At 53.4% G+C, this 59,438-nt stretch overlaps 4 protein-coding genes across 4 annotated transcripts; 3 read left to right on the forward strand and 1 right to left on the reverse strand.

Moving 5' to 3' along the window:
* Window positions 1-820: 820 nt before the first annotated feature.
* On the reverse strand, window positions 821-28,575 carry UBE2D2 (ubiquitin conjugating enzyme E2 D2). Its single transcript, XM_071569830.1, has 7 exons — window positions 28,267-28,575; window positions 19,364-19,427; window positions 14,456-14,487; window positions 14,287-14,364; window positions 14,090-14,195; window positions 4,010-4,103; window positions 821-2,466 (listed from the first exon to the last, which is right to left on the reverse strand). The coding sequence occupies exons 1-7, from the start codon at window positions 28,288-28,290 to the stop codon at window positions 2,421-2,423; spliced, it is 444 nt and encodes a 147-aa protein (XP_071425931.1). The 5' UTR covers window positions 28,291-28,575; the 3' UTR covers window positions 821-2,420.
* Window positions 28,576-38,368: 9,793 nt separating this feature from the next.
* On the forward strand, window positions 38,369-45,592 carry STING1 (stimulator of interferon response cGAMP interactor 1). Its single transcript, XM_071570169.1, has 7 exons — window positions 38,369-38,524; window positions 38,730-39,018; window positions 39,607-39,784; window positions 40,645-40,753; window positions 40,911-41,149; window positions 43,503-43,689; window positions 45,144-45,592. Exons 2-7 carry the CDS (start codon window positions 38,774-38,776, stop codon window positions 45,335-45,337), a joined length of 1,152 nt encoding a protein of 383 aa, XP_071426270.1. The 5' UTR covers window positions 38,369-38,524; window positions 38,730-38,773; the 3' UTR covers window positions 45,338-45,592.
* A 6,998-nt stretch (window positions 45,593-52,590) lies between these two features.
* Window positions 52,591-54,590, forward strand: LOC139678821 (SLC35A4 upstream open reading frame protein). Its single transcript, XM_071570006.1, has 4 exons — window positions 52,591-52,648; window positions 53,474-53,563; window positions 53,640-53,738; window positions 53,880-54,590. The coding sequence occupies exons 2-4, from the start codon at window positions 53,549-53,551 to the stop codon at window positions 54,075-54,077; spliced, it is 312 nt and encodes a 103-aa protein (XP_071426107.1). The 5' UTR covers window positions 52,591-52,648; window positions 53,474-53,548; the 3' UTR covers window positions 54,078-54,590.
* Window positions 54,591-54,660: 70 nt separating this feature from the next.
* Window positions 54,661-56,449, forward strand: SLC35A4 (solute carrier family 35 member A4). The gene has a single exon (XM_071570005.1). It carries the CDS (start codon window positions 54,670-54,672, stop codon window positions 55,615-55,617), a length of 948 nt encoding a protein of 315 aa, XP_071426106.1. The 5' UTR covers window positions 54,661-54,669; the 3' UTR covers window positions 55,618-56,449.
* The last annotated feature ends 2,989 nt before the right edge of the window (window positions 56,450-59,438 follow it).

Consider the following 59,438-nt stretch of genomic DNA (forward strand, 5'->3'; position numbering starts at 1 on the left):
AGCTCTGTTGTCACTGCTCCTTCCTCTTTCTGCCCCCCATACAGGACTGTGACCTTTTCCAGTAACTGTCAATGCCCAAAGCCAACCATATCTGCCACAAAAATCATTCTTGGGTGGCTCAACTGCAAAGCAGTTAAAGAGAATCCCCCCAAAAAAGGGATCAGTCCAACCTCTTCCCCTGTATATCTCACTGACCCTACAGGAAACAGGGGAGGGCAACCCTGAGATTAAGTCAGTTGTTCAGAGCATGGTGCTAATAATGCCAAGGCTGGGGGTTTGATCCCTGTACAGGCCATTCACTTTAGAGTTGGACTCTGTGATCCTTGGGGGTTCCTTCAGAATATTCTGTGACAAACTGAAACTCCCTCATGAGGGGCTGACTGAGGGTCCAGCAGGAGCAGAGCCTGCACGTTACAGCCGTGGGTCAGCAAAGGCCAGGCCATGGATCGAGGCTGACACACACCCAGGCACCAGCTTCCATTCCATTTTGGACAGTGCCACAGCTGTCATCCAGGGCCACACTCTGCCTTCCCAACAGTCCAGACACCAACACCCTGCAGAAAACACGAGTGCCAAGAGCTGAGGGTGACCCAGCCTGAGGTCCACAGCCCTGCACACCGATCTCTCCCCCTCCTCTGTAGCTGTCACCCCTCAGCCAGGACACACAGCCACGTGCTCCATTCCTTCTCCAGCGAAGCCACTTTGTCCCCAGGCCAGGAGAGCAGCATTCCTCGTGCCTCTGGAGAGGGACAGAGCTCCCTGCACGAGGGCTCGCCCCTCCTGCAGCGCTGCGGACACACCGAGAGATGAGACAAGCGGAACAGGTTTAGACCAAAAGCAGTGGACATTTATTCCTCGTTTGTGCAAGAGTGTCAAGATGCATTTGGGAATGGCTGGGACAGACCCTGTGGCCGGAGAGCCAGCGGCTCCAGCCAATCCTGCCCGATGGCTTGGGTTACAATTCTACTAAGAGGAGATAAACTTGCAGACTCACCTACTGTCACACCAACGATGCTGGCAAATACACTTGTATACAAAGAAAAGTTTCAAACTACATTTTTTTTTCACTAGATTCAAGTGAAGACTTTGTTCCAAAAAAAAAAAAGACACATACAAGTACAATTTAAAACTGTATGAACATTTGCAAACGTTTAGTGCAAAGTAATTATGTAAAAGCTACATTTTATGAAAGTTTGTGCTGATGTGTTTGGTAGGTTTTTTCTTTTTTTTTACCCTTTTACATCCATTTTTTTTAGTTACATAAGGTTTCACTTACCTACAGTACATATGCATTGTGTTAGGTCCCATGCAAGTGGGAGTAATACCATCAGGCTTTGTAAAATGTCACACTGATTCGCATTTAGTAAACTGCTTATTTGGTTTAACAGTCAAGTTCCTGGCACACTACACATCCTGATTTTATCTAAGTGCTCAAGCTCCTGTCTGCCTCTTCAGGTGCCTTGTGTGATGCAAACCAAACTGCTTCATGACTTAACCCAAAAGTTTGTTTTTTAAAGAGAAATCCACCGTTAGTTTAAGCCTGTAACAAACTGCTCTGAAAATTAAAAGCCTATTCACACAAAGTTATATGTAATGACTGTAGTAATCAGTTTATTACACAGATTAATCATTCTTGAACGTACAAGCTCCAGGGGAGCAGTTGGGTCTTTAAATACACACAAGTTTTCTGTCAAATGGATTTTTTTCTTTTTTTACCCTTACATCCAGAAAGACCTAAGCAGTTAAAAAACTTAAGAAAAAATAAGAGCTATTAGCTAGGTATTATCTGAGAAACCACATACAAACCAAAGAAAGTATGAAGGGAGGGAGAGAGTTGAAACAAATCAACATCACTTGATGCACTAATAGCTCCAATCCATTTAAATGGTGACCAGTTAAACTTAGACCTTAAACACAGGATGTGGGTACAGTTTCTCATTGGTCATAACATTTAACTAAGGTGTAGGTCCTTCAGAATAAAATGAATACAGAAACAGCTTCAAGTTCTTCAGTTTGCTTTTCATAACTGTTATGAGTTTAAAAGGATTCCACTTAAAATCCTTCATGGATAAACAACACTAACCCTAAAAAAAATCTGAAAACCACCAGAACTCCTCAGTCCCATTTTATCACCCAACTTAACAGGGAATGCTTTTAGGCTCACAAAGTTATGACTAAGAACCAACTTTTCACACACACACTTCTCTGCTAGGAGTCAATGTTGGTACGGGGAAATACAGTATTTCTAGTTTGTTGTTCCAAGTATGTACAACACGCAGCACTGCTGTATCAGGTAAACATGTGCACAGGGGAAGATGAGGCGTGGGCTCATAGAAAGCAGTCAAATGGAAATCAAAAGGACTTTCTCTTTCAGAGTTCCCCTATCTTTATTTGTAGAGGTTATCCAATAATTTCTTTAATTACATCGCATACTTCTGAGTCCATTCCCGAGCTATTCTGTTGTACCTGTATGTATAAAAAGAGGATTTACTTAACATGGCATCTGCACAGTAGTTCAGCTCCAGCACTCAGTCTACACATGGCATGAACTCACACTCTCTACAGTACACTACCATCAATTTGTACAATTTAAGAGCAAAATGAAACATTAAACAAACAGGGGAAACAAGAAAGCCCAGAGTGCTTCATGGAAAAGGAATACCTGGTCATATTTACAGCAGACCTTTCTGATGGGAGCCACAAAGCAGATCTAGAACAGGGCTGTGGGGAAAGGATTTCCTGGGAGGCTTTGCTGTGCCTCCCTCAGCCCCCATCTGCTGCATCCCTGGGAAAACTGACTGCAGGGTTTCATTTGGACCTCCTGGAATAGTTTATTGTGTGTCCCTCCCATCTCATTCTTCCCTTTAAAGTTAAGCCAAATACCTGCCATTGACTCCCCTGCCCAACCACAACAGCCCTTTTTCTTGGTACACATTTGGCTGTTGTGATGAATGTCATGACACAATGATTTGTCCATCAATGTTTTTGTTCTGAAGACACAATTCCCAAACCCCCTGTAGCTTTTGCACCCAAATACCCTTGACAGCCAGAGGAAGCTCAGAATACTCCTGTAAAACACAGCAATTGTGTGATTAGCTGCACTGCTGAAAGCTTCTCTCCGACAACAAGTTGTTCTTGTTTCTCTCAGAAAATAAGTTGTTCTTATTCTACAGAATTTGTAGAATGAAGTACTTACTGCCAGAATTTTCCTATAGTTATGCACAAGTTGGTTTTGTGTTGGAATTTACACCGTAGACAAATGTTCTTTGGCTTAAAGAATCTGAACTCTCTTCTTCCCATCACTGTTTAGAGACTACCCAAGCAGCAACTCCTTATGGCTAAGCCCAGAATTTATTTCCCTATTTCTGGAAAAAATAAGGAGTCCTGCATAGTTTAAGTGCAGACAGTCAGTGTTAACAAAAACACCAAACAGGTGCTGCTGCTCTTGCAGCTCTCAAAAACAGGATGCATGAACCTCTCTAACACTGCTCCTCAAGAATGCAGTAGAGAAAGCAAATTTGGGGATCGTTTTCCCTTCCCTGACCAGACCTGGAAAAGAACAGTGAGGAAAGAAGGGTTTACAATACTCATTAAGCTGTTTAAGTGCTCATTAGCACTAAAGCTTCTGTCTACAGAAGCTTGGGAGTTCTCCTACCCCAACCTCTACACCACTTGTTCTTCCCTTGTATTGTCAAGTGAAGGCAAAACAGGAGTTTGTGTTATTTCTTTGTATGATTCCAGACCCAGAGCTGCGTGGAATATTCTCCCGTTGGAGTAACTTGCTCTCCCTCTGCTGGCTACGTGGGATTAAAGCAGCTCAGACAGTGGCACTACAGATCCCAGGAAGAAACAAAAACATCTCTAGAAAGACCACAATTATAGCTTTGATTTGCCTTTCTTCACTCTCACTCTTTTCCAAAAAGCAGGTTGGTCCTTTGAGTTCCCCTTTACTGTGTAAGTGTGGATTCTGCCCTGTCTAATTCCACGTTTTTTTGGCTTCCATACTCACTTTTCTCTATCTGTTTTGTAGATCCGTGCAATCTCAGGCACTAAAGGATCATCTGGATTGGGATCACACAACAGAGAACAGATGGACAAAAGTACTAGGGAGAGAAAAGAGACACAATTAGTTTCAGTGCAGCTGAGGACACCTGCACAAGTCAGCCCACACCCTTCCTTCCCCTCCAGCCAGCAGCATTTATTTAACATTCCCAAGGAGCAGTAATACCATGGACATCACCTGAGTGACTGAACAGAACTCCTTACCAGTGAACTACACAACTTCACATGACCACAATATCACAAGGAGTAACCCCCTGGACAGGTGTGTCCAGCAGCAGCCTTAAATTACATGGCAGAAATGTCTACCTGAACCTGTACCCGAGAGCCTTCTGGGAAAACATCCTTGCTTTTCCTGAAATTCAGTTTTTCCCCAAAGTAGACACATTATCACTGTAAAATGCCTTGGAGTAGCACTAATCAAAAACCAAGGTCCAGCTGAGATGAAGTAAGAAGAAAGGGCTGTTCACAGCTGCTTAAGAATCACAGAATGGTTTGGGTTGGAAGGGACTTTAAAACTCATCTCATTCCACCCCCTGCCAAAGGCAGGGACACCTTCCACTAGACCAGGTTGCTCCAAGTCCTATCCAACCTGGCCTTGAGGATCTGTTTACAAATATGCTAGTCTATTAGAGAATTAAGAGGCTTTATCCAATTACTTTCCAAGCATAAGGAAGGTTGAGATGAATTAAGTGTAGAACAGTATTCCAAATGACCACCCAGCTCCCCTGCACTGCTCCCAACCACACAGCCCCACAACTAGAGTGTTTCACTATAAATACATAGTGCATATAGCCCAAAGGCCACATCCTGCTCGGCTGAGTGACAACCCTCATCCATACAAGGAGCCAGGAGACTGCTGCAAAGCCACAAATAGCACATGGACATTCCTACATTCACACCAGAGAGGAGAGGAGAAGGCAGCGAGTTAACAGCAAAGCATATTGGGACAACACTACACGAGGCACGGCAGGGACATCTTGCCCCTCTCCCAGAAATGCCAAACATTTCCTTCTCTCAGGCTGTTTGGATCAAACAGTGCCGCTCCATATGTCCCTTCACCAATTGCGGCAACGCAGAGTTGTCACAGTGCAGCCTCCAAGCAAGTTGGAGATGACAAGAGTGAGGAGTTTGAAGACACTAAAATACAAATCTGCTCCAATTTCCATCACTTGCAGGATGCAGTTATCCATAAAAAATGAAAGGAAACAGCATAAGGTCCATAAAAACAACAAAGGAGTTAAGACAGGTTAAAACAGAGGCCCCAAAACAGATTACGGAACGGTTTGGGTTGGAAGGGACCTTAAAGCTCACCACATTCCTACCCCTGACATGGGCAGGGACACCTTTCACAAGCCCAGGTTGCTCCAAGCCCTGTCCAGCCTGGCCTTGGACACTTCCAGGGATGGGGCAGCCACAGCTTCTCTAGGCAAGCTGTGCCAGGGCCTGCCCACCCTCCAGAGAGAAGAGGAAAACAGGTCTGATATTCAGTGGAACCAGAGAAGAGGTTGTTTTCCAAGTGGAACAAAAGTGAAAGCTTCCCTAGATCTGAGCTGGGTGAGCTGCTCGGTGGTGAGAGCACCGAGAACACAGAAACCAACTTCGGTCAGTTTCCCCCCCTATTTTTGTAGGCCCTTCACTAATCAATTATCAAGTCCAAGTTGAAAGCACCTACGTGAAGTGTGGTAATAAACTAGCCTTGATTTAAGTGAACATATTCCTGGTTCTAGAATAAAGAGCAGCCTCTTCTCCCCTTCCCAATTTTCCACTGCACACTTGTGAGAGAGTTAAGGGCTTAATTTTCCTCTACCATAACTGACACTTGGACTATTTATGGAGCTCCCTTCCAGAACACAGCACAGCTTCAGAGTGTGTGAGAGGTGTGTAGAAGCAGCTAGTCCTGAACTGCTGCCCTTCAGCAAGGGACAGAAGTGCTTTTAGCACCTGTAGTGCAGCTCCAGTACCAGTTCATTTCCCCCCACATACACTGAGTGAAGTGTTCAGCAATGGGAACCTCTCTGACACACACAGCTGCTCCCAGTCAGTTTAGCTTCAAAACATCTGTTTTCCCAGCAATTTTCCTGTAGCTCATTCCTTTCTGTCTGTCAGACTTCACTTCTCTGGTCACTGCAGTTTCTTCAGCTGTAGGATGTGTGAGTCAGCTCAAATCTGCCTTCACCAGAAGCAGCAGGAAATCCAATCAAAGTTCTCACCAACTTGTAACTATTCCCTCAAGTTTTATGTTATCAGTCTTTTAAAAACTGAGGACTTTTCTGAACATGATGGCTCAGCCTTCAGCAGCAGACCCACACTGCAGGTCTGGCCAGTGCTCTCTGCCCACCTCAACACCCCTGCCCAACACTCAGCAGTTCACTTTTCAGCATCACCCCAAAAACACTGAACAAAAATGGACACAATCATTTGGCTTCAAGCTGAACTGCCACACTCAACTGCTTTGTTTTATTTTTCTAAGTCTTCATTAATCCAAACTACTCCCGTTACACTCACTCTTGCTGGTGACATCGTTCCCACTTTATCTGTACAGCCTCAGCAGGAACAGTGTTTTTAACTGGTTTCATTTTAATACCCTGCTGAACCCAAACCCAGCTATTTGGCCAGATCAATTCAGGAGGTTTCTCTTGAGGTTTTCCACTAGAACACTGCACATACACAGATTTTAGACCAGCCAACATAAGGAGCCTCCAGACCACTATGGAAAAACCCCTTGGAAAAGGCATCTTCTCAAAGTTTAAGTGTAAGGGTAAAAAGGAAGCAATCCTGAAATATGACAGTTGTGTCTCACACTTGGAATAAGTGACTCACCAGACCACCCTCTTCTATAATCAAGTATTACTGCCACAAATTCCACAGCAAAGCCATGACATTTACTAGTCAAATGACTACAGTATTAGTAGATGGCAATAAAAAAGCTCCCAAAAAGTTTTGTAACTACAGAATCAAGTTGAATAACTACACAAGGCGGGTAAGTGACATTTTCACACCTTGTCCTACACGTCCTGCATGACCACAAGCAAAGCATTATCAGCCTGACAGCACATCCCTTTGAGTCTCCCACTGGAAGGGATGTAACCACTACTGTGCTCTCTCTGAATCCAAGTCTGGACTTTCGTCAGTAACAGCAAAATAAATTTTACTTGCTGTTGATTCAAAGGGTTCAACCCTTGAAACAACTCTGTACAGAATTATTTCTCATCTCTTCACTCTTAGCTGTCAGAGTTGCCCCGTTTGTAGCAGAACATTAAGCAATTTAAACCCACTGTCAGTTTAAAGCTCCCTTTCACTCCAAAATTCGTTTTGCTTTGTTTTGTTTCACCAACCAGGCAGCCTACTGACCTCCAACCCTTCAGCTGTGCTCCCCATCCATCTCTGCAGACAATAAACACCACTCACTCCTCAGTGTCTTCCTGCTGCCGTGGACTGGCACAGACCGAGGACTTCTCAATACCAAGGAACTGAAGAACCAACTCATCACACAGAAAGGCTGCTAACAAAGTGGTTCTAAAAACAGGCTTGAGGGGCTGGAGAGGGACCAGAGAAGAGGAACAAGGCTGGAGAAGGGACTGGAGCACAAGTGCTGTGGAGAGAGGCTGAGGGAGCTGGGGGTGTTTAGCCTGGAGAAAGAGGAGGCTCAGAGTTGACCTCAGCACTGTCTACAACTACCTGAAGGGAAGTTCTGGCCAGGTGGGGGTTGGTCTCTTCTCCCAGGCACTCAGCAATAGGACAAGGGGGCACGATGGGCTCAAGCTCTGCCAGGGGAAATTGAAGTTGGAGAGCAGAAAACAATTCTTTGCAGAGAGAGTGCTCAGGCATTGGAATGGGCTGCCCAGAGAGGGGGTGGATTCACCATCCCTGGAGGCTTTTAAACTGAGATTGGCCGTGCCATGATCTGGTAAAGGGACTGGAGTTGGATCAAGGGCTGGACTTGATGATCTCTGAGGTCTTTTCCAACCCAACTGATTCTATGATTCCCCACAGAGCAGTGAGAGAAGTGCACTCTCATCAGGCAGAATGATCACTGAACACTGAAGACTGTTTGATGGACATGTCAAGAAAGTTCTACCAGTGTAACACAGCACAACCTGGATGCAAGTTCCCATGGCAAGACTTTCCTTTAAAAAGCACACAACAGTCTGAAATCCAAGCACAATCTTTCTGCAGGCAGCTCCCCTGGGCAGAAAATCCTGCCACTGACAGACTGTCAGCAGGATCAGCTCCAGTTCCCCACTGCATGGTCCACCTCACCCGCTCAGCAGCTGCTGTGCTCTCACAACACCAAGGTCAGACCACCACCTCTAGTGAGCAACTTCACCTTCCTGCTTCTGCCCCACCTCTGACTGGAGGTGTGGGCAAGGTGCAAATTCCATATGTAAATTCCACAGCAGAGCCTCCTCTGCTCAGTGATTAGTCAGGCCAATCCATGATGTCAGCTCTCCACAGGTCCTTCCTCCAGGAGCCAAATGAGCAACGTGGAACACAATTTGAAGCTCATCTGCCTACTGGAACATCTATTGGCTCACCCAAATTTAAGAGGCACGTTGAAGTTCCTGGAACTCGGAGGGGAAGAGACTCTTAGAAGCAACTGATCTCCAGTTCCTCACCTTCCCAACACAAATCCCAGATCATTCACGTTGTCTGCAAAGCTTGACTGGTCTCATACCCCCCACTGCAGCCATCCCCTTGGCACAGGGTACCAGCCACCACAGATACTGCTGCTTAAGTCTGGCTGGAATCCCAGACAGACTTGCTCCAGTAAAGCACTCATCCATGGGGCACTTCAGGGTAAGGAAAAGCAACTGAGGGGCAGTGGAATCTCCAGCTGAATCACAGTAGGAAGATAAAAAGCTCCAGTTTTTCCAAGGTAATGAGCTACCCAGGAGAAACAATTGGTGTGTTCTGACCCAACAGCTGCCAGGTGCAGTTACTGCTCTCCAAAGAGGAGCCAATTCAGAATCCCTCTGGGAGCCAGAGTCCATCTCTAAGCAAGGACAGAGACTGCACCAATGAAGTGCTTGTCAAATCAAGCCCCAAGAAGGTGCTGAGGTGGCTGCTCCGTGTGCCAGACTGTCAGGACAGCAGGATGACACTTACTCAGCCCTCTGTCCTGGCAGGAGTCTCAGGACAGCCTTACAATCAAAAAGGTCACACACTGACATGGAACACACGGATAGGACAGAAGCATCGATTTGTGGCCCTCACAAATTCACAGCTCACCCCACCTGCTCTGTCCCAGGGCAGTGAGGAACACTGTGCCCGTAAGGGCTTTCTGTGGATGTCACTCCTGCAGACCAGGCCACAGGCTCTGGCAGACAGTGCTGTGCCCCCTGATCCAGCAAAGCCTCTGAATATGAAACTAAGTTTGTCAGCTCAGGTTTAATTGATTGTGAAACACCTCTGCCAGCAGAAATACGAGCCTCAGACACATAATGCTGCTGAGGAACTCTTAATTCCATTTTGGGGGTTTCATCCAGCTGTCCTGCCTCTCCCACCAGCAAGGACTCCTTGGCTGATGCCTGACCCACTGCTACTTTGATCCTTATTCCTCAAATTCAGGAAGAAACTTGACTCCTGGAAGGTGCATTCTCCTACGCAATCACTACTCTGGAGTTTCAGGCCCCAGACCCCTGAAACTTTTGAGGCACGCAGCTGTCAAAGTTTCAACAGCACTGACAAACATTAAGCTTTTAACATTAACCACACTGAAAACACCATTGTCGAACAGCTCCAAGTGAGTGGCTCCTGACTGTGAACAGGCAGGATGCATCCAAATAAATTAAAGCATCTCCAGCCTCTGCTCCAGTTAAATCCTATTTCTTAACCACAGTCCCATTTCCAGCTCCTCCAGACATCTTCCCCAGCCTTACAGGAGGTGTACCTTTAAATCTGAGCAGTTTAAACTTCTGGCTTCAAAGCAACTTGAATTCCTGCTAAGTCAGTTCAACAATTTCTGGTGACAAAAGAAGAAAAGTTAAATGTTGCCTAGTGCATCACAGACAGGTTGAGGTTGAAAAGGATCTCTGGAGACCACCTTGTCCAGCCCCCTGCTCAAGCAGGGCCACCTAAGGCAGGTTGCCCAGGGCTGTGTCCAGGTGGCTTTTGAGTTCCTCAAAGGTAGGAGATCCCACAACCTCCCAACACAACCTGTGCAGGTGCTCAGCATCCCCACAGTAAAACATTAAAGGTCTTTCCTGCTGTTCAGAGGGGCCTTCCTGTGCTTCAGTTCATGCCTCCTCCTGTCCTGTCACTGAGAACACTCTGGTTCTGTCACCTCCGCACCCTCCCTTCAAGTATTTATAGACACTGATAAGATCCTCCCAAGCCTTCTCTTCTCCAGGCTGAACAGCCCCAGCTCCCAGCCTGTTCCCATAATGGGAGATGCTCCAGTCCCTCCAGGGCATTCCTGGCCCTTCACTGGGCTCTCTCTCCAGTACATGCTCCTTGCTCTGGGGAGCTCAGCGCTGGATAGATCCGTGCTCCAGATCCTGCCTCGCTGGTGCCAAGCACAGGGGAAGGGTCACATCCCTCCACCTGCCAGCCACACTTCTCCTAGTACAAACTTCCTGGAGCTGCCCAAGTGGCTACACTACAGTTTTGAGACTAGAAATGCAGAATTGGGCATATTTCTCTTAGAACCCCAACTCAGCACACCTGGAGAGAATGACCCATGCTCTGTGACAAAGCCACCCCAACCCCCAGAGCTACAACAGGCAAATTAAAACCCAAGATGATCAGAAACTAAATTTCCATTTTTTAAAACTGCACTGTGAAGGTCCAAGTTCATTGGGGTCACTGGGTACTTGGGAATTCCCACACAGGAAGTCTTAGTAAAGCAATTCTTGAAGAGCAGCACCACAGAAAATCCACACCACAGTGGGCATGGAAGTCCGGACAGCAGGAGCTGAACTGTGGCACAAACGAGTCTGAAGTTACTCACTGCCCCTCCAGCACACTCCATGATTCATTACTTACAAAACATGGGGAGAAGTGGGACAGGACAGAGTGACTTATCTGACTTCTACTGCAAAAGTACTTCAGGATTAACTCTTGCACATCCACTTGCCAAGTTCAAGAGAAAGTGTGTTTCTCCCCACCCAGAGTGGCTGGGAACTGCTGCAATCATGTTAAAATACTTCATCCTCCTCTTTCAGGCGACAGGGATTCTTATTTATGCAGACTTGGAGATACTGTTCTTAACTCAAGGCTACACATTCTGCTTAAGCCTTGGAGATCAAATTGCCCACCAAGGCGTGGCTGAGACTGCACTTTGAGATATTTATTCTCCAATATGTATTCTTTAAAGAACCCTGAGTTCAGAATTACTAATGCAAGCAAGCCAGTTGTTCTGCTGAGATACTCACTGTTCTCCCCAGTCTTCAAAACCTGCAGAACAAAAGCTGAAATGCCAGTCACCTCTATCACAGCCACAATCACTTTATCAAGTTGTTTACACCGGGCTCCAGAGTGTGAAGGGCCAAGACCTCTTCCTTTACCACTGGACTGGGATGATTAACTACCACTGACAACATTTATCACTGTCCACCAAAAAGTGGCACTTTTAATCCAAAGGCAGTCACTGCACACCCTTCCCCTTCCTCCTTGGAGGTGAAGGTGAAAAACATGTTCCTGTACGACACGTTAATTGCAACATAGCACCAACCCACTCAAGCTGCTGACAGTGCTGCCTCCCAGCTGCCTCAGGAGGAAGCTGTGCATGATAAGCTCTTTCCTGGAAGGAATCTGTTCCTGGTCTTTCCAGATTTCTCAATCAGTAGAAAGCACATTTTTTTTAGCTATGGTCTAGTTATCTGCTTACAGATTTTAAATTCCAACAGCTTGCTCCCAGTAGCAATCCAGTTAAATGGTGACATGATTCAGGAAATACTCTAAGAAACCTACAATACAAATACTAAACTGCTGGTTTGGAAGGAATGTGAGCTTATTGCTGAATGTCTTAAGTCTTGTTACTCACTTTAAATCACCTAATCCAACATCTTTCCCTGATAGAACATGTCCATTCTTTGGTAAGGCTGATCAGTCACGAAAGAGTTGAAAAAGCCCCAAGGTCTGTCATGACACAGTCTAACCTGACTGAACACAAGATTTGAATCCTAAAACATTCAAGTTGACTTTGTGGAATTTATTTACACTTGTTCAAGATGGGAACACTTCCTCTAAGTATCAGCTCTTTGCTTCTGAAGTTGAGGTCTGCCTTCTGTGACTCTCAGGGAAGTATTTTCAACTTCTGTGAAGCCACCTATAAGCATTTGCTTTACTGCTTTAATTCCTTCAATAAATGTATCCCAAGGGAAATGGGACAAGGTTTTCTCCCAGGCTGGAGCTGTAGGGATGCTGTGCTTTGTGCAGCAGAGTTTGGGCATTCTCTGAACTGAAGTGATCAGCCCCACAGAGCCCCCTGACCTCAGGAGGGCACTCAGAGGGAGGTGGGGCAGTGGAGGGGGCACAGAACTGATCCCACAGAAATCCAGCTGAGCCACGAGGATACAGTTAGAAAAGGATGAGAAAAAGGATTTCAAAGCAGAAAACAGAAAAAGGTGTTACAGCATACTGCAAATGGATTTGGGCAGCAAAATTAACATTAGGATGCATTTTCCATCCACTTGTGCCCTTAACCAGCCTCTTAAATTCCTGCCCCACCTTTTCCCAACTGTCCCAATTCCAGTCTATCTCCCAGTATTTTCAAGCATGCTGTCTATCACCCCACTGCCCATATGGCCATTTCAGGCTCCCTGAAACAACACACAGTCTGCCCAGTCACACAGCAATTAAAGCAAACGGGAACAGATGTCAGTGCTTGGTGCTAACTTGGTGCTTCCAGGAGCAGCCAGTGCTGACTGAGAGCACTTGTAAGGAAACTGCAGCAACCTGACAATCATTTTGCCTTCACTGACACCATTTCTTCAGTTCTTTCAACTCACAACAAAGACTTTCAGATTCACTTCTGACAAGAGACAGGGAGATACAGTTTTGCCTTTCCATCTGTTTCTACAAATGCCTTTAGCTGGACAGAGAAGGTGGGAACTTCTGCGGGTTCAGGGGTAGGGGGACAGTGATGATGTCCAAGGGATGTACCAGGAATTGCCTGTCTGAACCAAGAACTGTCCAGAAACATCACATGGAATTGGACAGGACAGGGAATAGGAAAGCCTCAGAGCAGGGATGTGTGAGGGATAATGTCATCAATGTGGCAACTGCAGCATTTGACTACAAGGACAGTGTGAAGCTACAAAATAAGAGGAGTCAAGACATAGTCCCTGCACAGGGTAGACCCAAAATATTCCTAAATAGCCATGGCTAGACCTTGATCTACAGTTTATAAAACTACAGTTTCACTAGCCAGAAAAATCAATAAAATTCCAACCTGGGTCTTCTTTCAAGCATTTAAAGCCTCTTATTAAAAATGAGTAGTTTTACCAGGCAGAGGTAACCACTAACTCAGTTCACAGGGACCAAGATATTTTTAGCTAAAAAAAAAAAAAGTTTAGCTAGTGCAAGCTAGTTAAGTTTCAAAATGTGCTTTAGTAGTGCATGTCATTTGTTTAAAAGCCACCAACATGGACTTATGATGTTTCCTTGAAAAAGGATCTTTTAAGATGACAACTATAACAAGTTTATATTTTTTAGAAGTCACAGCTGCTCCCTTACATATTCCACTCTGTATTTTCAGCATTAATTCTTTCACTGTCATACACTAGGTTTAATTTTAGGTATTATTTTCAGTTAAGTGTTCAGACTCTGAGGAGAGGCAGGAGAATGTACTCAGTGTAGTAACTTATCTGATGCACTGGCAAGGCTGAGGAGTCTCCCTGTGGCCACAGGGAGGGGGATGTCCCGAGCATTCCTGCACTCAGGAATTGCCTACAAGCTCGATGCAGTCACAGGACTGAAGCAGCGACCACAGAAAAGGTTGATGCCAGCAGGAATGCAGCAGCTTTTACATCCCAAATCAGCACTTCATTTCAGCAGAGTAAAATTACATGAGCATTGGAGGTACCTTTTGAAATAGTTAGTGCTGGCGACCACTGTGATCGTAGAATATCAAGACAAATGCTGCCATTACTGTTAATATTTGGATGATAGATTCTTGTTGTAAATGCAACCTGCAGAAGAAGGAAAATTTCAGTGTAGGCTCACAAATATACACATCACACCACAAGGTTAACAGATGGGTTTATGGTAGAAGCCACTCACCTTAGGTGGTTTGAAGGGATAATCTGTTGGGAAGTGAATTGTCAAGAAAAATACTCCACCTTGATAGGGACTGTCATTCTGTTAATGAGAAAGAATCATTGCAGCTTGAGGAGTTATTACAAGACAACCATCCATAAAAAGCCATGAGCATCAATTCTCTCATACTTACTGGTCCCATTATTGTGGCTTGCCAATGGAACACTGAAAAAGAGAGAGATTTACTTCAGTTTGGAGAAGCTCAAGTAATGATCTTACTTTCTTCCAGACAAAGCAGCACAGAAAAGTCTATTTTCAAAACAAAGCCTTCTGAAAGGCCACAGGGAAGCAAGCCAAGGAATGACCCAGACACAGGGCAAAGCACTCAATGCTCCACAGCCACACTCTGGGACTGCTGTGCTACCACACATGTGCCCTGTAAAAATCCTGTGACAATAAAAATCCAGACAGTTCCAGGCAACTTTTCAGACTCAGAACTGTAGTTTCTAACAGAGCAGCTGAATCAAAGCCCAGATTCCACAACTGCCCTGAGAACAAAAGGTACAGCATGAACTCGTACCTGCTCTCCTGTCAGACCCCTGGTCACACAAGCCCAGTGTCTCTGCACTCCACATGTGCAGAAGGGATTTAAGCCAGTGCTGTCCTCACTGAACTTTGAGGCTTGGTCTCCACAGAGGCCTCAGGATTCCATTAATGCAGCAGAAAGCAGAGTCTTAAGAGAATGCAGGAATAAATCTGCTCCATGCTCAGGACTGGGATGTGCTAGGACACATTTCAAGTTAAATGGATAAAAGTCAGTCCTCATTCATGTGCATCTGTCCAAGAGAACATTTATCTGGCAATACAGAGGACTTGGGAAGAATGTTGTTATGATGGACAGGAAAACAATCAAAGGTGATAATCTGTATGAAGCACATAAGGGAGTTCTCAGTTCCTGCATCTCCAAAGGCTCCAGTGCCTGCACAAAGAGCACCAGCCCAACAAATTATTTGGGCAATAGGACCATGGAAGGTCACTCAGCACAGGTGTCAGGTACATGGCACCTTCAGAGCTGGGGAGCTGGACATGACCCCAGTTGTTGCAAGGGAAGCCTTCAAGACACAAGATGCAGCCACCTGCAGCTGTGTGGTGTCTACAGCTCTCAGGACTACCTGGGCCAAAAGTTAGGAGTGGTACTACCTGTTTTAATCTAGCATGAGCAGTTTTTAATTACATATAGTACAGGCTTTACAGCTGGGAATGATCTCATACAAGGAAGGAGGAAAAAAAAAGCAAGTGGGAACAGCCTTGTAAGGCCAGAGGAAAAGAGTGTTGGGTTGGAGCAGGTTGGTTTTAATCTAGTCCTACATTTCTACAGGAATGTGGAAGTTTCTATATAGTTCAGCACTGCTGAGTAACTCAGAAATTATTCAAAAAGATCATGGCAGCTAATTTTTTCCTTTTAGAAAGCATAACTAAGTTTAGAGCCCTCAGCACACAAATGGAGGATTTCCCTACTTAAATACCCCCTTTCTCAGGAGCCTGGATGCAGCAGCCTTTAAACTCTACATTCAATGCAGAGCCAGGAAACCAAGGAAGCAGCTCCCATGTCCACATGTAGCATTCCCCCATTTCCAAGGGGCTCAGGCAGCTTCCAGAAAGCTTCCACCTGCAGCAGGACAGGGAGAAACCTGGAGCAGAGGACAAAGGAGCAGCAGAAACCCCTCAGAAAAGACTGGCCAATCACAGCAAAACCAGCACAAATCTCACAGGCACCAGCAGATGCTGATGAGATTCACTGTGACTGCACTGGAGTACAGAGGCACTGCTGGAAAGAGAAGCTCAACCAACTGTTGCCTTAAATCCAACAAGAAACCAGAAAGAAAAACATTTCCACAGTGAATCTTAACTTTTTGAAAGCTCCCACCCCAGACTCAAGCAAAGTGCTTATTTAATCTAAGCTTTACATCCTCACAATGTCCAGGACAAGTCTAATGAACTACAAGATGGATTTGTCATGAAGAGCTTATTCCAATTGATTCTCTCCTTTGAAATCAGCCAGAGATTTCCTTTCCTCCAGAAAGGAAAGAGGAAAGGAAAAGGAAAGGTATTTACAAAGTAAGGGGGCTGCTGACTTTCAGTGGGTAAGCACAGGTTCCTGTCTGGAAGAGCTAAACCACCAGAAGCCCACCAGTGTCATCCAGTCCCAAGCATATTCCCAAAACACAGGCCAGAGGTGGGTGGAAAAGGGCTAAAACTACATTGTCAAGAAAATCCTGTTCCTACAGTTAACAAAAGCAGGAACAGCTCTTCATTTTCCCAAGTTTATGAACTACAGGGATGAGAAGCTTATAGCTGGGGACAGCTTGTATCAGCTGGAGCAGTCACAGGAGAGCACTTTGCAAGCACAGCATGTCCTGAACTTCAGGAAATGTTGCTCTGAGGAGGCAGCTGAGGTGCAGGTGGAGCACAGGGATCTGGGAGAAGGCCCCTTCCTGCTGCTGCCTCTGCTATCCTCTTACACACACCCAAATTGTTGCTCTCAGTAACTTGTCTTTCATTAGAGGTCTTTCAGAAGGAGGCACAAGAACTGAATAGGACTTTAAAGCTTTCTGTACTCAGTAGTAACTTTCCATTCCAAGCCAACTTCTGTTACCATCTCCTCTGCCAGACAATCATCATCACCTCTGATAAGGCTTTGGAAACCACAAAGCAGTTTATCATGGCACAAATCACACTTGCTAATTTAAGGGAATAGAAGCCTCAGCCTGGCTTAGTAATTTCTTTTGCATGAAACTACAAAGCTCTTTGAAATACTACTTGGAGAGCAGAAATAAGAAGTTGTCAAGTAACTAAAAGCTTGACCCTACTGCTAAACACTCAAAACCAAGCTGAGCTGCCACTTGTTTGAAAGTTTTGCTCAACAGTAACACCCCCACTAATTTCAGTATTTTCATTCTCAGGTTTCAAGTGCTTTTCTTTCATCTAGCTGTACATCTCTATAGGAATGGAAAAGTTTCTATACACTTCAGAACTACTGAATGGTTCAGAAATGATTCAGAAACATCTTAGCAGCTGTTTTTTTTACTTTTAGAAAGGATATCTGAGCTTAGAGCTCTCAGCACACAGATGGAGGGTTTCCCTCCTTAAATATCCCCTCTCTCAGGAGCTTGGATGCTTAGCTGGAAGTACACTTGTCAGAGACCACACTGAAAATCTGGATTTGCAAGTGTTCTTGTCTCACTGCAAACATCCTACTGCTCTTGCCCACGTAAGCTATGGCCAGAGTTTAATGCTGCTTTTTAAGAAAAAGTAGTTGACTATAATTTTACACTTTCTGGTGAATATGGAAAGGATGGTACAACTTGCAGAACTGCTGCAGGCTTAAGGTCTTCACAGAAAACCACCATAATAAATGTACAGGGCAACAGTCAGAGTGCCTTATTCACAGCTGATCACATGCTAATGATGGCCTGGAGTTGTGCCAGGGCAGGACCAGGTTGGATCTCAGGAAAAGGTTCTTCCCCCAGAGGGTGGTGGGCACTGACCAGGCTCCCCAGGGCAGTGGGCACAGCCCCAAGGCTGCCAGAGCTCCAGGAGTGTTTGGATAACAGGACAAGGACGGGGTGGGATTGTTGGGGTGTCTGTGCAGGGCCAGGGGTTGGACTGGATGATCCTTGTGGGTCCCTTCCAGCTCAGGATATTCCATGATTCTAATCAGACTGAGGAACACCATTCACAACCGAAGTAAGAATGAGCCATACAAACAGCATCAAGTCCACTCACAGGACCTGTCTTGCCTTCCTGGCCAGGCCAAAGCACAGGCACGAGCTGACAGCCCATCTTCATATTGTGAATCAGCATGAGATGAAAAAATCAGGGTAGGATTTTAAGGAACAGCTGCTTTTCTTCCTGCTTAGCACACCTGCTCGAGCTTCAAAAGGACAGAACAACTCCAAATCACACCCCTGGTGAACAGCCTGGCACAGCAAACATCAGGTGATGTGTGGGCCAAAAAGACTGTCTGTCTGTCCTGTCTGTCTCTTACACAGGACCCAGCAGGGCACATTCATTACAGATTACAAGCACAGAATCAGCGTGGTTTGGGTTGAAAGGGACATTAAAGCTCATCTGGTTCCACTCCCCTGCCATGGACAGGACACCTCCCGCCAGCCCAGGTTGCTCCAAGCCCTGTCCAACCTGGCCTTGGACACTTCCATGGATGGGGTAGCCACAGCTTCCCTGGGCAACCTGTGCCAGGGCCTGCCCACCCCCACAGGGAACAATTTCTTCCCAATAACCAACCTAAACCATTCCTCTTTGTCCTACCACTGCAGTTCCTGATCAAGTGTATGATTTAAGTGTGCTCCTCCTGCACTTCCTCCCTCATACCCAAGCACCCATGTCCCAGTCAAGCCACAAGTCAGTCAGGACAGCAGGGTTTAGGCATCTGGTTTGCCTTTTGAGAAAGCCACAAGAAGTATTCCAAATTGAGTGAAAATCTGCCCATAAATCAAAAAAACAAAACCAAAACAAAACCCAACTAACATTACTCGGTGTCTCAAGCTGTAATTTATCAATGTTTTCCTCCCAATCATATTTTAACCTCTTAACTCCAAGGACTACACATAACCCTCTTAAAAAAAGCAGTTACCCAACTGCTGAGCCAAGCCTGACCTTGCTGGACTAGCAGGAGTACTGGGAGTAGATTGTTTTAGTTGTACAGTATCACATGCCTAAACCATGTACAGTTTAGATATCCAAGTGCAGAAAGCTTGGGCAGCTGCCTGATGGTTTGGTCACAGAGCCACTGAGGTTTCCTAACTCCATCCCCCACGAGAATTCCACAACAGTTCATTCAAAAGGTGTAATTTAAGATGTGCATGGAGCTGTCCAATCAATAGAGAGGGAGTAACACAAGGAAGGGGTTAAGGGGATGCAGAACAACAACAAATTTAAGATCAGAATGTGGAGTAGTGTCTGGTATTCTGAACAGAAGAAACAGAAGGGCTGCCCTTGCTGAGGAGCTGGACATCCTGCTTTGGAAGGACGAGGAAAGCAGTGGGAGAGTGCAGATGTTTGCTGAGAGCAGGATACTCACTGTCATCTCCAACAGGTCCTGCTGAACACTGCGCTGGAGGATCACGTGCCAGGTCGTTCAACTCCTACAAAACAGGAAGAGTTCATTGCATTTCAAAACAACCCTGTTATTGCTAAAAAGCTGCTGGTGGCACTCTGGCAGCACCACAGAACTGACAGCCAGGACTCTGGAAAGCAAAGCTGGATCTCAAACCCAGGAGACACAACTGGTAAGTGTCCCAGTGGCCTGTGCAGGTTGCCCAGAGCCACAGCAATCCCTGCCACGCCACAGGGGCTGTCGGGTTTGCCTTCACTGCTCCCCAGCATTACCAGGGTATTGTATCTCCCACCCTCCCTGGGTCACACAGAGATAAGGTGGCCTCAATCCAACAACACTCTATCAGTCTTATTTTATCCCTTCTACTGTAACAGTTCCCAGGCTGCTCCAGCTACAGTGATCCAGTTTACCATCTCTTCAGCCTGCCTGCAGCACACACAGCTCCAACAACCTGGAGCTGTTCTGCCTCCTCACAGACACATCAGTGACCATGGAATAAAACACCAGGCCTTCCATACCTACAGACCTGACTGGAAACCCTCACTTTTTAGTGGCTGTACCAGTCAAATTTTCCTCTGAAGAAATCCCAGTGAGAGTCTGAATGGGCTGAGTAATACACAGTAGTCCTGAATTATACCAAGCTTTGCTTTGAAGCAAAATTTCAGCACAGTTCAGAGAATTACTGTTACCAGTAACTCACATGAGCCATTTTGTCAGGAAGTGGATGTTCAGTGCGAAGTGAGTAAAACTTTAAAGTCAAACTTTACCTGCTCCATTTCTGGCTCAGCCACTGACCTGTTTGCCATGATGGGCCCACACATACTAATTTTTTCTGTCCTAGCTCAGTCTAGAAAGCTGAACACCCACCAGACAAAGATTGCAACTATACCTAGTGCTCAGGAAACACTTCCATACTGCCCCTGGTCCGTTTTGTGTCCAGCTTTTCACCTCCCAGCAACAGTCCACGGTGAAGTTTCCATCCCAGTCTTTTGGCAGACCAAAACATTTAAGGACAATGATTAAGACAAGCTGATTGCAGGAGTGGAAGAAGATTGCCACTTAACGGCCTTCATTTACAGTCAGTGAATGATTAAGCTCTTGAGCAGATCTCTGGGAATTCCAGCTTCCACTTCCCAGGAACTGGGAGGGCACTACTAAGGAAACCCTCTCCTGTTCCAACACGGGAATGCTGCCTTACATCACAGAGGTGAATCTCTGGACACGGTGCCCCAGAAGGGCAGAGCAGACAGAAAGCTTCACGGGCCCTGACACACACAACACTTTGGTTTAGCTCTCACAATCTCCCAACTGCTGAAGAGCCCAGCTGGAAACCTCCTGACTTGACGCCAGACTACGGGAGCTCTTCTAGTGCTCCTGCTGAGCTTCCTCCACTTTGTGGTTCAGCACAGACTTGGGCAGGAGGAGACACTGCAGGCAGCACCTGCTGAAGAGCCTTCTCCCTCCTGGAAGTGGAGAGAACATCTCCAGTGCTCCACATGCCATCTCTGAAGGCTTAAAGCCCTTTGGAGTTGGGCAGTGTCAGGGCAGCACAGGAATGTGCAGACACCTCCACACACCTCCCTCAGGGTCAGTCTGGCCAGGGAGTCTCCACAAGCACGGGCATGGAAACCTAAAAATAGGAATGCACCTACTCTTCCTAAAGCTCTACACAATACAGTCCATTCCAAAGGCTATTGGACTCTAAATTTTCTAGAAAAGACAAGTTAATGTTATTGTATTCCAAAACCCAAACACCCTTATTAAAAAAATATTCCTTATCACTTCTCATCCTGTTTTAAGCATCAATACAAGGCATACACTAAACTTGGAGGGTACAACTGTAAGAACCCACATTTTCTGGGCAGGACCACAGCCTACCATGGATTATAGTTAGGAATACTCAACATTTCCTGCCATAAAGGGGAAATACTTACAGAGATGAGCTTGGGCACACACTCTCCCAGTCAGTAAAATACACAGCTCCAGAGCTGCCTTGACATTCCCACTCCAGCCTAAATGCACCAAGTGCTTTACCAAACTGGATACAGCAGCAGGACCACAAGGTAACCCTCCTACAGAGGCAGCAGTGAAGTTCAGGCAGTAGCAGCCCTGTTTCTAACCAAAGTACTATTTCATTCTCTACATCTTCAGTTCCAGCTAGAAGGAATGCTTTGGTTTTCCGAAGCCCTGGGTATTATCTCACTGGAAAGTGATGACTTACTTCAACTCCTTGTCTCAGTGACAAGGTGGCATTTCAGGTTCTGCTCTACAAATTCGGAGTGAAACATCACAGATTAAAAGGCCCATGTAAAAAGCAACATGTAAGTTCCTTGTGCTTGGAAAAGTTTATCACCAACTCCCAACTCAAGCGCCTGCAACACAAAACCTCCCACATTTTGCAGAACAACAGCTTGGAGAGCAATGAGGAAGTTTAACCCCCTCCAAAGCCCTCTGGAGTGCAGGCACCAGCTGCCTCTGCCCACCAGAGAGGCAACACACCACTGGATTTCCTGGCAGGGCATGGATAATCCCTTTAACACGCCATTCCCTTCCAGCTGCTTTTAAGACTCCCACTACTCCCTTGTCAGAGCTGCAGAGCCAAGTTTAAGGACAGGAGGGGAGCTGACAGGGCTGCCTTTACCCAGGCACACACAGAGCAGCACCCACAGCTGCTGCTCAGAGCCAGCCACCTGTCCCAGGGGTTACTCGCCTCCTGCAGCCTCCTGTGCAGTTCCCAGGGCACGGCAAAAGCACAACACCAGGCCCAGTGAGGTCTTTGCTTCCAGATGTTGTTGCTGAGGGACAGTGAGAACCAGCTGGTTTATGTAACTCGGAACAAATGACTCCAGAGTTCCCATAAAATTGGAGTTCATAACACATGGTGGATTCAGTTACAGTTTGGTACCATCTGAAAACCTGTATGGATCTGATCCCAAACTGGTTTGTTTCCCTGTGATCCAGGAAGCCTTGCTGGCCTGATCTTGACCACAGTGATATTAAACTGAAACCTGAAAAAAGCCACAGCCAGTTCCCACTCCAGAGAGTTTCTGGTCCTTAAGCACGTGAAGGTTTTGCTGTAAGAACTTACAAGTGAAGACTCAAGCAGCCTTTAGATCAAATTCCAGCTGCAGTACTCAGCTCCAAGGGCTGCCTCACCCCGAGCTGGTTTTCCAGCTGAAGGCATCTTAGAGAATTTAAAGTTCCTGTCATCTCCCCTACAGCAAAACACCCCTGGGGCTGGGCCCTCTGCTGTGGATCCTCCACTAACCTGACCCATCTCACAACTATCAACGAGTCCCTCAGCAAAAATGAGGAAGTGGAAGCACAGCACAAAGCAAGGGTCAAGATGTCCTGCCCAGAGGCCAAGTTGAATGCAACTACAAATTCATGAAAGACATACCATAAAAGCTACGAAAAAAATCCAAAAAAACCCCAACCAAACAAAACAAAAAACCCAAACAAACAAACAAAAAATAGAAGGAAAAACAACCCAAACCACCACATAAGAAACTGATGTTTAGTCTCCAAGTGAGCTCATAGGCTCCTAAGAAACCAAACTCCTAATGAAGGGTTCCCGGGAAGCATTTAAGGAAGATGGAGTGTGTTTCTGTCACAGACCCCCAGGCTGTGCTTCCCAAGACATGAAAAGCATCCACTGCCAGCGAGGCCTCAGGGCTCACAGCCAGACCAGTGCCACCAGCCTCACTCAACCCCACACTGCACTTCTTCCCTACCCTCCCATGGTTCTTCTGTTTCCCAGGATAGCACACTCTCTTGAAAACATACCTGAATCCAGGAGTTCATGAACTGCACAAGAAGCTTTCCAAGAACTATCAAACATAAGTAGTTTAAGTCTTAAACTTTAACTTGTTTCAAGTTATATAGAATTGTAAACTCCAACGACATTTGTTGGTGAAGTTCAAATTTATTCCTCCAGACAACAAATCCCTCCAGTCTAACACATTCCTGGTAAAACCTGCTCTGGCCAGAAGATACGACTCGTTTTAAGGATTAAGTTAATGCTAATACAGCCTTCAGTAAGAATAACCAACCTAACTGGCAGCATCAAGAAGCCAGGCAGGTGAGTGAAAAGCCAGCACCCTTTAGCAGTCAGCCCCAGCAGTTTCACCAGGCCTCGGCACACAGCAGGGCTCCTCCACTCCACCCCAACACACTAAACGTATCCCCTGAGATTATCCAAAGTCCTCTTAGACTCCGTGGGCTTCCCACCCTGCTCCAGTCTGAGCTGTTGTCACACTGTATTTACTCAGAGACCACATAATCAGCTCGATTACAAACCTAATTTCTGCCTCAGGTTGCTGCTTTGAGTGACATCAGCTTTTCACCTGCCTTTATCAAGTTTACTCGCCCGAAACCCCCAAACCCTTCAGCAACAGGCAGTGTAGGGTGATGTTACAAACCCCTGTAACCAAAAAGGAACTCCCAGACACTCAGCCATGAATTGTTCCCAACTCCCAACAGAGCAGAGCCAGGCAACAGGGAAGGAAGGAGGGCCGAAGTCGAACTGATTCCACTCTGCCTCACCTCAGGACCACAGAGGGCAGAGGCAGCTCCCTGTGCAGGGCCCACAGGGCAGGAGGGTGGGAAGAGCCTCTGCACCTTCCCTGGGCCAGCAGCCCCTCCCTGCCAGGTGCCAGAGCCTGTACCCCCCTGGCAGCACCCCTGCACCATGCAGAGCTCACCCCTGTGCACCCAGATCTGACCACCAATTCCCCACCACATCCACGGCGCTCTCCTGCCCACAGGCCGTGATGCCAGAGCATCTGCCATTCTAATGCTGCTACCCTGATTAACAAGAGCATTTTAATCCTTTCCATTTGACAGAAACTGCTTTTGCAGTGCTTCAAGTGGCTCAGATCCTCCAACTTTAATTCCTTACATGACTGCAAAAGTCTGAAGGCAACTGAGCAGCATGAAAAGACAGAATCATAGAATGGATTGGGTTGGAAAAGACCTCCGAGATCATCAAGTCCAACCCTTGGTCCAACTCCAGTCCCTTTACCAGATCATGGCACTCAGTGCCACGGCCAAGCTCAGCTGAAAAACCTCCAGGGATGGGGAATCCACCCCCTCTCTGGGCAGCCCATTCCAATGCCTGAGCACTCTCTCTGCAAAGAAGTTTTTTCTGATAACCAACTTCAATTTAAGATTCATGAAGCACAGCAATAACCAAGGTGTGTTATAAACAAGCTCTGATGTAACTGCCACCTTTCCTTTTTTTTTTTCTTTGTTTTTCTTCAAAGCCTGCACAGGAAGAAGACCAAAGCAATGTATAACTTCCTCCTGGTGCAGAGTTGAGTATGAAAACACCTCTCTGGCTCCCAGAAGCCTGACAGCCTCCCTGTACACAAGGTTTCCAACACAGATGGGCTGTGCTGGCAGCTCCGCACGCACAGCGAGAGGCCGGACGGAAGAGCCCAGTTGCTCCCACTGGCTGCCGTACAGCAGAACTGGGAGCACTGAAATTACACCAGGTTTGCTCAGCACAGGCAGCACAACCACAGCTCTGAACACCAACGCTGGTCTGCACCGCTGACCACACATCCCAGACACAGGCAGTGCTCGTTTTGGCAGAAGTGATGCCAAAGCACCCCCAGGTCCGGCAGCTCTGGACTCAGCACCACAGTAACTACCCCCACCCTGCTCCACAGCTGAGCAGGAGCTCCACTGGGGAAGTCAGAGCTTAGTTCTGCAAAGCATTACCTGGGTTTGGGCCTCTCCATTGCAAGCAGTAGTAATCCACAATTCCTCTGCTACAGAAAATGCTTTACTTGAGCAGGGCTCAAGCACAGCTGCTGCTTTCCCTTCCCCCTCACACGCTGATCACACAGGGGAACCCATGAAAGACAATGAGCTAACCTTTCCCTTGCTCTCCCATTCAGAGAACTCCAAACGGTGCCCTAGTTATCCAGTTAGAGGTATTGCAATCCCTCAAGATAAGCAACACAGATGGGGATGTGGCTGAATCCAAAGTGCTTCGGCTTAAACCTTAAAATGGAAGCCACTCACCCAGGCCCTCCTGTATCCCTCCCATCCTGCCCCTGCATTGCTTCACTCTGCATTTCTTCTAAATTTACCCATGTAAAATAGATCATTGTTATACACAAATAACAATTAAGTTGTTGTACTTCACTGTTATCATACCAGGGACTCTGCTTGGCAGCCCTGCTTACACCCCAAACCTTTCTACAAGAAAAGACTTCAGGTTTCAGGCCTGTGAGCCAATAAAAGCACCCAAATAAGAATCTGGAGCCCCACTGCCCAAAATACTGCAGTGAGTAACACAGGCAGCAATCTGAGAGCAGGTCTCACCCAGCCTGAGCTCTTTGGGAGCATCTGCTCACAGAACAGCTGCTGCTCCGAGCACACACGTTATCCCAGCCCGAGCCTCTGGACAATCCCAGCAGCAACTGTGCCACAGAGACAGGCTGGGACAGACCCTGCAGGCCCCTCAGCTGCCTCACACACCCCTAACAGTGCTGATTACCCAGTGCAAACTCCTCTTCCAGCCCAGAGGAGCTCCACATGCAAGGGGCCATTTCAGGTAACACGGTATCAAAGGTTTACTCTCGGGATTTTCTCCTTCTTTCCAAGTTCTCATCCCTGTATTATCCAAGGACACAACAATTTTGGAGAAAACCTCACAGAAAGCCTTTGTGGTTCAGCACATAACTCAAATTGTCAAGAGCAAGAACCAGTGGCCAGACTGAGCCCTGCACACTGGTAACACCCTCAAAGGAGCCAAAGCAGGAGTTTTCCCTCCCATCACATCTCTGTGCGAGTCCACTGGGATTATTCCTGCTCAATCCACACTCTGCAGGCTCCTGCTCTTGCCACAAGTTGCAGCGGCAAAGGTCAGAAGCTGTCTGTCCCCTCGTTATCCTGACTGGGATGGCCACCACACACTCCCAGAGCCCAGAACAACACGGGGATGATGATAGGAGTGCTCTCTGCGGGGTTTAAAATAGCCAGAGCGTAAACAACCAGCCATGATTACTGGAGCAGTGAGAGCCAGACACCCACAGCAACTCTCAGAGTGCTCCTTCCAGCCTGTAGCTTCACTCCCATCCAACTTTTAAAGCACTTGGGCTGCTACATCAGGCAGGGTTATTTCCCTCCTCACAGCTTTTAATTTTTTTGCTGGAAATGCTGCCTTCAGCCCATCACCTCCCTCTCCTCCACAGCCACCACACTCACTCCACTGGAACTCTTGGCTCACACAGCACTGCTTTGGTGATGCCCTCACTACTTCCCCAGGCTTTGAAGACTCTCATAACCCCACACAATCCTCATTATCCCTCGGGGTTCTTTACCCTTGAAAAGCAGCATGAAAAGTCAATCCACAAGCACCCAACGTTAACAAAGGCTCAACACATCCAGCTTCTCCCCAGTCACAAACCAGCCTGGAAACACAAGTGCTCTCAAGAGTGCTGACTCCTGACCCTCAGCTCGCACTGAACTACAACCAAGCAGCTTTCCCGAGTTACCTGACAGAAGATTCACTGTCCCCACAACAGCCATGCACTGGCTCTGTGTCTCCCAGCTCCCCCCAGCCACATTTAACCCATCCAGCACCCACTGCCAGGTCTTCCAGGTCTATCAACCCACTCTCAAGCAGGAAGAGCCCTTCCAAAACACCTGTGAGCTCACAAACACTGTGGAACACTCCTCACAGTGTCCTGAGAATCACTGAAGTAAGGGACAGAACACTGCAGAGAAGCAACACTCAGCTAGACCACAACTTCCTTATGTAACTCCCTGCCGGACCCTCAGCTGGGAAACACAACAGCCTAAAATCATACTCCAAATCCTTCCCTTTCCAAGTGCTATTCCATAAGCATAAGGAAGGCTTCAAGCTCGCTTCCATTTTCTTCTCCACCTGAGCTTTAACCTGATCAGTACAACACATGGAGCCTCACAAAGCCTCCAAGGTAACCTACAAGCAAAGCAGAGATGTTAACACAGACCCGACACCACACACAAAAGCAAACAGGGCTATAAACTGAGTTTAGATAGGAGGTGGAGGGCTTGCAGCTGTTTCTAGACAAAAATTAGATGTATGGAGTGATCGAGAGCAGCAACACTACGGGAGGGCTATATTCTACACCTCAACCTTGTGCAGGCTCCAAACTGACAGCTACACGTTTTGCAGGGAAAAGGACACAAATTCCCTTTCTGAGTCACCAAGGTAATACACGTGGACTTCGATAACCCTCGAGCATTTTTTTCCCTTGGTAAAACACACTGATGATCAAGCAAACACTTTTAAGACGGCAGGGGGCTGGGCAGCAGCGTTTTTCCAAGAGGGCAGGACACGGAGACGGCAGCCGTGCTCCAGAGGGGAAGGCAAGGCTGCAGCTTCCCCTCCAAGCCTGCGGGATGACTCAGTCTGTAGCACAGCGCTGGCTCCATTAGGAGAGCAAACCACCCTGCCGTGTGACAGCTTTGCCGTGCCCAGCGCCCCGCTCTGCCGCACGCCGGGCCCGGAGCCCTCGGACACGGGGCCGCGGGACGGGCCGAGCCGGAACTTCCAGCGCGGGCCGCGCTCCGCTCGCCGGGCCGGGCCGGGCCGGGCCCCCGCGGGGCCGCACCAGCCCCGGCCCCGCCGCCGGCGCCCTCTCGCGAGCCCGGCCCGGCCCCGGGGGCCACGTTGCTCCGGAGGGGCCCGGCCCGGCCCCCCCTCGAACAAAGCGGCCGCGGCCCCCGGAGCGGCCCCTGCGCTGCCGCCCGGCCCGAGCCTCGCGGGGCGCCCCGGTCCGGCCCCCCCGCGGCAGCCCCGGGGCCCCGCCGGGTTATGTAAGGCGGGCGGCGCGGGCCGAGCGGGGCCGGGCCGGTGCGGCCCTTACCTTGTGGATTCTCTTCAGCGCCATTGTGTGCGCGAGGCGGCGGCAGGAGGGGCGCGGGCGGAGGGAGGGGGCGGCCCGCGGGACTATTTGCGAGGGGAGGGGGAAGGAGGAGGAGCGCGGAGGTGGCGGCGGCGGCGCCGCCGCGTGGGGAGGGGACGGACAGGGGCCGGGCCGGGGAGGGACGGAGAGAGCGGAGGGGAGGGAGGGGACGGGCGCGGGGCCCCCCGGGCCGGTGTCGGGCGGTGTCGGCCGCGGGATCGGCGCTGCCGCAGCTCCTCCGCTCCCTCCGCCGCCGCCGCCGCTTTATGCGCTGCCTCCGCGCCGCCCGCCGCGGATCACTCCGCCGCCGCCGCCGCTGCCCCCGGGCCGCGCTCCGTTCCCAGCGCGGAGGCTCCGCCGCGGCGCGGGGCGGGAGGGGCGGCCGGGAAGGCACCGGAGAGAGGAGGCGGAGCGGGAGGGGCGGCGGCGGAGCGGGGGGAGCGGCGGCGGGGACTATTTGTCGTGCGGCTCCGCCGTGCAGAACTCTCCAGAAGGGGGAGGGGGAGCGCGCGGAAGGATACGGGCCGGCCGTGGGGACAGGCGGGCTGCGGCCGCGCGCCGCGACGCGTGACGTGCCGGCGGCGTTGTCTCGCGAGAGGACGGGCCGGGATCGGGCTGAGGGGGCCGGGATGGGCCTAAGAGGGCCGGGAATGGGGCAGGGATCGGCCTGAGGGGGCCGGGAATGGGCCGGGATGGGGCTAAGAGGGCCGGGAATGGGGCAGGGAGCGGCCTGAGGGGGCCGGGATGGGGCTAAGAGGGCCGGGAATGGGGCAGGGAGCGGCCTGAGGGGGCCGGGGATGGGCCGGGATGGGGCTAAGAGGGCCGGGAATGGGGCAGGGAGCGGCCTGAGGGGGCCGGGATGGGCCTAAGAGGGCCGGGAATGGGGCAGGGATCGGCCTGAGGGGGCCGGGGATGGGGCAGGGAGCGGCCTGAGGGGGCCGGGAATGGGCCGGGATCGGCCTGAGGGGGCCGGGGATGGGGCAGGGAGCGGCCTGAGGGGGCCGGGAATGAGCCGGGATGGGGCTAAGAGGGCCGGGAATGGGGCAGGGAGCGGCCTGAGGGGGCCGGGAATGGGCCGGAATGGGGCTAAGAGGGCCGGGAATGGGGCAGGGAGCGGCCTGAGGGGGTCGGGAATGGGGCAGGGAGCGGCCTGAGGGGGCCGGGAGCGGGGCAGGGATCGGGCCCGAATCGGCCGTGGGTCCCGCCGCAGCACAGGAGGTGCCGCCCGGAGCGCCCCAGGCCGGGCTGAGCCCTCCCGGAGCGCGGACAGGCCCTGGGAGCAGCAAAGCGCGTTCAGGGGCGCTGGAAGCGCCGCTGGGGTCACCGTGTCCCTGCCGGGGGTGACACACGGAGCAGTGTCCCGTGTATGTGGGCGGTGCATCCAGTATCCATGGGGAGCACATCCCGTGTGCTTGGTTTGGGGGTGCCACATGGGGATATGTGTTTAGTCCTGGGAGGACACGTAGGCACAGTGTTAGAGACTCGTGGAATGGCCTGGGTTGGAAGGGATCTTGAAAATTGATCCCATTCCAACCCACCTTCTACTAGCCCAGGTTGCTCCAAGCCCTGTCCAACCTGGCCTTGGACACTTCCAGGGATGAGGCAGCAACGGCTTCTCTGGTCAACCTGTCCCAGGGTCTCCTCACCCTCACAGCCAAGAATTACTTCCCAATATCCCATCTATCCCTGCCCTCTGGCAGTGGCAAGCCATTCCCCCTGTTCTGTCCCTGCATCCCTTGACCCAAGTCCTTCTCCAGCTCTCTTGGAGCCCCTTTAGTCACTGGAAGGAGCTCTCAGGTCTCTTCAGAACCTTTTCTTCCTCAGGGGAGCACCCCCAGCTCTCCCATCCTGTCTCCAGAGCAGAGGGGCTCCAGCCCTTGGAGCATCTCTGTGGCCTCTTCTGGTCTCGCTCCAACAGCTCCACATCCTTCTGATGTTGTTCCCCAGGGCTGGGGCAGCTTTGGAGGGGAAAGGGGGCAGAGAGGCAGAATCCTCCCCTGCCCTACTGCCCACACTGTGGGATCAGCCCAGCACACACAGGCTGAGTGGACATGGCTGGGGAATGTTGAGAGAATTGGGACTGGATAATTCTCCTCTGTCTCAGGTTCCTGGGGACCAGTGCCTGGTGATGCCTGGGCCCTTCCAAGTTGGCAGTGCTGCTCCTGAGTCAGGTGAGGAAAATGCCTGCAGCACTTCTAACCAGGGTTGGAAATCAGAAGTCTTTCCAAGAAAACATCAGATTTGTCCTATTACAGGAAATCCTGGACTCCCATAGATTTCTCTCCTGTACAACTAACATTTTTACTGAATTTTGCCCCAGTTTGCTGTTGCTGCTTGTGTTCTCCTCACCAAATACTGCAGCAGGGTTGTTTTGCACTGCTGTCAATCCCACACCTCCTGTGCATGTCTTGGCAGAGAGGAATGAAAGGCTGAGGACATTTTAGAGAGAAATAATGATAGGACAAGGAATAAAAGGTACAAATGGGTACAGATTGAAAGAGGAGAAATTTAGGTCAGTTATTGGGAAGAAATTCTCTGTGAGGGTGGGCAGGCCCTGGCACATGTTGCCAAGAGCAGCTGTGGCTGCCCCATCCATGGAAGTGTTCCAGGCCAGGATGGATGGGGCTTGGAGCAACCTGGGCTAGTGGAAGGTGTCCCTGCCCATGGCAGAGGGATGGAACTACATGAGCTTTAAGGTCCTTTCCAACCCTTCACCTTCCATGATTCTATGACAATACCAACTCCAGGCAGCAGGAACCATCTCTGGGCTCGGAGCTCAGCTCTCAGTTTCCCCTGGGGTCAGAGTGGCCCTTTGCACCCCAGGGTTCATTTCCTGCCTTGGCACAGGCCAGGTTTGGACACCCCCCACCACTTGGGGTGTGCTGGCAGTGACCAGCCCGTACCTGCTGCCTCCCTCTGCCTGTGTGCCCATGCCCAGGGGGGCTGAGGGTCCCTGGTGCTGCTCCCCCAGGGTCTCACCCTCTGGGCTATGCTGGGCTCTTCTCATGCTGCCTTTGTACCAACCTCCTGCAACAACTCAGCCTTTCTGGTGGCTTTAGCACAGAACATGGTTTGAATTAATTTCTCCTCCCCCCTCCACATTTGGTATGAAGAAAATAAACCACAGATACATAAAAATGGCTTTCTGGGTGGGTTTTTTTTTTTGGTTGTTGGGTTTTTTCAACTGCTTTGGTTCATTTTGTGGCTTCTTGCTCTTTTCCCTGTTTTCTGTTGCCTTTTGGGCTGTCGGACACCCCTTGATTGCTGAATTCCAGACAACAGCTCTGCACAGCTTGCTGATCTGGTGTCCCAGAACAAGGGAGTCAGGGGGGCACAAAAGTCTTCTCAGTCCTTGGGAATATCTTTGGAAGGAACCTTCTCCTGTTCCTGGGGAAATTTTCCAAGTACCTTCAAGTCACAGCTCTAAGGACTTTGCATCAGCCAAGATTAAAGTAACCTTTTTCTTACATTCTCAGAAAAAGTGTTGGATTTCATCCCCAAAAAGAGATAGATAGTTTTGTTGTGGTTCTGGTACCAGGAATAACGATAGTCTGCTGTTTGTTGGCAGCTGGAGATGAGTTTATGTAAAAAATGAGAAATGAAAGTAGGAAAGTCATTTTCATAATGCTTTTTCACAAGGCCAGACCTGTGACATCCAGGAATGAGATTTCATAGAATCTTAGATTCATGGAATTGTTTCAGTTGAAAGGGATCTGAAAGCCTATTCATTTCCATCCCCCTGCCATGGGCAGAGACACCTTCCACTATCCCAGGTTGTTGTCCCAAGCTCCATCCAACTTGGCCTTGGACACTTCCAGGGATGGGGCAGCCACAGCTTCTCTGGGCAAGCTGTGCCAGGGCCTGCCCACCCTCACAGGGAAGAATTCCCTCCCAATATCCCACCTAACCCTGCACCCTGGCAGTGGGAAGCCATTCCCTGTGTCCTGTCACTCCAGGCCCTTGTCCATAGTCCCTCTCCAGCTCTCCTGGAGCCCCTTTAGGCAGTGGAGGGAGCTCTCAGGTCTCCCCAGAGCCTTCTGTTCTCCAGGTAAACCCCTGCCCTGCTCTCCCATCCTGTCTCCAGAGCAGAGGGGCTCCAGCCCTGGGAGCATCTCTGGACTCGCTCCAGCAGCTCCATGTCCTTCCTGTGCTGGGTCCCCAGAGCTGGGGCAGCTCTGCAGGTGGGGGCTCACCTGAGGGGGCAGAGGGGCAGAATCCCCCCCTGCCCTGCTGCCCACACTCCTTGTTCCTTGTGAGGTAGATGCTGTCTCCCCACGCTGTTCCTGCTGCCCCTCACACACCTCCTCATGGCATTTTAGGAGATGTCCCACCTGCAGGTTCCTGCCTTCCGTCTCCCAGGGAGAGGCAGGTCCTGCAGCCCCTGTGCGTACGGTGGTCTCCCATCCCAGGGACACCACTGTGCTCTTGGCTTCTGTTCCATAGGGAAGCACTGAGTGATCTGCTCTCTGTGCCTGCCAACACCATCCCGTGCCAACATCTGCTCCTAAAAACCAGAGCATCACCAGGGAGTGTGCTGAGTCCTGCCTTGTCCTCAGATGACTCCTGTCTCCATGTGCCTTTCCTTCACCATCTCCCTCTGATCAGCTCTGTTCCCAGGGCCAGGCTGCAGTGCTGTATTGGGGAAAAAATCTTGCAGTGTTTAGGGAAAAGCACAAGACTTTAAAGGAACACAAACTTCCCAGCTGAGCTGCCCAAATCTGTTTATTCAAGGCCTTGGTAACCTGTGAGCCTTTGTTAGAAGGTGGAAAAAGGTTACCCTAAAGGAGGGAAGGAAAAAAACCCAAGGCTGGGGACACACACAATGCTGAGCAAACTTCAAAGAAAAAAATCTCCCTGGAAAATGGATCAGGAGCAGCTCGTGTCCCAAAGGTGCTCTGTCCAGCAGTACCACCCTAATCATGGAATGCTTTGGGCTGGAAGGGACCTTAAAGCTCACCCAGTCCCACCCTCTGCCATGGGCAGGGACACCTCCCACTAGAACAGGTTGCTCCAAGCCCTGTCCAACCTGGCCTTGGACACCTCCAGGGATGGGGCATTGTTCCCAAGATCCCATCCATCTCAGCCCTCTGGCAGTGGGAAGCCAGTCCCCCTTTGACCTGTTCCTCCAAGTCCTTGCCCAAGTCCCTCTCCAGCTGTCTTGGAGCCCCTTTAGGCACTGGAAGGGCCTCTCAGGTCTCCCCAGATCCTTCTCTTCTCCAAGCCTAACTATGGAATTCCCAGAGCAATGCCCTGTAGATTGAGGCTGGCAGCTGAAATCCTTTTGGTCCCAAAGGGAATTCTTTGGCACCTCAGTTTCAAGCATTTCCAAAAAGAACTTCTGAACTTCCATACAGAAGTTGTCATGCATGTCATGAGGAGACACTCACCACATAAACCATAGCTTGTCCTTCCTGCTGCCATTCCAAGATTTGGCTGTATCCATATGCCAGGGCAACCATTGTCCTCTCCATCAGGAGACCAGATGGATCAGTATCCACAGGAACAATTATCAAGGAGCTTATTCTGTGGGGTTCCAACCCAGGGGGAAGTGCTCTAGAGATGCTCTTGTTAATCTTGTCCCAGTCCTGTGGAATTTGTGTCAGTGGAACACAGGAAATCACAACCAGGAAGAAAACACATGGAATCATTCCCACATGCATAGATGAGTCTTACTATAAAGTGCTTGGATTTCTGTCAATATTGTCCCAGGGCAGAGGTGGGGCCCCCATCCCTGGAGGGATTTAAAAGACATGTGGAAGGGGCACTTGGGATGTGTGTCCCAGCTCCAAAGTGATTTCCCACTTCTTGAGTCCTTTGGCCTTAATGGGATGAATCCAATCCAGAATTGTCACAGTTTTTAAACTTAACAGAAGTAACTTGTAAAGTGACTTAGAATCATAAAATCCTAGAATGGATTGGGTTGGAAAAGACCTCTGAGATCATCAAGTCCAACCCTTGGTCCAACTCCACTCCCTTTACCAGATCATGGCACTCAGTGCCACGGCCAAGCTCAGTTGAAAAACCTCCAGGGATGGGGAATCCACCCCCTCTCTGGGCAGCCCATTCCAATGCCTGAGCACTCTCTCTGCAAAGAATTGTTTTCTGATCTCCAACTTCAATTTCCCCTGGCAGAGCTTGAGCCCATCGTGCCCCCTTGTCCTATTGCTGAGTGCCTGGGAGAAGAGACCAACCCCCACCTGGCCACAACTTCCCTTCAGGCAGTTCCAGACAGTGCTGAGGTCACCTCTGAGCCTCCTCTTCTCCAGGCTGAACACCCCCAGCTCCCTCAGCCTCTCCCCACAGCACTTGTGCTCCAGTCCCTTCTCCAGCCTTGTTGCTTGTTCTCAGTTAAATGTGTTTAAAACTAAGTTTGTCTGAGAAACTTTGAAAACTTTTATTCTTTAAATAAAGCCAGGATTGGAGGAGTTGGGGCTGTTTTATTTTTAAATAAACAATGGCAGGGCAGCTGTGAAATGGTTAAACATCCTCAAAGAGAAACAGCAGGAGCTTTTGGGACAGAAATCAGTGCTGACAGCTATAGGCAAGCCCTGAATTCTTTTGTTCTTTTCCCAGGACACTCTCAGAGAGTTGTAGAGAGAGAGAAGGTCCCTTCTGAGCCTCCTTTTCTCCAGGCTGAGGCCCCCAGCTCCCTCAGCTGCTCCTCATCAGATTTGTGCTCCAGACCCTTCCCCAGCTCCATTCCACCCTTTGCTGGACACACTCCAGCCCCTCAATGTCCTTCTTGTTGGGAGGGGCCCAGAACTGACCCCAAGACTCCAGGTGTGCCCTCAGCAGTGCCCAGTGCAAGGAACAGTCACAGGACCTGGAGGAGACCTAGGGGAGCTATTCAAGGCATTTTGAAAAGGTTATTTTCAAAGAAAATGGAACATCTGAGTTGCTCCAGCCTGGGAAAAAGATGCCTGAGGTCTGAAGCCATCAGTGATCCAAGGAGGAGGAGGAAAGGTCTGGTTGTCCATGTCCCTCCCAGCACAAGAACAGCGACACCCCAGCCTGTAACAGCTCCAAAGTGATCAAAAATGGTTTTTCCACCCAACACTGATGATCCTGTGGGTCCCTTCCAACTCAGGATATTCCATGACTCTATGAAACTGCTGAGCTGAGCAAGTGAGAGGTGACATGTGCTTGGGAGCTGGAGGAAGCAGGGCCCCTGCTGCCATTGGATTTTACCCTGCACGTGGTGGGTCCTGCACCAGAAACACTGACCTGGCTCACAGAATCCCAGACTATTCTGAGTTGGAAGGGACCCTCAAGGATCATCGAGTCCAACTCTTCAGTCAATGGCCCACACAGGGGATTGAACCCATGACCTTGGCATTATTACAACCAAGCTTTAACCAACTGAGCTGATCTCAGGTGTAATCACACGGGATATTGCAGAGCAATATTTTTGCTATTTTGTGGCAATAAAGCAGCCTCATCCCACAGGACCTCTGGGGGCACTGCTGGTGCAACTGCAGCACTAAAAACCAACTGCAGCACTTTTTAGCCAGGGGACCAAAAAAGGGACTAAAGCCACTTTTGACACCAGCCTGGCATCAGAGCCCCATCCCTGCAGGAATCCCAAGAGAAAAGCTGTCACTGGGCACCCTGCCCTTTGGATGGAGCCAGCAGCTCTACCTGCTCTTGCAGGGCAACAGGAAAAAGGGGATTAAGGGAAGGGAGTGCTGCTTTGTCATGGTGCTGCCTGCCTGCTCACATCCCTTCACCCACGGCATGCCAGGGAAAACACTGGCTGGGGCTGTGCCTTGTGCATCCAGCACCTGCTCTAACCACCTTTAGCCTCACACTGGCAGCCCCAGCCCCTGGGTATAAGGGTTTACTCCCCCTGACACCTGAGGCACCACCAAAGGGAGTGGGGAGCCAGGCAGCTCCTCCACTGCACTGCAGAGCCAGACAGAGCAGGTCGTGGAAGACCAGCTGGAATGGGGCAACCTTTCTCCCAGCACTGGAGGGGGAAGTCATTTTCTTGATGATTTAGCCAGCCTTCCTGTTGACAAAGCAAACAACATGTTGGCTGTAACCACAGGCCTTCCCAGGGCTGGGAACACCAGCCAGATGGTTTGCAGGGGGTTTCTAAGGTACCACCAAAACAAGCAGCTCACTGCCAGTCCCTCCAGGCTCCTGTTCCTTCCTCCCACCCTCTGGGTTTGAAAGAGCTTGAGTTGTGTCCAGAGAAGGCCAACGGAGCTGGGGAAGGGTCTGGAGGACCAGGACAGATTGAGGGAGCTGGGGGGGGGCTCAGACTGGAAAAAAGGAGGCTCAGGGAGGACCTTCTCACTCTGCAACTCCCTGCCAGGAGGGGGAAGCCAGAGGGGGATCAGGCTCTGCTCCCAGGGAACAAGAGACAGGACAAGAGGAAATGGCCTCAAGTTGTGTCAGGGGAGGTTTAAGCTGGATACTGCAAAAATTTGTTCCCTGAAAGGGTGGTCAGGCCCTGGAACAGCTGTCCAGGAGTCAGCTGGGATGGGAGTCCCCATCCCTGGAGGAAAGCCACATGGATGTGTCCCTTGGGGACATGGTTTAGTGGTGGCCTTGGCAGTGCTGGGTTCATGTTTGGACTTGATGGTTTCAAGCGGCTTTTCCAACCTAAATGATTCCATGATTCTAATTAATTGTGACCCATGGGCACGTCTGAATCAAGATCCCTGCACTGTGAGCCTGTGACAGCCTGTGGAGACCATGGCAATGTGGGTCTGTGGGGACTGCGAGGGCCTCCCGGCCCCCAGGGGCATTCCTGGGCAGGAAGCAATGGCATCCAGAGCACGTTCTGGACAGTCAGCCCCTTGCCCAGCCTGTGTCCACCCAGTGTGGCTCCGTGGAGGCTGTAGGTGACCATGCTTTGCTGAAGTGAAGGTTCTCCCCTCATCCTCACAACCAGCTTTCCTGCCATTCCGGGTGCTCAAGTCAGTCCAGTGTGATGTGTCCTTTGTAAATCCCTGCTGACTGCTCCCTTCTCATCCTCCAGGTGCTTGGCACTGATTGCTGGGAGGATTTGCTCCATCACCTTCCCAGGGACAGAGGTGACACTGGGCAGGATGTAGTTCCCCTGCTCAACCTGGGTGTGAGGTTTGCCATTTGCCATTCCCCAGGAACATCCTGATTGCTACAACTTTCCAAAGAGATCAGCGAGGAGCCTTGTCAGGGCATCAGCCATCTTCCTCAGCATCCTTGAGTGCATCTCACCTGCTCCTATGGGCTTCTGGATGTGCTCCCTAATCCGTCTTCCTCCAGGATGGGAATATCTCATCACTGCAGACTCCACTGCTAGTTCCTTGGTTCTAGGAACTAGGACTAGGACCAAGGAACTAGTCCAAGGACCAAGGTCCTAGTTCTAGTTCCTAGGACAAAGGAACTGGGAGGCTTGAGTGCCAGGGGAAATTGAAGTTGGAGAGCAGAAACAAATTCTTTGCAGAGAGAGTGCTCAGGCATTGGAACGGGCTGCCCAGAGAGGGGGTGGATTCCCCATCCCTGGAGGTTTTTCAACTGAGCTTGGCCGTGGCACTGAGTGCCATGATCTGGTAAAGGGACTGGAGTTGGACCAAGGGTTGGACTTGATGATCTCGGAGGTCTTTTCCAACCCAATCCATTCTAGGATTTTATGATTCTATGATTCTATGGCTGCAGGGAGCCCCTGCTGTGTTGCCAGCACCTGTGGGCACTGCTTCCCAAGCTGGCATCTCCTGGATGTGTGTGGGGTGGGAGGATCCAGGGCACTGTGAGGCACCCTCTCCTAGAAGGAATTTCATTCTGTTTTGCCCCTGGCAACCTGCTGTGCTGAATTAATGCAATCTTTGAGATCTACTGCCCTTAGTAAATTATCTCTAGAAATTCTGGCTTCCTTCCTCATTCTAACCCAGCTCGGACTGTCTTGGCAGACACTTTGGGGCTTTCCAGAAGGTGTGAGCTCACGGATACCCAAACCTGCCACATCCACCCGGCGCTGCCCAGTGCCTGGATTTGCAGTGGGCTGAGAGCCGGTGCGGGTGCCCTGCGTGGGAGGGCTCTGGCGCGCTGCGCGAGCTGCCCGCTGCCGCCACAGCTCCTTTCATTTTCACTTTCGGGGTGTGGGAGCTGTGCAGTTCCACCCGTGGCTCCAGACGCCTGGACTGCGCAGAGGTCCGAGTGGAGCCACAGCTGCCCAGGCGGGAGCGCAGAGGAAACCCAGCCCGGTGCAGGCTGGCAGCCGGGAACTGCTCCGGTGAGTGCCATCGATTTGGGAGCGGGGTGACCAGCCAGGCGCTGTGTCGCCGAGCCCGTTTGGTCCCATGGGACAGTCCCGAGGGCGGGAAGCGCAGGGGAACATCATCCCCAGCAGCGCCAAGGGCTGCGCGCTCCGGGGCGGCGAGCGCTGGATGCTCCTGCGCCCCGCCCGACCCGCTCATCCTGTCATCCTGTCCCCACAGCGCTGCTGGGGACGAGCTGCTGCTCCCCCCCGTCTGTGCAGAGGATGTCCCGGGATTCGTGGCGGCCGAGCCACCCCCGCTCGCCGCAGATCCCGCGGGCGCGGGGCGGGCGGGCACAGCGCGCTGTGTACCTGCTGCTGGCGCTGTGCGCGGCCGGGCTGTACCTGGCCGGGGAGCCCCTCGTGCCCACCGCCCGCAGCCTCACCTTCCACTTCGCCACGCTGCAGATCGGGGCGCTGCTCAAGGGCGCCTGTTACCTGGCGGAGGAGATCTTCCACCTCCAATCCAGGTGAGCCGCCGGGGGCGCGGGGGGGGCTGGGGGGGTGGTGTGTCTCGTCTGGGACCGCCCTGGAGACAAGGGCATCGCACCCTCCGGGTGTTGTGGGCTCCTTGTCACTACACCCACAGGTGCCCTCTCTAGCAATGCTGTGCCCTGCCTTCCGTGACCCTCCTGTTTCTTTCATTTTTTTCTTGCCTCGCCTCCCCTCCCCTTCCTTCCCCTCCCCTCCCCTCCCTCTCCTCTTCCAGCTGCCCAGCTCCTCCTCTCCATGGAAAAGTGTTCCATTTCCCTGGGGAGCAGATCGTGGCCCCCAGCCTTTCCCCACCACACAGTTCTGGAGGGCAGGGGGCTGTTGGGTCCCTTTGCTGTCCCAGGTGGCATTCCTTCCCTCTGAGTCCCATGGGTGCTGCAAGGGACCCGAGGCCTCTCCTAACTGGGGGCACTGGGGTGTCTTGGGCAGGGTCCCACAGGGCTCCCTGGCTCTGGAGGTTGGTGGCACTGGCCAGGAGGTGGGAGCAGCCCCTGGCCAGTGTCCTGTGGGCTGTAGATGGTGGGTGGGTGGCCACGAGCCTGACTCCTGTCTCCTTCTCCCTCCAGGCACCACGGCAGCTTCTGGAGGGCCCTGAGCACCTGCTTCCCACCGTGCTGGCATGGGCCCATGCTGCTCCTCTGTGGCTCAGCCTACGTGGCTCTCAGTGGTGATGGGCAGCCCCTCGGGCTCCACCTCGGCCTGGCCAGTCTGTGCCAGCTCCTCATCCTCGCCCTGGGGCTCCATGTAAGGCTCTAACACCTCCAACCTGGCTGGATTCCTGGGGAGCCCTTCAGCGGTGAGCAGCTGTGGGGGCACGTACCCAGCTCTGCGTGGCCCCTGCATGCCCAGCCCACCCACAGGCAGCCTGGCAGCAGGAGAAACACCCTCAGCTCAGCCCTGCAGAGCTGATCTCCCATGCCTCATGCTGCCAGGCACAATGGCAGGAGGGCCAGGCTGCCTTTCAATGAGCACAGCCACTCCAGGGGGCTGGCAGAGGCCCCCTGGCACAAAAAGCACAGGTATTTTAAATCTGTCAGTCAAGCTGGTGTTTGGGGGGAGAGCACAGCCTGTGTCTTCTCCAAAGGGTTAATTACCAGTGAGGCAGATCCAAGTTCCAGGTGCCTCTGCAGCTTTGGGAGGGCTCTGCTGTACCCCGGCAGTACTGGAAGGGGAGAGGGGTCACACAGGCTGCTTTGGGCAGGGCAGCTGCCAGGGACCTGTGGGACTGGACCCCCATCTCCACCTAAGTGAACACACAGAGCTGGCAGGGGCCACTGGGAACCCCACCATCAGGCAGTGGGATATCTCCTCTTCCATGCTGGAAGCACGGGGCAGATGGACAAGTTGCACTGGGACACACAATCCCAATGGGAGGTGCAACCAGGAAAGTGCTCAGCTCACCCCAGCCCCCCTCCCTCCTCTGCAGGGGCTGTGGGGGCTGGCAGGGGCTCTGCCCCACTGCCCAGTGTGGTGGTGGGAAGGGGCAGTGGGGTTGCTCTCTCTCTATCTCTTTGGGGCTCTGCAATTGCTGTGGAGAACTGACTGTTGTGGAAGGGCCCAGCTGGCTGCTCTCATCACCTGTCTGTCTGTCCTTCCCTCCACAGAAGCCCTCAGCAGTGGAGATCTCTGAGATGTCCGAGAGGTCCAAGCAGAATGTTGCTCATGGGCTTGCCTGGTCCTATTATGTTGGGTACCTCAAAATAGTCCTGCCACGTACGTAGCTGTTTCCCTGCATTCTCGTGCCTACTGATAGAAATAGCTCCTAATAAAAATCCTCCCACTTTTACAGTGCTAGCAGGGAGATGAGGAGCAAGGCAGAAGGCAGCTGTACTCACTCCAGGCACCTCTGCCTGATGCTCTCTTCCACCAGGGCTGAAAAAGTCCATGGAGGAATTCAGCAGTGCCAACCCCAACCTGCTGGCATGCAGGAAGACTTGGAAGCTCCACATCTTGATCCCTTTGAGCTGTGATGTTTATGATGACCTGGAGAAAGCTGACAGCAATATCCAGTACCTGACAGACCTCACTGAAACCACCCTGGCCCGAGCTGGCACCAAAAGGAGGGTCTACAAACACAGCCTCTATGCAATCAGGGATGAAGAAAACCAGGTATAGAGAGAGCAGCATTGGGAGCATCATCCCAAAGGTCTTCTTGGCCTCAGGCCCCAGCCCAGAAAGGGCTATAAGAGCAGAAGAGTGTCCCCTCTCCCATTAGATACTCTCAGCTTTCAGCAGGCTTCTATGGGACGGAGAGGTCCTGTTCCTGCACCCCTTCCTCCTGGCTGCCTCCTCCCAGGCTTGGCCCTTGCAGGGATGCTGGGCTCACCAAACCCCTCCTGGAGCTGATTTAAGTCTGGAAAACTGAGCAGAAAAAACCATGTGGGCTACAGAGCATGAATTCCCATGGGATGAACAAGTGTTTCCTTGTGCTGTGAACAGGTGCTTGAAAATGTCTGTGTGAGTCATTGTTTGACTCACTTCCTTTCCCCCAGTCACCTCTTTTCCAGGCTGGTGAGCCCTAAACCCCTCCATCTCACATTGCATCCATCTCCTTCCACATCTCCAGGCAGAAGGGCTCTGCCCCTGCACCTTTGGAGGAGGGAACACCCTGGTCCTGCACCATGGATGGAGATGTCGACAGAGCGATGCTCCTCATCTGGGTGCCCCTGATCTGCCCTTTGACCAGGGCTGAGTGCTGAGCTGCTGCTTTTAAGGGCCTGTCTGAGGGACCACAGAGCTTCCTCCTGGCCCTGCTCGGGGGGAAGTACAGCCAGCAGTGGGATTTTCCCACATGGATGCCATGTTCCATCTGCCAGGCTCCTGCTGAGTCACTCGGCCCCCTGAGAGCTCCAGCAGCTCTGAGCCTGGACCTGGCCTGCCCCACTGCATGTTCCCAGGACAATCTGCCCCTCAGCTTCCTGCCCAGTGCCTCACAGCAACACAACACCCATCCCTGGCACCTGCTCTGGGGCATGCTGCCAACTGCCTGCCAAAGCCAGGAGTTTCATGCTGTTCCATCTTTACCTGGGGATCCTGTCCCTCTCCTGAGTTTATTAAACTTTCCAGTTTACCCCGTGTAAGACTTACAGGTAACCCTGCTCCTCCTTGGAATGTCTAAGGCCTTTTCAGATCTCTCCTTGTTTTGTTGGATCAGCCTCCTTCCAGCTGTGCATCCATCTTGCCAGTGTTTGTCCTCTTCTCTGCCCTCCAGCTCTCCAGAATCACAGAATATCCTGAATTGGAAAGGACCCACAAGGACCATCAAGTCCAGTCTGTGACCCTGCCCAGGATACCCCCATGGTCCTACCTCATCCCTGAGAGTGTTGTCCAAACACTCCTTAATCTCTGGCAGCCTTGGGGCTGTGACCACTGCCCTGGGGAGCCTGTTCACTGTCCAACCACTTTCTTGGGGAAGGATCTTCTCCTGAGATCCAACCTCACCCTCCCCTGACACAGCTCCAGCCGTTCCCTTGGGTCCTGTCACTGGTCACAGAGCAGAGATCAGAGCTGCCCCTCTGCTTCCCCTTACCATAAAAGCCACGGAGCAGGTGTGATCACAGGGAAGGGGTGTCTCCATAGGTGACCAAATTCCATGGGGTAAACACCCTCCAGGTTGCTCTTGGGAGCACTGACAAAGCCAGTGGCTGCCCCCATTGAAAGTGGCAGCTCCCTGAGCCCACCTGGCACCAGGGACACACCTGGACCTGCCAGGTGAGTTGCTCTTTCCCTGCTCTGCACAGGGCAGGGAAACACAGGGGTCAGACCCAGTGTCCCTGTCATAGAATCATAAAATCCTAGAATGGATTGGGTTGGAAAAGACCTCTGAGATCATCAAGTCCAACCCTTGGTCCAACTCCAGTCCCTTTACCAGATCATGGCACTCAGTGCCACGGCCAAGCTCAGTTGAAAAACCTCCAGGGATGGGGAATCCACCCCCTCTCTGGGCAGCCCATTCCAATGCCTGAGCACTCTCTCTGCAAAGAATTTTTTTCTGCTCTCCAATTTCCCCTGGCAGAGCTTGAGCCCATCGTACCCCCTTGTCCTATTGCTGAGTGCCTGGGAGAAGAGACCAACCCCCACCTGGCCAGAACTTCCCTTCAGGCAGTTCCAGACAGTGCTGAGGTCACCTCTGAGCCTCCTCTTCTCCAGGCTGAACACCCCCAGCTCCCTCAGCCTCTCCCCACAGCACTTGTGCTCCAGTCCCTTCTCCAGCCTCCTTGCTCTTCTCTGGCCCTGCTCCAGCCCCTCAATCTCTTTCCTATAAGATATTTTGTTAGGGAGAGAAAATTTCATGGAAGGTTTTGAAACTGTAACACTGTTACAGCCTTCCAGCTCACAGCACCAGTGCAGGGCAGGCCAAGTCGCTGCTGGGGGGTCCCAGGGGTCTGCCCAGTGCCAGGTTCCCCCAGCAACCCTTTCCCTGGCCGTCCTGTCCTCTTGTGTTTTCCCTCCATCCCTGCAGCTCTGGCACTGTGCAGTGGAATATGCCACCCCGCTGCAGTCCCTCTACGCCATGTCCCAGGATGAGTGTGCTGCCTTCAGCCGGGAGGAGCGCCTGGACCAGGCCAAGCTTTTCTACAGGACCTTGGAGGAGATCCTGAAAGGCTCCAAGGAGTGTGCAGGAACCTACAGGCTCATTGCATATGAGGGTGAGTGAGGGGCTTGGTTTGGGGTGCCCAGCACTTGCTCCCCCAGGCCCTGGGGTGACCTCGGAGCGGGGCAAACAGGGGGGAGCAGGCAGGGTCTGAGCAGAGCTCGGCTGATATCCACACTCAGGGGGCCATGGGGGTCCTGGCTGCCCTGGGAAAGAGGGGCTGCCTCCCCACATGGAATGGGAGCATCTCTGAGCACATCAACGCCAGCCAGGCAAGGGAGGGGATTGTCCTGCTCTCCTCTGCTCTGCCCTGGGGCAGCCTCACCAAAAGTCCTGGGGGCAGTTTTGGGCACCACAATATCAGAAAGATCTAAAGCTCTTAGAGAGTGTCCAAAGGAGGGACAAGAGGATGGGGAAGGGCCCTGAGGGGCCATATGAGGAGTGACTGAGGGCATTTGTTCAGCTGGAGAAGAGACAGGTCAGACCTCACTGGTGTCTGGAACTTCCTCAGGAGGGGCAGCAGAGGCACAGCTCCAATTTCTGCTCTCTGTGACCAGTGACAGAACCCGAGGGAATGGCCTGAATTTGTGTCAGGGAAGGTTTAGGTTGGATCTCAGGAAAAGGTTCTTCCCCCAGAGAGTGATCAGGCACTGAACAGGCTCCCCAGGGCAGTGGTCACAGCCCCAAGGCTGCCAGAGCTCCAGGAGCATTTGGACAACACTCTCAGGGACAGGGTGGAATTGTTGGGGTGTCTGTGCAGGGCCAGGAGTTGGACTCAATGATCCTTGTGGGGCCCTTCCAGCTCAGGATATTCCATGATTCTAATATTGTAAGGACTTTTAGCTGTGGGTCTGAGGAGCGTGGAGGTCGCTGGCAGTGCTGGTGACCCCTGCTGAAATCCCCAGAAGCAAACACTGAGACAGCTGTCTACCACGGGGGCAGTAAGAACACTTCCTCAAGGATTAAGTGTAACAGCAGACATCAGGGGAAGGAGCAGATCCATTCCCTACTGATGTTCCTGGGAGAAGTGGCTGGGGCTGTCCAGCCCTCCCCAGCAGTGGGATGAGTGTTTGCTGGCTCAGTGCCGTTCCTCCTGACAGGGAATGGGAGGGAGCAAGACTTTCCCTCCTTCCCATCTTCCTTTCATCTCCCATCTGTTCACCTCCACCAGATGAAATCAGCATCTTGTTGAAAGAATGTTGGGGGTTTTTTTCAGAGGAAACTCAGCACTCTCCTTGATGGGGAGAAGCATTTCCATCCAGTGAGGCAGTTCCCATCACAACAAGCATTACTGGGAATCCAGCACATAGTGCCTATAATTTTACTCTCCTCCCTGCACACTGTTTTAATTTCTTCCTTCTGCCATGCTGAAAGTGGGAAGTGAAACCTGTATTTTGATTGCACAGGACATTCTGCATATTTTGGGCCATCTCCCAGACTCTGCTCCCTGCCCAAACCCCTGTCTCAAGCCGACCAGTGAAGGTGGGATTTGTCTTTCTTCTGTTCCAGAGTCAGAAGAAGCAGAGACACACTTCTTGTCCAGAGAGATCCTGTGGCACCTGCGGCAGCAGCACCACGAGGAGTTTCCTGTGCACGAGGGGACGCCCCCGCACACCCCATCCACGACCCTTGACTCTGCAGAGCTCAACCTCCAGATCAGCGTGTCAGACCTGCCCCACCCGCTGCGGAGCGACGGCTTCTGATGCCCTGCCCGGCCCCTCCCCGCTGCCTCGGGGCTCTGCCCCCCTGCCCCAGCCCTCTTCCCCTTATAGCACGTGCTGCCCATGGCAGGGATCCCCCAGCTCCCACCCAAACCTCCCTCGCACTGTGGTTACAGGAGCAGCTGACTCAGGCCACAGCTTCCCATTTTTTTTTACTGTACAGCTCATGTATTCTTCTGTTGGTGTATTTTTTATATATGCTTTGATTTGTGTCATATAAAGCATTTTTTCTCTGGGGCAGGTGGCAGTATCATAGAATCACAGAATCAGTTGGGTTAGAAGAGACCTCTGAGATCAAGTCCAACCCTTAATCCAACCCCTTTGATTACCAGATCATGGCACTCAGTGCCAAGTCCAGTCTCACCTTAAAAACCTCCAGGGTCAGAGAATCCACCACCTCCCTGGGCAGCCCATTCCAATGTCTGACCACTCTCTCTGTAAAGAATTCCTTCCTGATATCCAACCTAAACCTCTCCTGGCAGAGCTTAAGCCTGTGCCCAACTGTTGGTTGCCTGAGAGAAGAGACCAATCCCCACCTGGCTACAACATCCTTTCAGGTAGTTGCAGAAACTGATAAGGTCTCCCCTGAGCCTCCTCTTCAGGCTAAACACCCCCAGCTCCCTCAGCCTTTCCTCACAGGACTTGTGCTCAAGTCCTTTCACCAGCCCGGCTGCTCTTCTGTGTGCCCGCTCCAAGCCTTGGGCATGTCCTAAGTCTTGGGCACATTGTGCAGTCTGCCCTTGGAGAGGGAAGAGGTTCTTCACTGGGCACTGAACAGGCTCCCCAGGGCAGTGGTCACAGTCCCAAGGCTCAAGAAGTGTTTGGACAACACTCTCAGGGACAGGGTGGGATTGTTGGTGTGTCCTGTGCAGGGGCAGGAGTTGGACTGGATGATCCTTGTGGGTGCCTTCCAGCTCAGCATATTGCATGATTCTGTGATACACTGTGGTGTTGAGTGTGGCTTTGGAAAGCCCAGCCACGAGTGCGCTGGCACAAACATCCAGCCAGTGTGATCTGACTCATCATGTGGCTTCTGCCAGCACAAGGAGCATGTGCAGGACTTCCAGGGCACCCTCCAGCCTGATGGACCCACTGCACAGTCCCACACAAACATCCTCATGTTCCATCCACCTGGGATGTGGAGCTGGAAGAGGAGGAAATCAGGCCATGTTGCCAGAGACAGTGGCAGAGCTCTGCAGTGGTGCAGCTTGGCAAGGAGCACCCACTGCTCCATGCCTCAGTTTTCCCCCTCTGCCAGGAGCTAAGGAGGATCTCGGTGGCCAGTTCTGCCCTGGGAGGTAAGACAGCTCAGTTGGCTTGTTACCCTCTGATGTTGCAACATCCCTACCCTTTGGTCCTTCCCAGGACTTTGGCAAAGCATAAGGTCTCCTGGGAGATCCCAAGTGCCTGCTGTCAACCTGAACTACTCCCAGCACCAGGAATGTGACACAGACATGACCTTCCTCTGGGCCAGGCACAGAGGCCCTATGAGGACTGTGGGGCCCAAGGAGGTGACCTGGCTCCATAGCTGCAGATGGTGACACTGCCTGGCTCCATGGCTGCGGATGGTGACACTGCCCGGCTCCCTCCTGACTCCACTCTCAGCTTCCTGGGTGCCTTTTCCTGGAGCCAGACACACAAAACATCGTAGAGGGATGCTGCTGCCTCTCTGTGAATCCTGTGAGCCTCCAGCAAATATCCGCTGCCACTGTTTTTCCATGTGATTAAGGTCCCCCAAGTCCTGTCTGCTGGCCAGTGGTCTGCCTGGTGCCAGGTGTGCCAGCTCTCCTTCCAGGAGCCCAGGGCACAGCCTGTGCCAGGGCCATGATCCCTGCAGGGATGACCAAGCCAGCCATGAGAACAGAGCCAGGCACAGCTCTCAGGATCACAGCAGGGCACTGGGTTTCTCTGTCACCCCAGGACAAGGGGAGAGTGCCTGTGGCAGAGCAGGTTCACCCAGGACAGGGAGATGCTGCTGGGAAGGGCTGGTGGGTGCAGGCTGGGGCTGAGACTACAGCCCTGCTCCTGCCCTTGGCTGCCCAGCTCCTTTTAGAATCACAGAATCATGGAATCATTAAGGTTGGAAAAGATCTCCAAGATCATTGAGTCCAACCATTTCCCCAGCACTGCTAAGCCCACCACTGACCCATGTCCCCAGGTGCCACATCCACGTGTTTTTGAACACTTCGAGACAGTGACTCCACCACTGCCCTGAGCAGACTGTTCCAACACCTCACCACCCTTTGAGTGAAGAAATTCCTCCTAATGGCCAACATGAACCTCCCCTGGCACAACTTGAGGCTGTTACCTCTTGCCCTCTCCCTTGTTCCGTGGGAGCAGAGCCCAATGCCCCTCGGGCTCCTCTCTCCTGTCAGGGAGTTGCAGAGAGTGAGAAGGTCCCCCCTGAGCCTGCTTTTCTCCACGCTGAGCCCCTCCCAGCTCTCTCAGCCTCTCCTGGTGCTCCAGGCCCTTTCCCAGCTCCGTTCCCTTCCCTGGACATGCTCCAGCACCTCAATGCCTTTTTTGCAGTGGGGGGCCCAGAACTGGACACAGAATTCCAGGTACCTCAGCAGTGCATCTGTCAGGACTATAGATGCAGAATATCATGGCTCCATCTTCCATGTATGTGGGAGACATGGTGGGAGATGCCTCTCCCCAGCTCAGCCCAGTCAGCTTTCAGAGGAGATTTGGCTGCACATTGGTCCTGCTGGGACTGGGAATTGGAACCCATTTCAGGATGCAGTAAAACCTTAATCTGCAGTCTAATCTCTGGGTACTGCATCTGTGCAAAAGGCAAAAATGGCAGAGGAAAGGGCTGTGAAGGGAGAGTTGGGACAGCAAAGGCCACTGTGAAGAGCCAGCAGGGATCTTTGCTGAGGGATGTGCCAAGTGCCTGGTGCTGCTCTGATTGCAGAGGGAGAGAGGACAGCAGGTAAGGGACCTCCTGCTGATGGTGGAGCAGGGAGCAGGTAGCACAGTGGGGGTCTGGCCTTGGGGTGTGAGCAGGGGGATGTGGGTTCTGATCACCTGAGCAGTGTTCCCAAGGGCACAGAGCAAACGCTGTGGGCACCTGCTGAGATCCAAGGGGAATGCCTGGCATCTGGGCTGAGCTCAGCAACACAGGCACAGCCATGTGAGCAGCAAAGCACCGCAATCCCCAGGGGCTCACACCTCCCATCCCACCGGGGATCCTCGAGTGGCACAGACTCCGTGTCCTCCCTGATGCCCTGCTCCTTTCCCATGGGGAAGCTTCTTAACCTGTCCATCCCTGCAGCCAGGCTGGGCTGGAGATGCTGATAAAGCTCAGGCCATATTAGCAGGGGACAGGCTGAAAGACAGGCACAAGCCCAGAGGAAATCTGACAGCACAACCTTGTTCCAGCAGCAGCTGAGCTGCCAGCAAAGGCTCAGCTCCCGCCACTGCTCAAGGGCACAGCCAGGGCCAAGGTGAAAGGCTTTGCTGGCAGGGGGAACTGCAGGCAGGGCTGGATCAGAGGCAGCAAAATCAAACCTCAGGAGTGGCAGCTCGCTGCCCAAACTGGCAGACACAGGACAAACAGTTTTCCCCTGAGCTCTCTAAGAGCACAGATTGCTGTTTTAGCTCCAATCCCAGCGTTCCACAGCCTGTCTGACTCAGGACTGCCCGGCTTGGAGGCAGATCCACCTGTGGGCCACAGGGAGCAGCAAAGCCCCCACACCTCGGCAGGGTGAGCTGGGCAGCGCCGAGCGCCACCCCCAGCCAGCAGCACTGACCAGGTGCCAGGTGGGCAGGGAGGGAGGGAGGGTCACAGCCGGGGTCTGGCTGAGCCAGGCACGGCACCTCCTCCAGCCCGGGCTGGGACCAGGGCCTGCCGGGAGGCAGCACAGACAGGGCTTCTCCCGGCCCTTCCTCACATGCCAGCTGGCTTGCCTTCAGGACTGGGTGGTGCCACTGGGATGTAAAAGCCCAGCTCTATTCCCAGTCACAAAACTGGCCAGGTCGTCCATCCTTTTCTCCCTGGGGGTGACTGGAAATCCCAGGAACCCCCCGGAGTGACCCACCCGTGCTGTTCCACACAGCACAGACACCCAGTCCTTAACCCTGGGGGGCTGAGAGGGCAGTTCTCTCATAGCCCCTCTGCAGAGCAGGTGCTCGGGCTTCTACCAGGAACTTGAAAAACTGATCTTCAGAGCATCCCAGAATGGTTTGGGTTGAGAGACCTTAAAGCTCATCTCATTCCACCCCCTGCTATGGGCAGGGACAGCTCCCACCAGCCCAGGTTGCTCCAAGCCCTGTCCAACCTGGCCTTGGACATTTCAGGGATGGGGCAGTCACAGCTTCTGTGGACAACCTGCATATCTTAGAGGAAAATTAAGGTGTCTATATGAACTAGGAAAGAGGCCTCTTTCCCAAAAATCCACCATGCTCTATAAAATAAAAAGATTTAATCAGAAAATTTATAGAAAAGCACAACAGTTCTTAACTACAAATATATAAAAACAAAAACCAGAACAGAACAAACAGCAACACTGTAACCAAAACTTTCAAACTAATTCAGTTGTATCTCTGTCCCCTTCGGCGCAGTCAGTTGTATTCACGGTCAGCGGGGGGCGATGTCGCGCCCTGAGAGGGCGGACTGAAACTTTACGATGGGCAGTGTGGAAAATCTATTTTTCCCTGTTTGTCCCACGTGTGTGTGTGTGGGAAGGTGGCGTTTAGCGGCTCCTGTGCAGGCGGTGTCAGCCCCCAGGAGGGTCTGTAGGAATGCCCAGGTGCAGCGGTGATTCCAGTGACTCTGCTCCCCGAAGCACAGGACGCCCTGAGCTGGGGGGGCCGACCCAAAGGAGCTCCCCCCAAGATGGTTCTTCCACCAGCGACCCAGCAAAGCCGGGACAGAGAAGTGTGTCCAGCACCAGGAATAAACCCCTCTCCCCGCGCCCGCCCCACCTCCCCAGGCATTAGACTGGAATGCACATCAATCGGCCTCTCCCTTTGTTAGCTGGTAGTGGGGGTTGGGTGTTCGATCCGAAACTCCGTTTTTATAGAATCACAGAATGGATGGGGTTGGAAAAGACCTCCAGGTCTGCCAGGTGAGTTGCTCTTTCCTTGCTTTGCACAGGGCAGGGAAACACAGGGGGCAGACCCAGTGTCCCTGTCATAGAATCATAAAATTCTAGAATGGATTGGGTTGGAAAAGACCTCTGAGATCATCAAGTCCAACCCTTGGTCCAACTCCACTCCCTTTACCAGATCATGGCACTCAGTGCCACGGCCAAGCTCAGTTTAAAAACCTCCAGGGATGGGGAATCCACCCCCTCTCTGGGCAGCCCATTCCAATGCCTGAGCACTCTCTCTGCAAAGAATTGTTTTCTGCTCTCCAACTTCAATTTCCCCTGGCAGAGCTTGAGCCCATCGTGCCCCCTTGTCCTGTTGCTGAGTGCCTGGGAGAAGAGACCAACCCCCACCTGGCCACAACTTCCCTTCAGGGAGTTCCAGGCAGTGCTGAGGTCACCTCTGAGCCTCCTCTTCTCCAGGCTAAACACCCCCAGCTCCCTCAGCCTCTCCCCACAGCACTTGTGCTCCAGTCCCTTCTCCAGCCTCGTTGCTCTTCTCTGGCCCCGCTCCAGCCTCTCAATTTCTTTCCTGAAAGATATTTTGTTAGGGAGAGAAAATTTCATGGAAGGTCTTGAAACTGTAACACTGTGCCAGGGCCTCACCCCCCTCACAGGAAGAATTTCTTCCCAATGTTCAATATAAACCTACTCTCTGTCCTGCTGAAGGTGTCGGTGAGGCTGGTGATGGGTTCCCCTCTGGAGGGGAGGGCAGTGACTCTTCTCAGGGCTCTGCTGCCCTCACGTGTTTTTTTTTACCGATATCCAAATTTTCCAAGCCAGCCTTGCACTAAGTGGCCCTTCTCAAATGTTGTGGGTGTGCTCCAAAAAAGGCCTTTGCACTTGCACCAATATTTTTGTTTTTACCTCTCCTATAGTAAAAATCCTGCTTGAAAGTGGCTGGTTTGGGGGAGCTGAGGAAATGGAAGGTTCACCAAGTTCACACCTGCCTCTGGATAAAGTTTGGAATCCTGCCAAGGTTGGAAACAGCAGCTCAGCACTTGGATGGCACCAATGAATTTAAACTGGCTACCAATTAATCTGAATGTTTCTGCTTTGGGCTGCACCTGCCGCTGCCTGGCCAGCCCCTTTCCTCTTCCCAGTGCTCAGGGTCCAGGGAAGAGCAACGAGGCTGGAGAAGGGACTGGAGCACAAGTGCTGTGGGGAGAGGCTGAGGGAGCTGGGGGTGTTCAGCCTGGAGAAGAGGAGGCTCAGAGGTGACCTCAGCACTGTCTGGAACTGCCTGAAGGGAAGTTCTGGCCAGGTGGGGGTTGGTCTCTTCTCCCAGGCACTCAGCAATAGGACAAGGGGGCACGATGGGCTCAAGCTCTGCCAGGGGAAATTGAAGTTGGAGATCAGGAAAAAATTCTTTGCAGAGAGAGTGCTCAGGGATTGGAATGGGCTGCCCAGAGAGGGGGTGGATTCCCCATCCCTGAAGGTTTTTCAGGTGAGCTTGGCCGTGGCACTGAGTGCCATGATCTGGTAAAGGGAGTGGAGTTGGCCCAAGGGTTGGACTTGATGATCTCAGAGGTCTTTTCCAACTCAATCGATTCTAGGATTCTAATATAAATTGGGAATGTACCTGAATTAAGCAGCAGAGCAGCAGCCTGAGCACCCCGAGCCCTTCCCGGAGCTGCCTCAGGGCTGGTGTGGCACCCAAAGGGGTAACACACCCACACACACCATCCCCGAGGGTTAATTAGATCTTAACACCAGGTTAATTAAAGTGTGCCAAGCACCTCCTTGGCTAACAAATAATGCAAAGCCATTCCATTTTCCCTGGTCAGCACTTTAAGGGCCGGTTTGACTTGTTACACAGCTCTCAACATTCCATTAACTCTCACTTGTACCTAAGCAATTCACAGCCCTTTGTGCACCTCGAGGCTCAAGGAGATAACCCGTGATAAACCCCAGGCTGGAAGGGACCTTAAAGTCCCTGCAGTTCCAACCCTTCCACCAGACCAGGCTGCTCCAGGCCTTACCCAACTTGGCCTTAGAGCTCTCCAGTAAACACCCTCTAATGAATACCAACTCTGCCTTGCTCCCCCTCAGGCAAAAGGGAATTCACACCCCGTGAGCGCCCCTTCTGTGCTCCGCAGAGGGAGGGAGGCCTGGGAAGCTGTGGAAAACCCTCGATCCCCGGACACCCTCGGGGGCGGGAGGGCGCCCTGACCGCACTGAGGGGCGGCTGCGGGCTCGGCAGGTGCCCCCGGGGCAGGGGCAGGGGGCAGGGGCCGGGGCAGGGGTAGGGGGCAGGGGGCAGGGGCAGGGGGCAGGGGCAGGGACAGGGGGCAGGGGCAGGGACAGGGGGCAGGGGCAGGGGCAGGGGCAGTGCCGGGGCAGGGGGCAGGGAGCAGGGGGCAGGGGCAGTGCCGGGGCAGGGGGCAGGGAGCAGGGGGCAGGGAGCAGGGGGCAGGGAGCAGGGGGCAGGGGGCAGGGAGCAGGGGGCAGGGGGCAGGGGGCAGGGAGCAGGGGGCAGGGAGCAGGGGGCAGGGGGCAGGGAGCAGGGGCAGGGAGCAGGGGGCAGGGAGCAGGGGGCAGGGGGCAGGGAGCAGGGGGCAGGGGGCAGGGAGCAGGGGGCAGGGAGCAGGGGGCAGGGGGCAGGGAGCAGGGGGCAGGGGCAGTGCCGGGGCAGGGGGCAGGGGCAGGAGGCAGTGGGCAGGGAGCAGGGGGCAGGGGCAGTGCCGGGGCAGGGGGCAGGGGCAGGGGGCACGGGGCAGGGGGCAGGGGCAGTGCCGGGGCAGGGGGCAGGGGGCAGAGGCAGAGGGCAGGGAGCAGGGGGCAGGGGCAGTGCCGGGGCAGGGGGCAGGGAGCAGGGGGCAGGGGCAGTGCCGGGGCAGGGGCAGTGCCCGGTGGGGTCGGGGCCGCGGCCGGGGCTGCGCTGACGGGCAGGGGCCTCAAGATGGCGCTGGGCGGGAGGGCTGGAGGGGGCACCACGTGACCCCGCACCGCCCAATCAGCGGCCGGCATCGCCGGCGCGGCGGGAAGGTGGTGCGGGGAGTCACGTGTCTCCTCATCACCCAATCAGCGGCGGGAGCGATGGAGGGCCGGTGTCACGTGTCCCCGCGGCAGCCAATGGGCGGCGGGCGGCGGCGGCGCCAAGATGGCGGACGATAAGGTGAGCCGGGCGCGCCGGGGCTGAGGGGCCGCTGGTCACCTCCGGTCACCTCCGGTCACCTCCATGTCTTCCGCAGGACTCGCTGCCCAAGCTCAAGGACCTCGCCTTCCTCAAGGGGCAGCTGGAGAACCTGCAGCGCAGAGTGGAGGACGAGGTGCAGGCCGGAGTGGGACAGGTAACACGCGAGCTCGCGGTGCTGTGTCAGAGGGGGGGGAGTGAAACAAACCCCGGGGATAAACAAACGCCGGGATAAAACCACCCGCGCTGTGCCCGCCGATGCCGGCCGGCCGTGCCTCACTGAGCGCTCCCCCCGCAGAACGGGTCCCTGCTGGCATCGCCCTTCCTCAAAGGCTTCCTGGCGGGGTACGTGGTGGCCAAGCTGCGCTTCTCCGCCATCCTGGGCTTCGTGGCCGGCACCTGCACGGGCATTTACGCCGCCCAGAACTACGCCGTGCCCAATGTGGAGAAGACGGTTCGGGACTATGTGAACGCGCTGAAAAAAGGTCGGGACTAGCGCGGAGGAGCCCCGAGGCAGCAAGGACTGCAGGAACGGTGCTCCTTGGGCAGCAGGCACAGAGCACCCCGGGGCTCTCCGAGGCACGGCACCTCCACCCTTGTTTTCCTTGTAAAAGAGCTTTGCACCGCAGCACTGGGACACGCCGGGGGCTGGAGATGGGTGTGCACGGGGCGTCACGGCGGCGGTGATCACCCCACTAACCCACAGGGGGCACCGCGGGGCTGCCAGGTGCCTTTTCCACTCACCCTCACCTCCCCGGTGCCCCTGCGGACCGAGGGGCTGCTGTGCCCTGCCACCCGTGTGCCCTGCCACCCGTGTGCCCTGCCACCCGTGTGCCCTGCCACCCAGCCCACGCTGTGCCCTGGGAATGTGCTCTCTGTGGCTCACCAGGAAGGCTTGTATTTCTCCTCCTCACGACAGACAGCACCTCGCCCTTCTGCTGCACTGCAAGTGTAGCAGGGAACGTCCTGCTTGAACCAGGCTCATTAAATCCTTGGTATTTGGTCTCTTCCTCGCTGTTACAGGGTGAGAGTCTGTCTGGCCTGCCTGCACTGGTAGCAGCTCACCTGTGCTGGCTCCTGCCTGGAAAATGGGCATGTTTGGGAATGCTGCTGGCTCTGCCAACGGGCCGCTCCGGAGGGGGCTGTGGGCACTGATGCTGCTGCTGTCCGTGCTCATCTACGGCTCCCACGCCCCCCTCCTGACTCTCTGCAAGGTGGACGGGGCGATGCCCTTCAGCTCCACGTCCGTGGTGGTGCTGGTGGAGCTGACCAAGCTGGCGCTGTCCCTGCTGTCGCTGCTGGTGGGGCCGCAGGAGCCTCTGCCCGCCGCGGTGTCCTGGCGCCACGCCGCGCCCTTCGCCCTCTCGGCGCTGCTCTACGGCGCCAACAACAACCTGGTGGTGCACATGCAGCTCTTCATGGACCCCAGCACCTTCCAGGTGCTCAGCAACCTGAAGATCGGCAGCACGGCGCTGCTGTACAGCCTCCTGCTGCGCCGGCGCCTGGGGCCGCGCCGCTGGCTGGCGCTGCTGCTGCTGCTGGGGGCGGGGCTGTGCTACAGCTGCGGGGGGCTGCGGGGGCCCGGCCAGAGCACCGGCATGCGCCTCCACCTCACCCCCGTGGGGCTGCTGCTGCTCGCCATCTACTGCCTCATATCCGGCCTGTCTGCCGTCTACACCGAAGCCATCCTCAAAGCCCAGGCGCTGCCCCTCGGCCTCCAGAACGTCTTCCTCTACTTCTTCGGGGTCCTGCTCAACCTGGCGGGCTCCCTGTGGAGCGGCGTGGAGGGCGGGTTCCTGCAGGGCTTCTCCCCCTGGGTGCTGCTGGTCGTGCTCAGCCAGGCCCTGAACGGCCTCATCATGTCCGTGGTGATGAAGCACAGCAGCAACATCACCAGGCTCTTCATCATCTCCTGCTCCATCCTGGTCAACGCCGTCCTCTCTGTTGCCCTCTTCAACCTGCAGCTCACCCTCCTCTTCTTCGTGGCTGTTGCCTGCATTGGCCTGGCTGTGCACCTGTACTATGGGGTCACGTAGGCACTGCCTCCTTCCCCTGTGTCCAGGCAGCCCCAGCCCTTCCCCAGGGCTGGAATTGTTGCTGGTGGGCACCTGCACGGCTCCAGTGACCCTCTGACAAGGAGTGCTGGGGGTGGGGAGTGCCCTGATCCTGCTTCCAGGAAGCTGGGCCCTGCTCCAGCCCAGCCAAGCTCAGTGCCACAGGGTTTCCATGGGATCAGGTATGTCCAGCCTCGGGGGGGTCCTGAACCCCTTGTGTGTGTGTCACAACCTCAGGCTGCACTGGGAGAGGTTTATATTGGACGTTAGGAACAATTCCTTCATGGAAAGGGTGATTAAACATTGAAATGGGCTGCCCAGGTTGGTGTCCAAGGAACAGCTGGATGTGGTACTCAATGCCCTGAGCTGGGTGACAAGGTTGGGCTTAATGATCTTGAAGGTCTTTTCCAAGCTAAGTGATTCTGGGATTCCATGTCCCACGTCCTCAAGCTGCTGCTCCACACCACAGTGGCCTGGGAATGCTCTGGCAGTGGTTGGCCCTGTCACATCTCCCACCAACCCAGCACGGGGCTGCCATGGTTTTGGCTCCCATGGATGCTGCTTCCCCTTACCCCTCCATTCCTGGTGCTGCTTCCTGGGGCTCTCCCACTTCGTGGTTTTCCAGCCTAGCCCCTGGCTGGAGCCCCGCTGTCCTCAGGTCCCTTTTCCCTTTGCTGGGCACAGCATCTGTGCGGGACAGGGAAGGGGGAACTGTTCCACCTGTTTCCCAAAAAGGGAGACACCTCCCGGATTTGTACCAAGTTCCTGGCAGGCAGAGGCCACCCAGGATATTAAAAGCTGCAGTTCAACAGCATCTGTGTGTCTGTCCTGTGTCTGCCCTTCCTGGGGGAAGGCATCTGTGTCTCTTGGAAGGGTTGGGGGCATGTCTGAGCCTGGCAACACTCAGGGGTGAGGGGCACCTGCTTTATTCCATGCGGTCCCAGCTGGGAGTTGCCCGTCCTCCCATAGGCAGGTGCCTGGTACAGAGCAGGGTTTTCCCTCCCTGGTCCAGGATTCCATAGGGAGCAGCAGCTGGAGCGGGCGGGGGGGGGGGCTGTGCCCGAGGTAACTGCTGGGGCTGGTGCCCCCTGCCCTGCCAGGCCTGCTGGCCCCACGCGCTGGGACCCACCTCAGGGGGTCTGTGTGGTGGCATCGCCCGAGCACACCCGTCTGTCCTCCCGCAGGTGCCGGTTGTGCTCGGCGAGCTCCACGGCGTCCCGGAGCACCTCCTGCAGCAGCGCCCGGTGCCGGCGCTCCAGCGCCTCCCGCTGCTCCTCCGCCAGGCGCTGCTGGTCCCGGAGCACCTGCGGGGGTCCCGGGGCCGTGTGGCACCGCCCTGGCACAGCCGGGTGTGTCCCCACCCTCCCTGCCCACCTGCAGCAGGTGCTGCCTGCAGGCTTGCAGCTCCCGGTGGTGGTTCCTCAGCAGGGCCTCCAGGTCCCACTCGGCCGCCTGACGCTCCCGCAGCGCGGCCTCCAGGCTCAGTCCCAGCACAGCCACCTCCTGCTGCCAGCGCGCCGTGTCCCACTGCGGGGCACAGGGACAGGGCAGCGCCGTGTGCCCGTGGGGCTGCCCTCGGGAGAGCAGTGCCAGGGCAGGAGTGATGAGCCCACGGTGCTGGGCTGTGCCTGTGCCCACCTCCCCGCTGTGCTCCGGGGCTGGCTCGGCCCCGAGCTCTCGCTGGAGCTGCCGGCAGTGCTGTGCCCGCAGCCGCTGCCGCTGCGCCCTGGCCAGGGCGTGCTGGACCTCCAGCGGTGGGCATGGCTGGCACCGGCTCCCTGCCTGGCACAGAGTGGAGCAGGCTCAGATGGTACCAGGATCCGGTGCTGTCAGTGCAGAGTGCTGTGGGTCCTGTACTCACCATGGCCCCCCCAGGACGTGGCTGTGGCATTTTGCTCTGTGATGGCTCCTCCAGCAGCTCCTGTCCTGAGATGGCTGGAGCTCGGCTGTTCCCTCCCTGGCTGCTCCTGCTCTCCTGTCCTGCACAGGAACAGAAGGAGGATGAGTGTGATGGGGGGAGATGAAGAGGCCATTCAAGTGGAGGAGGGAGGCCTTTCCCACCCTGTGAAGCCATGCTCCGTGCCCACATATCCGCCACCCAGGCATGGGATGCGTGCCTGGCCCCGCACTCTGAACCTGCTGGCTCCAGGCTGGCAGCACTCGGGGGGGTCTGGGTTGCAGGCTGGCCTGGCGCTGTATTCCCTGCAGAGACCTGGTCCTGTGGGAGTAGGACGAGATGTTACAGGGACACAACCAGAATTCAGAGCTTCTGCCCATGGGCTCTCCCTGGGTGGGAGGCCTGGTCTGACCTCTGCCCACCTTGCCACTGGGCTGATGCATCTCACTTGACCGGAGCACCTCAGCCACTGCTCGCTTTTTCTCCCACCTTTGATTCTTCAGCACCTGGAAAAGGGGACTGGGGGTCCTTGCTGGGGTGCTGCAGAACTCCAGGCCTGGCATGGCTCTGGGGACACATCCCACCCCTCCATCTCACCCCCCAGGCAGCCCCAGCCCTGCTCTCGGTGCTGGACAAGGGCCCTGACACCAGCATGGAGCCCAGACCTCACCCGAGCAGGGGAATCCTTGCCATCCTGCTCCCATGCGGATCCAGGGGGGTTCCCCCACCTGCAGCTCCCGCAGGGCTCTCCGCAGCTGGGCCACAGCCTTCCTCTGCTCAGGCAGGGCAGCTCCAGCCAGCAGCTCCGTCCGCAGCCCTCGGATCTCCCTCCGGCGCGCTGCAATCTCTTCCGCGGGGTTCCAGAGCGTGGCGGAGATGGTCTTGGCCAGCCCCTTCACCCGCTCAGCCAGCCCCAGGGCTCCTAGGATCTCCTCTCTGGAGGTGTCTGGGAGAGCAGCAAGTCTTGGACAGGGGCCATGGGGGTCACCAGCACTGGGGGATCCCAGTGTGATGGGGATAAGTGGAGCCAGTGTCCGGCTTTCAACAACTGTGGGTGTTCCTGGGACTGAGTGCCAGGTGTGGGGTGGGACATGGGGAACCTCAGGGAGAGGACACCTTGAGATGTGTCCTTGTCCCAGGGGCTACCTGGCAGTGACACACACAGCAGCAGGAACGTCAGGCTGTTCCCTTCCAGCAGCTGCTCCACAATCCAGGGCTGGCAGCCGGTGTCAGGTTCCCTGCATGTGGGGTGAGAGACACCCTGGGAGAGGGAGGCACTGGGATCCACGTGCCAGGCAGGCTGAGCCTGGACCCATGGGAGCCCAAGGATGAGTTGGTCACATTGGGAGCAAGCCCACAAACCCAGGGGATGACATCCCCTTGACTCCCAGCCACTGGCTCCCTCTGGGGTTTTGGGGTCTCTCCTGCTTCACCTCCAGGGTTGGAATTGCCCCCAGCCCGCAGGAGGAACATGGGGGTGCTGGAGGGGCACAAGGCTCAGCCCTGGTACGTACAGCGTGGGGCAAGGCCCAGTGGCCCCTGGGGACACCAGGATCCTGAGGGCCGAGCGCTGGCACCTGCCACCCTCCAGCTCCCGCTCCACAGTGAGAGTGAAGAGACTGCCGGCCCTGGGGAGAGGCCAGTGTGGGAGCAGAGCTGCCACCCCCAGCACCACATGGTCCAGTCCTTCTCAGTGTCAAATCCCTCACCCCTGCATGGCTGAGCGCCCATCTGGGAGGGGCTGCTGTGCACACCCCTGGAACAGTGCTGGGATGGCACCCAGCCCCCTGACATAGGCACTGATGGCAGCTTGGGCATCGGGCACGGCGATTTCCGTGGCCTCCTCCACCATCCTGGAAGCAGAGGGAGACAAGAGTGAGCAAGGAGGGCTATGTGCACCCATCTC

The sequence above is a fragment of the Pithys albifrons genome, chromosome 15, assembly GCF_047495875.1.
Source record: "Pithys albifrons albifrons isolate INPA30051 chromosome 15, PitAlb_v1, whole genome shotgun sequence".
NCBI classification, from domain to species: domain Eukaryota; kingdom Metazoa; phylum Chordata; class Aves; order Passeriformes; family Thamnophilidae; genus Pithys; species Pithys albifrons.

Coding starts and splice junctions, on each gene's coding strand:
- UBE2D2 (XM_071569830.1), bottom strand. CDS start 28,290: ATGGCGCTGAAGAGAATCCACAAG. Junction 14,365..14,455: donor AAGCCACAATAATGGGACCA/GTAAGTATGAGA, acceptor TCTCATTAACAG/AATGACAGTCCCTATCAAGG. Junction 2,467..4,009: donor TACAAAACAGATAGAGAAAA/GTGAGTATGGAA, acceptor TTATACATACAG/GTACAACAGAATAGCTCGGG.
- STING1 (XM_071570169.1), top strand. CDS start 38,774: ATGTCCCGGGATTCGTGGCGGCCGAGCCACCCCCGCTCGCCGCAGATC. Junction 41,150..43,502: donor TCAGGGATGAAGAAAACCAG/GTATAGAGAGAG, acceptor CCATCCCTGCAG/CTCTGGCACTGTGCAGTGGA. Junction 43,690..45,143: donor CAGGCTCATTGCATATGAGG/GTGAGTGAGGGG, acceptor CTTCTGTTCCAG/AGTCAGAAGAAGCAGAGACA.
- LOC139678821 (XM_071570006.1), top strand. Junction 53,739..53,879: donor TGCAGGCCGGAGTGGGACAG/GTAACACGCGAG, acceptor CTCCCCCCGCAG/AACGGGTCCCTGCTGGCATC.
- SLC35A4 (XM_071570005.1), top strand. CDS start 54,670: ATGGGCATGTTTGGGAATGCTGCTGGCTCTGCCAACGGGCCGCTCCGG.